This window comes from Neofelis nebulosa, chromosome 15, assembly GCF_028018385.1.
Source record: "Neofelis nebulosa isolate mNeoNeb1 chromosome 15, mNeoNeb1.pri, whole genome shotgun sequence".
Lineage (NCBI taxonomy): Eukaryota > Metazoa > Chordata > Mammalia > Carnivora > Felidae > Neofelis > Neofelis nebulosa.
The window spans coordinates 52,068,610-52,140,698 of NC_080796.1; positions in this window are offsets into that span (position 1 = coordinate 52,068,610).

A 72,089-nucleotide genomic window follows, 5' to 3' on the forward strand; every position below is an offset into this window, starting at 1 on the left:
ATAATCAAAATTTAAGAACCCCACTCTTCAATTAGCGCCTCCATTATTTCCAGTTTCCTTTTCTAATATCTTGATCTCAATAGTCCTTTGACTCTCCAAAAACCTAAAATCATTAACACTACTGAATTTACATTGTTTATCACTGGGTACTTCTTTAATACCATCAAACACAATCTGATATGCTGTGTTTTCACTTTCATTCAGTGCAAATAGTTATTCACTATTTGTTTTATTCTCTGATATATGTCCTTTTTTAGGATTGTGCCATTTAGTTTTACAACATTTGAAGGTTTTTCTATATATTTTTCTGCTATTGATTTCTACTTAAATTATGTTGTACTCAGAGCTCATATGTCACATGACCTAAATATTTTTATATTTAGTAAGAGTTGTTTTATACTTTAGAAAATAGTATATCTTGGTAAATGTTTTGGGTACATTTGAAAATGATGTGTATTCTACTCTTGTTTGTTGGAGGCAATGTTTTACAAATATAAATTAGATAAAGCTGTTTGGTAGTGGATTTTAGATTTTTTTATATCCTTGCTGATTTTATGCCTACTTATTCTATTAATTATTGAGAGAAGGGTATTGACATATCTGATTATAGCTATGAATTGTTTACAGTTGTCAATTTGTTTCTCCTTGAAGAACTTTTGCTTCATGGATTTTGAAACTCTGTTATTAGGTTCATGCATGTTCAGGATTGTTAAGTCTCTTGAAGAGCCAATCCATTTGTCATTATGAAATGATCTATTATTTATCGCTGGCAATATTCTTTGTTCTGAAATTGACTTTGACATTTTTTATATAAAGTCCAGCCTTCTTTGACCACTACTATCACAGTATATATTTTACCATAACTTAAATCTTAACCTATGGATATCTTTATATGTGAAATGTTTTTTTCAACAAGCAGCATATAGTTGGATATTGCTTTTTTATCCAATGTGACATTCTCTGCCTTTTAGTTGCTGGGTCTCAGTCATCATATTTTATATGATTATTAATATTATGCTTAATGTATCATCTTACTATTTTTCCCAACTGATCTTTGTTTCCATATTCCACTTTTTTACCTATTAGTATTATACTGACTACTAGCAGAGGCCATGTGTAGTTATCTAAAATATTCCCCAGTTCGGCTTTCTCCATATCCTCAAGGTAGGAAATATGCTGATTTCTGCCCTGTTTCATCCTTTCTGTCCTGCAGCCTGGAAATTCTCTCAAGATAATAAGCTGGGATAATTGTAGGGCTCACCTCATTTGTTTTCCATTTTTCAGATTGTTTCCCAATTTTATAATTTAACATAACCCTTACTTGTTCCTCTCCACCCTTTCAACCCATGTCCAGGCACTGTTTTATTTTTCCCCTCCCAAATTAGTTTTGGAAATACTATATATATATATAGTATTACATACTGCTCAGCTAAAATTAAAATAAGACAATGGGAGTGCCTGAGTGGTTCAGTTGTCTAAGCCTCCAAGTCTTGGTTTTGGCTCAGGTCATGATCTTAGGGTTTGTGAGTTTGAGACCCATATTGGGCTCTGTGCTGACAGCTGCTTGGGATCTTTCTCTCCCTCTCTCTCTGCCCCTCCCTGGCTCACTCTCTATGTCTCTCTCAAAATAAGTAAATAAACTTAAAACATTTTTAAAAATAAAATAAATGATTTAGTTTACTAATTTGTTTTCAAACACTCATTTGATCTCCATTCTACACTTCCAGCCTTTTACCCTAATATCAACAGGTGTCTGTAGCCTTACATCTGCCTTAGATCTGCTCAGTACTTTTAAGTTTGATTTTATTTTTGATAAGAATAAGCATATCTGTTGTCTAATGTTAAGATCCTGACTTTAGAATTTGAATACTGGCTTGAGACCTTGGGTAAGGCATTTAATCTTTCTACCCTCTCTTTCCTCCATAGTAAAACAGTGATCTAAATTACACCTACTTGAGGTTGTTGTGAAATTAGCTAAGTAAAAAACAACATGGAATATAGAAAAAATTAGTGTTACTCTTATTAAATAACTAAAAATTATTTTGATGATACTTAGAGAAAATGTATTCTTAATAATGGTTCAGATATGTTTATTTTATTAAACTGTATAAGAATAAACCACAGAACAAATTATCTATTCAGTCTAAAGTCCCATCTATCCTAGTGGTATCCAGAATTCATTTTTGAAAGAGCCATCCATAATAATTGCTCTGTATGAAGTAATGACCTTCATGACAGCCGACCTCAGTTCACTACCTCAAAAGAGAGTTTTTGGCCAATTTTCCTCAGTTCCAGTGACTGTAGGGAGATGATCACAGCAGGTTTGCAAATAAAAAACAAGATTTCTCTCTTCTTGGTCCATTACTTATAAAATTGAGATGTTAAAATGCTTTTGGAATCACTTGGACTAGCCCAAATGATGATGGCTTGAAGTTTTCTTGGAGTTTTTCATACATCATCTGCTCCAAAATGAAATAATGATTCCTAATGTAGTCCTCACTCAAGGCACAAACAAATATGTTACTAATGAGCATTTTCTTTAATGGAGTGGGTCTTATTATAGAGAAAAAAGAAAAAAAAAAGCTCATCATTCCTTGGCAAATCTACCTTAATACATGCTTTTGTGGATTCATAAGAATAATAATGATTTGTGCTCTGCAGAAACATATGCAATTAGATTTCTCAACACAAAGAGAACAAAACAACAAAAACTCAGCGTATCAGTGGATCTTCAACTGTGAATTGATAATCAACTGATGTGTATAATTACACAAATTTTTTAAATAAAAATAACGTGGAACACGACTTGAGGTTGATAGTGGTGACTAAAGTTTTATTTTTGCATTTTAGTGAAGATCAATTGGAAATCTTTGATTATCAAGTCAAAATAGTAAGCAATAAATATCATAAGGAGTTGAGAAATCTAAATCTGTTGCAAACACATTATCAACAATTTTTCTTCTGAGGGAAACTTTCAAAATGTACCTAAAACATGCAAAAAGACACAGAGGGAGAGGGAGAGAGGGATATGAAGTACGGATTCTATCTAATGTTTATGTTATGTGTGTGTGTGTGTGTAGATAGCTGATGAATAAATGATGATGAAGGAAGGAAGGAAGGAAAGAAGGAAGGAATCAAGGAAAGGAAGGAAGGCAGGGATGGAGGGAGGGAGGAAGGAAGGAAAACAGGTTGGTGTTTATGCAAGTATGTGTGTGTGTGTGTGTGTGTGTGTGTGCATTTTAAATTAATAGTTTCATATTTTCAACATTTTCCAAACAGAAGCAAAGTTAAAGGTATATTTAATGATTCCCTTCCTTCTTATTATTTGGCACTAATTAAGAAAGAATGATGGTTTCAGGTGTTCTAGTCATATTGGAGTAATTTTACGATTGAAAAAAGACGCTGAAAAAGAACAAACACAGGAAAGAATTCCATGTGGAATATGCATCTGCTTATTTGTCTTAAATCCTGGATTTTAAGGTATCTTAGAACGTGTTAAAATTTTAGAACTTATCAAAATGAAGATCATTTTGTAACAAGGAAAGGAAGGAAATCGTTTGTTTAAATAGGTCTTTAGTTATTAATTGTTGCTATTTTATCAGTGCTTTATATCAGAAAAGGATCACCTTTGACAAAAAAAATCCTTATATTTCAAGAGAAAGATTTAAATGGCATTTATATATCATATAATTTCAATCAGTTTTAAGAACTAGGGTTAACTATATTCGTGCCAGTTATGGCACGAATCAGTCTTAAATACCAATAACACACTATAACAGGTATGTGGGGCCAGTCCAGTGACCAGATTGTCCCCAGATTCATATTCCATCCCTTCAATGGAAGGCAAATTTTGGTGGCATGAACATTCATGATATATGAATTTTGTAAAATCTTATTGAATGAATAAAATTAATATCTCTAGGTCTCAGGATTTTACATTAGAATATAACATACCTGTCTTACTTTTGTACTGAAAATCAAATGAAAGCCAAATATCAAGAATGAAATATTCAAAATTCTCATTTTATCAGCCATATCTTGTTTCTCTTTTTGTCATGAAAACCTTATTCAACCCCAATCCAAGGAAATCTGCCTGACATGGGCAGCTGGAGACAGGGTCTCTTCATGGTATGGGAAATAACTGATGCTTGATATAACTATCTATTTTGAGTAAAATTAGGAAAAACAAAATTTGGCCTGTAAATTTTTTAATATGTAACCTGCTAATTCATCAATCCTGTTTTCATGGTCAAGATTCCATTTTTCAGGTTATCAGACTCAAGAGAGTAGGAGAGAGGGCTCTGTGTAGCTGGGCCCACCAGTAAGAATAAAACCATATTGACCAAGTATTACACAGAGTTAAATCTCTTAAATTTTAAGAGACTCTCTATTCTAGCATCTATAGAGCTTTGACTCTTTTGATAAACTACCACTAGATCCGAGAATACAGATATACTGTCTGGTGATCAGACTATACAGAGCAGGTGTTTGATGCCCGCCCTCCCTTCAAATAAGTTAGGAAATAAGATTTCAGTGTTTCAACTTTTGCCTCTAATAAAAGGGTTAATATTTTCATCCTTATATGTTGTTCTACCAAGATAACGTTTGATGTTTTTGGCATCTGAAAGTAAATATCTTAAGAGCATGGTATTTGCCATAGTATATCGAACATACGTTACTTCCAGCTTAAAAGTCCCGCATAAACCTATCTGTGGCTCCACTTGGGCGTTCAGCAAGATGTTCTACATCCCTTGTTTGCACAACAAGCGTCTATAAAAATAGCCTGCCAGGAACATGGACAAAATAGGTACATAGTACTTATGAGCATTCTACAGGCATCAGGCAAATGATTTAAATCTCTGTACTTAGCCTTTGTAACAACCTGCATGGAATGCTGGAGCCAAGATCTCATAACTACTGTTCCCAAATAAAAACAAGGCAAAACACTAAAAACTAAAAGTTTGGTTTTATTATAAATGTTTGTAAATTCATTTAGTAGGAAATCATGCTTTGAACTGCTACGTTAGTCTTCTTTTATCCAACCAAATGAAAATATCCACGTGCTCCCCTGCAGAAATATTAATAGGTTTGTTTATGAGGTGTAATATATCCTGAAGTCTATGTTTTGTATTACTTATCAAATTAAAAAAATACATTAAAATACACATTTGGTCCCTTGGCTAGGGGTCATGGAATTGGGAGAATATAACTGTATTGCTCCTATGTCATTATCATTACAGTACATTAGTGAGAGAGTATGATTATAGACCAACCTATTAGTGGCTTATTCTACCTAGAAGATGTTGTAGAAACAGTAATTAATTATCAGCAGCAGCAGCAGTAGCAACAGTAACAGAGGCAAATTCTCACTTTAATGGAAATAAATGAGTTGTCTCTTAATGAACCAGAGAGTAATTCACCTCTTCTTAATTGTATATTTATGACAATAAGTTTTTAAAGAAAACTAGTTATATGTTCCTCTTCTGCTTCATCTTCTTTTCTGCTGAATAGAAATAAATTTGCTCACACATGTTAAGGAGTCTGAGGCAGGACAGTAAAGTCTAGTAGGTATTCAAGTCAGTTTTAGTGGGCTTTTCCTGGAACACCTGGTTTACTTTCTCTAGCAGATACTCTAAATTATAGAACCAATCTTATTATTATTTTTTTTAATTAGAGAAACTTGGTATTGAAGATACCTAGAGTAAAATTTCTGTCCAAATATAGCATCTTTTGGAAGATTTTTGGGAATAAATTCCAATTGGTTTTCATTTTGTTTTCCCTAAAAATATTCCCCTTTTATTTTATTTATTATTTATTTTTTTAAAACATAATTTATTGTCAGGTTAGCTAACATACAGTGTATGCATGTGCTTTTGGCTTCGGGAGTAGATTCCCATGATTCATCGCTTACATACAGCACTCAGTGCTCATCCCAACAAGTGCCTTCTTCAGTGCCCATCACCCATTTTCCCCTCCTCTCGGCCCCCCCATCAACCCTCAGTTTGTTCTCTGTATTTAAGAGTCTCTTATGGTTTTCTGCCCTCTCAGTTTGAAACAATTTTTTCTCCTTCCCTTCCCCCATTGTCTTCTGTCAAGTTTCTCAAATTCCATATTTAAGTGAAAACATATGATATCTATCTTCTTACTGACTTGTTTCACTTAGCATAATACCCTCCAGATCTATCCATGTTGCTGCAAATGGCAAGATTTCATTCTTACTCATTGCCAAGTAGTATCCTATTGTATATGTAAACCACATCTTCTTTGTCCATTCATCAGGTGATGGAAATTTGGACTCTTTCCATAATTTGGCTATTGTTGATACCACTGCTATAAACATTGGGGTACATGTGCCCCTATGAATCAGCACTCCTATATCCACTGGATAAATTCCTAGTAGTGCTATTGTTGGGTCATAGGGTAATTCTATTTTTAATTTTTTGAGGAACCTCCACACTGTTTTCCAGAGCAACTTCACCAGTTTGCATTCCCACCAACAGTGCAAGAGGGTTCCTGTCTCTCCACATCCTTTGCAACATCTATTGTTTCCTGAGTTGTTAATTTTAGTCACTCTGACTGGTATGAGGTGGTATCTCAATATGGTTTTGATTTGTATTTCCCTGATGATGAGTGAGGTTGAGCATGTTTTCAGGTGTCTGTTGGCCATCTGTGTGTCTTCTTTCGAAAAGTGTCTATTCATGTCTTCTGCCCATTTCTTCACTGGATTATTTGTTTTTTGGGTGTTGAGTTTGGTATGTTCTTTATAGATTTTGGATACTAACCCTTTATCCGATATGTGATTTCAAAATATCACCTCCCAATCTGTTGGTTGCCTTTTCATTTTGTTGATTGCTTTCTTTGCTGTGCAGAAACTTTTTATCTTGATGAGGTCCAAATAGTTCATTTTTGCTTTTATTTCCCTTGCTATTGAGTAAGAAGTTGCTGTGGCTAAGGTCAAAGAGGTTGTTGCCTGTTTTCCCTTCTAGGGTTTTGATGGCTTCCCATCTGACATTTAAGTCTTTCATCCATTTTGAGTTTATTTTTGTGTATGTTGTAAGAAAGTTGTCCAGTTTCATTCTTCTGCATGTTGCTGTCTGGTTCTCCCCAGCACCGTTTGCTAAAGAGACTCTTTTTTTCCATCGGATATTCTTTCCTGCTTTGTCAAAGATTAGTTATCCATACATTTGTGGGTACAATTCTGGGTTCTCTATTCCATTGGTCTATATGCCTGTTTTTATGTGAATACCATACTGTTTTGATAATTACAGATTTGTAGTACAAGCGAAAGTGTTAGGCCTCCCACTTTGGTTTTCTTTTTCAACATTACTTTGGCTATTCAGGGTATTTTGTGGATCCATACAAATTTTAGGATTATGTGTTCCAGCTCTGAGAAGAATGCTGGTGCAATTTTGGTTGGAATTGCATAGAATGTGTAGATTGCTTTGGGGAGTATTGACATTTTAACAATATTTGTTCTTCCAATTCATGAGCATGGAGTGTTTTTCCATTTCTTTGTCTCTTCTTCAATTTCTTTCATAAGTTCTCTATAGTCTTCAACATACAGATATTTTACATCATTGTTTAGGTTTATTCCTAGGTATTTTATGATTCTCGTTGCAATTGTAAATGGGATTGATTTCTCTTTCTGTAGCTTCATTATTGGTGTTTAGAAATGCAATGATTTCTGGGGCGCCTGGGTGGCGCAGTCGGTTAAGCGTCCGACTTCAGCCAGGTCACGATCTCGCGGTCCGTGAGTTCGAGCCCCGCGTCAGGCTCTGGGCTGATGGCTCGGAGCCTGGAGCCTGTTTCTGATTCTGTGTCTCCCTCTCTCTCTGCCCCTCCCCCGTTCATGCTCTGTCTCTCTCTGTCCCAAAAATAAATAAAAAATGTTGAAAAAAAAAAAAAAGAAATGCAATGATTTCTGGACATTGATTTTGTATCCTGGGACTTTGCTGAGTTCGTGTATCAGTTCCAACAGCTTTTCAGTGGAGTGTTTTGGGTTTTCCATGTAGAGTATCATGTCCTCTGCGAAAAGCGAATGTTTGACTTCCTCTTTGCCAATTTAGATGCCTTTTATTTCATTTTGTTGTCTGATTGCTGAGGCTAGGACTTCCAACACTATGTTAAACAACAGTGATGAGAGTGGACATCACTGTCGTGTTCCTGATCTCAGGGGAAAACCCTCAGTTTTTCCCCATTGAGGATGAAGAAGGGCATTATATCATAATTAAGGGGGCTATTCATCAAGAAGAGCTAACAATTGTAAATGTTTCTGCCCCCAGCTTGAGAGCATCCAAATATATAAATCAATCAATCACAAACATGAGCAATCTTATTGATAATAATATGGTAATTTCAGGTGACTTTAATACTCCACTTACAACAATGGACAGATCTTCTAGGCAGAAAATCAATTAAAAAAGCAATGGCTTTGAATGATACACTGGACCAGATGGACTTGACAGATATAGAATTTTTCATCCAAAGGCAGCAGAATACACATTTTTCTTAAGTGCACATGGGGCATTCTCCAAAATATGTACATACTGGGTCACAAAATAGCCCTCAACAAATATAAAAGAATTGAGATCATACCATACATATTTTCAGGTCACGATGCTATGAAACTTGAAATCAACCACAAGAAAAAATTTGGAAAGCCTCTAAATGCATGGAGGTTAAAGAACATCCTACTGAAGAATGAATGGATTAACCAGGCATTTAAAGAAGATATTTAAAAATATAAATGGGAGCAAATGAAAATGAAAACATGACAGTCCAAACCCTTTGTCATATAGCAAAGGCAGTCCTAATAGGAAAATACATTACAGTTCAGGCCTATCTCAAGAAGCCAGAAAGATCTCAAATGCACAACTTAACCTCACACCTAAAGGAACTAGAAACAGCCAAGAAACCCCAAAGCCAGCCAAAGAAGAGAAATAATAAAGATTAGAGTGGAAATATACAATATAGAATCAAAAAAAAAGTAGAACAGATCAATGAATCTAAGAGTTGTTTTTTTAAAATAAACAAAATTGATAATCTCCTAGCCAGACTTCTCAAAAAGAAAAGAAAAGAGAACCCAAATAGATAAAATCATGAAAGAGGACAGATTACAACCAACACCACAGAAATCCAAACAATTATTAGAGAATACTATGAAAAAGTTATATGCCATCAAACTGGATAACCTGGAAGAAATGGACAAATTTCTAGACACCCACACACCGCCAAAACTCAAATGGGAAGAAATAGAAAATCTGAACAGACCCATAACCAGTGAAGAAATTGAAGCAGTTATCAACAAACTCCCAACAAATAAGAGTCCTGGGCCAGATGGCTTCCTAGGGGAATTCTACTAGACACTTAAAGCAGACTTAATACCTATTCTTCTCAAGCTCTTCCAAAAATTAGAAATGGAAGGAAAGCCTCCAGACTCATTCTATGATGCCAGCATTACCTTGATTCCCAAACCAGACAGAGACCCAACTAAAAAGAATTACTGGCCAATATCTCTGATGAACATGGATGCAACAATTCTCAACAAGATACTAGCAGACCAAATTCAACAGGAAACAAAAAGAATTATTCACCATGATCAAGTGGGATTCCTTCCTGGGCTGCAGGGCTGGTTCAATATTCACAAATCAATCAGTGTGATTCATCACGTTAATAGAAGAGAGGATAAGAACCACATGATCCTGTCAATAGATGCAGAAGAAGTGTTTGACAAAATACAGCATCCTTTCAGGGCACCTGGGTGGCTCAGTCCGTTGAGAGTCCGACTTTGGCTCAGGTCATGATCTCGTCTGTGAGTTCGAGCCCCACGTTGGGCTCTGTGGTGACAGCTCAGAGCCTGGAGCCTGCTTCTGATTCTGTGTCCCCCTCTCTCTCTGCCCCTCCCCTGCTCATGCTCTGTCTCTCTCTCTCTGTCAAAAATAAATAAACATTAAAGAAAATACAGCATCCTTTCTTAATAAAAACCCTCAATAAAGTCGAGATAGAAGGAATATACCTTAACATCATAATTTTCCCCTTTTAAATCATTTCCCAAAGTTTATGTGTTTTTGTCATGTTGAATAGTATGGGATTTTTCAAGCTATCTTAAAATTTTGGGGGGACAAAATAAGATGTGCTAAAAAGTAGTTCATATGTAATTTGTGTATGTTTTTCATTTAGTATCATAACAAAAATCTTGTGTGGTATTGAAAAGGTACATAAACATAGTCTTAGTTCAATGACTTTACAAGTTTACATTTCTCCATAATTCACTTTATCATTTACTATTTTAGTCCTTTGAGCTTATTTCCAATTCACTGTTATTAAAGATAATTATGTGATTAACACCATTGTGTGCAAAGTGTAGAATACGTTTTGTAGTACGTGTATTGATTTAGGAAAATAGAGTAGAGGATGTTGAAAGAGGGAAAGAAGGGAGTTTAATAAAAGGCAGTGTGTAAATTTTTCAAAATGATGTATGCTCAGAAGACATTAGACATTAGATTAAAATATATAAAATCTCTGGGGGCACATGCCTGTCTAGATATGGAGACAGATAAAGTAGGGAAAAAGGAGTGGTCCCAACATGCTCAGGCATGAAGCCTGACCAGCCAGAAACAAAATCATACTGTTTCTTTCACTGAGAGAAATGTTGAATTAAACCATGTTTGTAATTGTTTTTAATGACTTGTAAACATCTGACTTTAAACGTAGTTGTGTTAGACAAATTCAATCTATGTCTTCATACCTATGGTCACGAAATAAATCCATTCCAAAATTTTAGATCAGTCATTATTTTATATGCTAAAGTATTTATTTGATTTCTAAGAATTCCATAAATCATTAATGTTTGTAAAATATTTCAAATGCTGGAGAAGTATAAAATAATCAAGTAAATAAATCATACTACTATCTTTTAATACTACATTTCCCCGAGAAATTTATGTTCCTACTTAATGAAATAAGTTCCTATCTTCTTTCCTCCCTCTTAGACTTTAAATAATTCAATCTTCTGCTCCTACCCTGAGATTTGCCTCATAATTTGCTAAGAAAATTATACAAACAAGACTCCTAAAATGCTTCATATTTGCAATACCACATTACCTGCTCCTTTACTCATATTTCCTGCCTTCAATTCTCTTATAAGGAAAACTGTACTTCCTGCTCGCATGAAAGCCTTGTCCAAACCCTCAACTTTTTCTCTAATTCCCATATTCCCTAGGCTTCTTAAAGAATTAATTCCTGAAATAATCTTTACCCAGAATCTTAAATTTCTCCTACTGTACTAGATCATTTCTGTTAACATTAAAACAAGTCTAGGAGCACCTGGGTGGCTCAGTGGGTTAAGCATCCTACTATGGCTCAGGTCATGATCTCATGGTCCATGAGTTTGAGCCCGGCGACAGACTCTGGCCTGTCAGCACAGACCCTGCTTTGGATTCTGTGTCTCCCTCTCTCTCTACTCTTCCCCTGCTTGTGCTCTGTTTCTCCCTGTCACTCAAAAATAAATAAACATTTAAAAACAACAACAACAAAAGGAATATCTATTCTTAAATGAAAACAAACAAAAGTAGAAAAAAATATTTAATTCCGCATCTGTTCATATTTATCACCCCATTTTTCTTTCCCTTTCACAGTGAACATTTTAGAAATTATATTCTGTTATATTCTATATAAACGGACTCTAACTTTCTTACCTCCAGTTCTGTAGTCAGTTCCTATTGGACTTCTGCTCCTATGTTCCACTAGAACTGCTCTGGCTTAGCCAAAGCAGAGGTCACATGAAATGTTTCCTGATCTCAGTATTTAACATAGTTCCCTTCCTGATACACAAACTTCTCTTTGTCCCAAGGACAAAATACTTTTTTTTTTTTTAACATTTATTTATTTTTGAGAGATAGAGAGAGGCAGAGCATGAGCAGGGGAGGTGGAGAGAGAGACACACACAGAATCTGAAGCAGGCTCCAGGCTCTGAGCTGTTTGTTAGCACAGAGCCTGATGCCGGACTCGAACTCACGAACAAGACCATGACCTGAGCTGAAGTCAGATGCTCAACCGACTGAGCCACCCAGGAGCCCCAAAATACTTTTTTTAAATTTTCCATCAGGGTCACCCTATTGGCTCCTTCTTGTCTCCCTTACTTCTCATGTAGTAATTCACGGAGCTTAATTCTGCCCCCCACGACTTTGTTCTTAATATGTTATTGTTTGGTGATCTCCTCTAGCTCCATAAACATTAAATAGCATCCATGTGATAAAAACTCCTAAATTCATTTGTACAGGACACCCGGTATCCCAGGTTACAGGCACACGTATATGACATAGGTCTCTTAAATTTAATATGCCCTCTAGAAATATTATTATAAACTTAATAAGTCTTGGGGTGCCTGGGTGGCTCAGTCAGTTAAGCGTCTGACTTTGGATCAGGTCATGATCTCCTGGTTCGTGAGTTCAAGCTCCACATCAGGCTCTGTACTGACAGCTCAGGGCCTGGAACCTGCTTTTGACTCGGTGTCTCTCTGTCTCTCTACCCCCCCCCCCCCCCATCTCTCTCTCTCGCAAAAATAAATAAACATTAAAAAAATTTTTAAAAACGTCAAATTAAGGAGTCTTGTATTCTTCTTGTAACCTGTTTCCCATCAAGGTGTTCCTTCAATCAACTCCATTTTACTGAATGTTACTATCCTCTACTGTTACTAAATCCCCAAACCTCAGAAGCACCCTTAATTATTTTCATTTCCTTAACACCCACATCTATTACATTAGGAAGTCCTATCACTTTCTCTCCAAAATAAAACTGGATTTTGCCAAATTCTATCCATTTCCAGGGGCAGTATTCTAGTCCAAGTAATAATTGCCTCTACTTTCTTAGCTTGATTCCATGCTTTCCCATGTGTCCCTATGGCAGATTTTCCCTTTTAAATAGTCAATGTGATAATCCAAAATTATCCAAACTCAAATTAGATCATAAAATTTTCTTGCTTAAAAACCCTCATTGACTTCTCATTGCGCTTGAAAAATAGACACACTTTTACATAGTCATCAAGACACCACCTATATTTAGCCTCCTACTCAAATATATGCTTAGATTATTTTGTTCTCTTTCCCCAGATCTTAACACCTCTGTATTGCTGTTCTCATTTAGGACTCAACTCAAATTTCACCTGGGCATGGCCGGGACTGTCAGAGAAAGTTTTCGTAAAGCTAACGGTGAACAAGAAACAAAGTTGGATGTCCATAACTATGGCTGGGTATACACTTTTTTCTTGGTCTTCAGAGGAATTTTTGATTTGTTCTAAAACAACACTCAAAGACAGGAAAGTTCACAGGCATAAGCACTTCTGAGTTGGCAGAATTTTTCCTCACTTGGCTCCTGCAGCACTGAATTTCCAATCTGTCTCTGTTAGCCATGTACACCCATATCATCATTTTTCTTGCAGCCGAATTGATTTGCATACATTCTTAATACTTGAATATTAAATATAAGCAAAAGTAAACTCAACTGAATTAAAAATCATTGTTCCTTCTAACCCCTAAATCAGCATTAGTGTAAGAGACCTAGCCTACCCCACCCTATCTTACATGGAATAAGGTCTCTGAGACAGGAGGAAAGGGCCTAACCGTCCGAACGCCCCTGCTTAATTCTCTGCCCACCAATTTTCTCCATCTTTTACATCAGTGTCATTTTCTGGTGACACTTACCAGTATCTGAACATGGATTATGTATACACTTACTTACATATTTATCATCTCTCTCTCGTGCACACAAAAGTTAAGTTCTGTTAAAGCAGAGATTCCTATCTTATTCCTTTTATATTCCTAGTTTGATAGACTATAGTAACTCATAATAAGTAGATGTTCACTATGTTTTACTGAAGGAATAAATATAGCTAAATTCATAATACCTTCCAGAGGCTCTCACTTGTTATTCTTGGTTAACATATAAAAAAGATAAAGTATTTAATGCTGTATAATGTGATAATTACTTATGCATCTTCCTTCCATTTTCTCTAGCATGTTTACAATTTTATTCACCTGCATTCATTATACTGATTAATGTACTTGTAGTAAAATAGGTCTCTATGGATGAATAAATTTCATGCTGGTTATCATAATTGAGAACTATAATTGGATCATAAAAATTATCATTTATGTGGAGAGATATATTTGGACAACATACCCTTAAACCAAAGTAATAATAATAAGATCAGAGAAGTAAATAAATGAAATAAATGTGTCATTTGCATATAACATTTATTATTTGCATAGAACAATGCCTTGTCATTGGTGTAATTAAAAATAAAAAAAACATTTGATTATAACTCAGGAATTAGGCACATATCCAGATTTTAATCTATTAATCAATGAAAATGGGGAAACATTTTTAAAATATTTATTAGGGAACTTTAATCAAAGCCACAGACATTTTTATCTGTTTGTGGCAGTGCACAGAGAAAGAGAGTAACAGTATAAAACATGCTAATTAAACACCTTGGAGGTAAATATTATTTCACTTTTATATATTTTTTAATTGGAAGGCTAACTGATCTCAAGACAACACATCTGGTAAGTGACAGAGTCAGAATATGACCTCGGGCTCATCTTTTTTCTTTCCTGATGCTTCCCACACATGGCCTATGGCATTATAGTAAATGACCAGGGCATTTTCACCTACATTTCAACATTGCATCCAGAGTTATAAGACAAAAACTGCTTTGAGTTAGAATTTAACTAGAACTTATAAATATTTTACTAATGTTAAATCTGATCTCTCTTTTGAAATATGTCCTCTTTAAAAGAATGGCATTTAGAATTTATTTCAGATCTTTAGATGTTTTCTAAAATAGCTCGTGAAGACAGAGAATGCTGTATCAGCAGGCATGATAGCATAGAAAGTATTTTTAAAATTGTAAATAGATTTCTATTACATCCTGATCAGTTACTCACCAGTAGTTTTGGCATTCTAGTAACATACAGTTGTATAGGAATAATAACTTACCACTTAATGTGACATTCAATACCACATTCTGGAATCGATTAATGGTTACAGTCAGTCAGGTATTCACTGGGAATCATTTCTGTTATCTATCTGAGCTCTTCTGTATCCTTCCCAATATATACAATATGATTATATCGTATGAGATGCAGATAGGGCTAGCCACTTAGTGGTGTTTCACAAATTAAATGTTGTACACTTCCTCTTCACTCAAACTGATTGTAGAAATTCCTAATGAACTATTGGGCAAATGTAAACCTGTGGTAATTCTTATTTTTGCGGATACAAAACAATTTAAAAAGCTAGAAGAAAAGTAAGTTTTTTTCCCTTTTTTAAAAGATGTTTATTTTTTTAATGTTTATTTATTTTGAGGGAAAGAGAGAGGGAGTGCAAGTGGGAGAGGGGCAGAGAGAGAAAGGGGGAGAGAGAATCCCAAACAGGCTCCACACTGTTGCTGTCCCACTGTTGAACCACTAAATGCGAGATCATGACCTCAGCCCAAATCAAGATTTAGTAACTCAACTAGCTTAGCCACCCAGGTGTCCCAAGTTTTTTTTTTTTAAATTTGAACTTCATACAATTTTTGGAAGTATTATTTCTTAAAACTGTCTACTTAAGACTGCATTCATTCAAAAACGAATGTTTCATTGAAATTTAATGTACAGGAAAGAACAAGAATCATGAATGTACAGATAAATAAATATTTACCCAATAAACACAGCCATGTAGCCACCACCAGGTCAAGAAATAGAATCTTCCCAGAACCTCAGAGCCAGCTTTCAGGCCCTCTTCAAATCATGAGCTTCTCACTTATTCCCAAAAGTAAACATTGCTCTGAATTTTAACCCACTATACTGTCCCTGTTTTTGAAATTTACATAAATCAAATATTAAAATATGTATTCTTTTGTGCCTATTTTGCTCCAAACTATGTGTTTGAAACTTATCTTGTTCTTGTGCATAATTATAGTATTTTGTTTTATTCATTTATTTACACTAGTGTTGATAGATATTTGAGTTGTGTGCTACTTTGGGCTATTAAAAATAATGTTATATAATATTAAAAACAATATGAATATAATATACATTACATATAATACATGTAATCTGTTGCTCATATGTACATTTCTCTTTTGCATAAATCTATGAGTGGATTGCTGGATCATAGAAGATGTATATGTTTAAATTCATTAGATACTTTCATAGTTTTCTAAAGTGGTTGCATAAATTTACACCCTGACTAGCAACAGTAAGGTTCTGGTTCCACATTTCAGGAATATTTTGTAGTGTTCTTTTAAATTTAGTCTTCCTGGTGAATTTATGGTAGCATCTCACTAGGTGCTAATTTGCATTTCCCTAATGACTGACTAATAAAGTTCAGCATTTTCATATGTTTAGCGAGCATTTGGATACTTTGATTTAGAAATCTGTATTTGATTTTCATATTCATTCTGTTTTGTCAAGGCATCTGTCTTTTTCTTATTATTTTAAAGAAAGTAGTTCTTTCTATTGTCCAAATGAAAGTCTTTTCTCAGCTAAATTTGCTGCTAGTATCTTCTTCCATTTTATGGCTTGCATTTTCACTCTTTAACATTTTGCTTGATAAATACAATTCTTAATTTTAAAACCATAATCAATCAATAATTTAATAATTTTAGTAATCAAAATTAATTTATTGATAAGTTGATTGTATCCTTTTAAAGAAATCATTCCCTTCTCCAAGGTCATGAAAATATTACCTTACATTGTCTTATGGAAAATTTCTTATCAAACCTCTACAGCTTGATCTATATTCCTCTGGAAATGGCGTTTGTATATGGTGTGAGCTAGAGGTTATATGTGTACTTTTCCATATGTGTACCCAAAATGTTAACCTCAGTGTTAATCCAGAATTGCAAATTAAATAATTCTTTGCCTGATTAGTAACATAAAATGCACATAAAATGTGCATGCTGATCATGCACAAATTGGTGTAAACCATATTTCTTGGCTGGGCAATAAATTTATGCATTATTTGAATGAGAAATTTTACCGAAAGTTTTTAAAAATGCTCTGACCCTTTGACTCAATTTTATATTAAGAAAATACTTTAAAATTTTGTTCTTGTTACAACTTAAGAGTTTGATATGTAGCAGCTCTTTGTGGAGTGTGGAATTATAGATGATCATGAATTGCTGTATTTGCTGAACAGCCATACTTGCAAATATTTTTATTATGCGAATTAAATCTAAACTAGTAAAACAAAAATATGTTGAAACATCAAAGATTTAATTCAAGAATATTCTAAATCAGGACTGTCCTAGGAAATGACTCTTAGAAAAATGAAAAGTAATTACAGTTTACAATGTTTATTAAGACTAAAAAGGGATGATTAAGTATCATTCTTGTGACTGAAGGTTTTTTTTGAGCCCTATTTTGTTAGTTTACTATACTACTTTTATGTTCACTTTAGTGTTTATATGTATTTAGTGTACACAAAATATTTTGTTCTCATAGAATATGTTTCAACTATTTAATTTATAATATAGCTAAGTACTTCCCATGGGATTTCTTTTCATAAATCAAATTTGATTTTCAGATTTTGTTTTTATGTTTCCCACAAGTAAACTTTCTGTGTAACCCAAACCCAATTGTGAATAATGTCTGTTGAGTGCAGAGAAGAACAAACTATATATATTTATCTCGCTTTAGAGGAATTCTAATGGTTTATTTATTAATACATAGAAATAAAAACTTCAATAAAAATTTTGCTTACTGAAGAATTTCTCAGAGTATTTTCACTTTGACAAATATTTCTCTTTAGGTCATAGAAATATCTAATTGTGGGTACACATATGAAAAACATTGCACTTGACCAATGGTAGAAATTGGACACATTCTATTTTTGTTATGCTTTGTATTCAAAAGCTCTTGTTTAATATTCATAAATATTCACTGTAGGTGCTCTTGAAAATACTGATTTTGAATGCTTGCTACTCTGTTCCTGAATATCTAGAGTAAATTATATGGTGATTATCACCTATTGTCTTGAAACAGATTTAAGTGTGATTTAAATGAATTTTGGTTAAGTGTTATTAAAGATAAAAAATATATAAAAAGAAAATACTACATCTGAATGCCTTTTTAAATAAATGTTTTATTTTAGAATAGTGTTAGATTTACATACAAATTGTGAAGATTTCAGAAAGTTCCCATATAGTCCACACCCAGTTTCCCCATTGATATCCTACATTAGTATGGTACATTCATCACATTTAATGAGCCAATATTGATACAGTATTATTATTAAAGTCTGCACTTATTTCAGATTTCCTTAGTTTTTATCTAGTGTCACTTTTCTGTTCCAGGATCCCATCTAGGTACAACAGTGTATTTAATAGTCTTTTATTCTTAGGCTTCTCTTATCTGTGACAGTCCTCAGACTTCTCTTGTTTTTTTGAGATCTCGACAGTTTGAAGAGCACATCAAGCATTTTGCAGGATGTTTTCAATTAGAAATTGTTGTTTTTATCATGACTAGATGGGGGTTGCATATCTTGTTCTAAATCATGAGTTCAGAGCAAATCCACCAGTGCCATTTCCCACCTGTGCCTGACTGGGGAAATAGCGTGATGGATAGAGTGCTGCAAGGGCAGCTCAGCTTCAGGGTGCGTTAGCCTCTCTCTTGGGTTGTAAAACCTTGGATTGTGAGTAACTTGTTCTGTGAGTGTTCTGTAAGAGGAGCGAACATTTCTAGTAAATTTTAACTTGACAAACGAGTGATGTCTTGCAATACTAGTAGTATGGTGAATGATCGTCGTACTACACGATCACAACTGAGCCAGTGGTTCTTCTCTCTCTCTCTTTCTCTCTCTCTCTCTCTCTCTCTCTCTCTCTCTCTCACACACACACACACACACACACACTGCGGGATTGTGGGTGGTTGTCTCCCATGCTTGGATGCTTGGTCTCAGGCCATGATATTTGGCAGGTATCAGTGATTTTTCAGAACGTTGGAAGGTGCTCACAACTGGCACTGGTTTACTTTTTGTCACTTTAGGGCACCTGTGGACAGTCCTTTGCTTTTTCATACAAGAGTAAGCTTAGGAATGCCTTGCTTCTTTCTAGGTCAAGCTGCCTACAGATATAGATCCTTTCCCCTGGTGCCTTATTTCCAGTGTACATTAAATGTAGTATATGAGAAGACTTTATTAATACTGTACTGTAGTCAATATCCAACAGTGATAATGAAAGTCGTCCTACACAATAACCCTCCTCTCTCTTGTCTCCCTCACACCAATCACAAAGGTTTTCAAAAGTAAGTGCAGGTTAATTTGTTTATTTTTCTTTATATTTTGTATTTTCTTTATTATTTTGTATTATATTATAGTATTGTAATCATTTTATATGAATATTTTTGGGTTGTAGAATGAATCATCTGAGTTTCCATTTTTTCTTATGGGGAAATTCACTTTGACAAACAAATGCTTTGGATGACAAACGTGTTTCCAAAACAAATTGTGCTCACAAACCAAGGTTTTATTATCTTTGGGTCAAGCTAAGAACTTCCACGTGAAGGTTATTGAAAGGAAAAACAATGTCAATGTTGGAAGAAGTTTTACACATTAGCTGAGGTACATTGTTTAAAAGACATTAACGTTTCAGGGCTTTAAAGGAGACTAAAACACTAGGTCCCCGACTGATATTTCAAGATATGCCAAAACGCAAATATTGCAGAGTATGTTCTGCAGACTGTACGTAATATACCTGTGTAAGCAAAGGGTATATAGTATAGTGAAAGAAAGTGAGTGCAAATGTAAGCAGTACAAGGGACATTCTGTACTGTGACCTCCTCAGTGTTCTTTTTTGTGCCAGTCTCTGGCTTGAACTTTTGATATTTGTGCAAGGGATCTTGGCTTTGGGGGGATCTCCCTGGAAAAAACTTTCAGTAGCCCTTTCAATGATCAAGCCAAGCATTTCAAACTGTTAGCAAACCATTAGTAAAAAAACCAAAAACCAAAAAACAAAAAAGCCCTGGTGGTAACTATTGTATATTACACACCTAAAGCAGCACATACATTCCACTGCCCTTATTTTGTCCAAGACTTAAAAACCAGACATTCTGATGTCTCCAGAGACAAAGAGCATTTCCATTCCAACTGCAAATCAATTGTGTCTCCAAATATCAAATTACAATATTGCTGAACTGTTTTTCACAATTTAAATGCGCATTAATATTTATAAAAGGGACAGTTCATGTCAAATAGGCAGGTAGTGAAATTCCTCAGTACTTCACACAATTTGGAAAGCCCAGGAGTAAAAGTTCTTGAAAAAAGAACAGTGTTCCTTTGGGGCGCCTGGGCGCCTCAGTCAGTTGAGCGTCAGAATTCAGCTCAGGTCAGGATCTCATGGTTTGTGGGTTCAAGTCCTGCGTCAGGCTCTAAGCTGTCAGTTCAGAGCCTGCTTTGCATCTTCTGTACCCCTTTATTTCTGCCCCTCTTTGGCCCATGCTCTGTCTCTCAAGAATAAATAAACATTAAAGGAGAGAGAGAGAGAGAGAGAGCAAGAGAGAGAACAATATTCCTTTTACACAATGGCATGTGAGTTTAGAGTTACTCTCCTTGACCTCTTCCACTTTGCTCAATGCATGTTCCTCCACCAGAATCAATAACCTTCTTGTTAGCTGTCCTATATGTTCCATTCTCTTATTTACAAAATATAGGCTAGGATTCCCCGGCAGAAAAACTTACTATAGTTACATTGGAACTTTTAGACCATTCTTACAATATTTTATTTTAGATCTGCTTAAAGATAGAATGGGTTTCAAGAGAAAGGTAATATGAAAAGTTGCCTAGAAAGCGTCAACCAACACAGGAGAAAATGTCGCCTGAAAATAATATTTTAAATATTAGAAATATTTTGGAACCATATATTTTATAATATATTCATGAGCATGTCCTTTCTTGTATTCCACTCCTGCTGACTTGTTGATTAAGCTTACTGTTCATAAACCAGTTGAATGAAAATGAAGAGTGAAGCTGGTTATCTCTCTCTCTCTCTGCTGCTAGAACTAACAGAATGGTATTTCTCTATGCTTTGTATTTGATGTTGGGTAATTTTGAAAAATTATTAAAGTTTTATGTGTGTTTGGATACATGAGTGTACACGTGTGTGTATATTGATAAATATATGAATATATATATCTCTTCATTATGAGCTTAAGACTTTCAAAAGACCCAGAGAGCTACCCAAGAATACTCATGAAAAATTACTTTGTTCTATATTTTTATTAAAATTGATATAAATAATATATTACTTTCACAACATACATATATATAAAATATATTTATGTTCTGTATCACAAATTATAATTGCTATCTTTTCAAAAGAACATTGCATACCTAAAAAAATACAGATACTATTTTGAAAAAACTAACTCTATCAATAAATACTCGTAGCTAAGCCAGCACATGCTGGAAATAGAGTCTCTATAAACATCTCAGGGCAGAAACCAATGGCAGCTATTATACAGAAATTTTTACTTAGGGTATAGGAGTCGAAATATACTTTCCAGTAAAAAAATAAGTACTGTATGCTTTAGTTTTACATAATAACATTCACTGATATATCAGCAATAATTTCAGAAGAGTTAACAATAACATGCTCACAAAACATGGCCATAAAATATATTAACACAGTCATAAACATGCAAGGAGAAAAATTGTGAAAAAGTGGATAATCTCTACAAAATGCCAATGGAAAATATAGCCTAAGAAATATATTTCTTTAATAAAGCCCTTAGGTCCAAATCCTATTTTGTACTACTTCCATGAAGCCTTTAAATTTTTTTTATTTTACTTTTTTATTATGCTCATAACATCTAAATTTTTATGATATTGCATAGCATGCTATATCTGAGCAATGATTTGCCAGACATCATAGCTCTTTTCTGTAATGACCTAGTTCCCACACTAATGGTGTTCTCTTTTCCTTTGAGTTCCTGTAACTTACTCAAGAGCAATTCATACTGAGAAAAGATGAATGAAATATGAAGGAAATAACAGGTGAAACATGGGAATTGAAAATGATCTTTGTTATGCCTTATCTATGCAAGTGTTCAGTCTGAATTAAGGTAGTGTGCTTGATGTTATACTAAGGCTTTCACTGAAATACACCTGAACAGAATAAATCTCCTATGAAGAACCTTGCAGGAGTTCAAAAACCAAAAATCCCTTGGATTGGGTGTTATGAAAGAGTAATGTCATGGTAATTTTCAGAATTAGATGCATTCAGATTAGCCTTGATTAGGACTTTAAAGTTAAAAACTCTTAGATAAAATAACTCAAATACCAACTGAATTACCATATAGCAGGTTAAAAATTGCTACCAGATAATGTCCAGATATTTTTAGATGGTGTCAGAGCCATGACCTTGCAAAACATAAATGTGCATATTGCAGAAAATCCCTAGTTTATTCTTAATCTCCTGAGATGAACAAGTTTCTAATAGAACCAATGTATACAATGTAATAAGTAAATGATAGTTGCAATGAGTTTGGAAATTTTTTTATTTATTGTTTCCCAATTTTAATTAGAACTGTACGGTTTTTGAATTCCTAATTATAAAACAAAACTAAATGTGATTTGACTTTCAGTTGTAAGCCTTTTGAGGCCCTTTAAATCATCTTTATCTAAGAAAAGAAAGTCCTGAGCAACAGTAATATAAAACAAGCCCTCAATGTTATCAGTGGTGCAAGAGTCACTGAGTTAATCAAAAGCAATTAGCTTTCCTCTCAGAAGTGTGGTGTTAAGATACACTTAAATTGAAGCATTATGTTCTGGTAATATGAAACTCTTTAGTCTCATTTAGTAATGATTTTCCTTGCATTTAAATCATGGTAACACTGTTTATACTGACCTTATCAGGCATAAAATGAGATGATCTCCTTGAGGTAATAAAGGGTCTGGTTTGGCTAAACTCTCATACTACCATTGTTTCTCCTTTGTGCTCACACTCTGGTCTTGTTCTACAAAGGGCTTTTTACCTGTATGATCATAACATGTAATGGTTTTGGTTGAGATGGCCCTCTATTTTAAGTGACCCATGAGCTTACAGATTAGGAACTTGATTTTAAATACAACTATGTCTGTTGATGACTTCTGATGGGGTCATTGGACTGACAGATTAAGGGAAGTTAAAAGTAGGGCTGGTATTTTAATTTTAGCAGGACTTTTGACCACAGTTTCCTACTAATTAAAATGGTGAACTGTGGATTAGATAATACTTTGAAAAACTTTTGGTTAGATAATACTTTGAAAACTTTACATATATATATATATATATATATATATATATATATATACATATATATACACATATATATGTATATATATATATATGTAAAGAATGCTCATTAAAGAATAAATATCATTGTATTGGTTAAGCTTTTTTTATTGTTGTTGTTGCCAACCGCAGGGACCGAATTCAGCTAACTGAAGGATACTTTGTATCCAATGTGGACATCAGTGGCTAGGAAGCAATGGATAAACTCTCTAGCTCCATCTCTGATCATACATCATTAACAATTATTGAAAAGAAATTACAATGAAATAAGCTTCTCTCAGCATAAGAGAATTTCCAAAGAAATCAAATTACAATAGTTTAGTAGGAGTGAGATAAAATCGTATGCCCCATGCCATGTATGAAGAGTTGGATAGAAGTTCATTGTCAGAGATGCAGCTAAATCAACTTTATTTACTTTATACTGGTTGGGTTTTCTCCATTGCTCAATGGTATATTTTAGATATTCAATTAAAAATTCCAGATATTAGAGCGCCCGAGTGGCTCAGTCGGTTAAGCCTCTGACTCTTGATTTTGGCTCAGGTCATGATCTCACGGTGGTGGGATCAAGTCCCATATTAGGCTCTGTGCTGACAGTGAGGAGCCTGCTTGGGATAATCTCTCTCCCTCTCTCTGCCCCTCCCCTGCTTATGTTCTCTCTCTCCCTCTAAAAATAAACTATATAAACGTTAAAAATAATCTACAGATATTAATAAAATTGCTCTCATTGTATTTCAGTGACCCCAAATAATAAAGATGGCAAATACTTCTCTCTCTCTCTCCCTATATATATACATATATATATATATTTACATATTATTTATGTAATATAATACATATTATATATGTATATTTACATATTTACATATCATACATACATACATGTAATACATACATGTAATATAATACATATTATATATGTATATTTATGTATATAAATATATGTCATCATTTAAAAAAACCTAAGTGATAGTAATTATGATGATCTTTATTTTACAGATAGGTAAATGGAAGCTCATGGAATATGAGTAAACTGACCAAGGTCACACCACTAATGAGAGGAAGAATCAAGATTCTGTTATAATTAGGCTGGCTCCACATTCCATTTCCTTTACCATTATGTTATACTGCCTCTCAGAATAAATTAAGAACTGATACTGCTTCTTAAGAAATAATTAGAATTTGGAGTGAAAAGCAAAATAAATATATTGTATAAATCTGATATTTCATATCAAAATGTTAATATTTCCTGTAAAAAAAAAGAGTAGTTGTTAGGAAGACAAAATTATAACCACTGCAAATCACTGTAATCTACAGATATGTACATGGCGATCTAGGTGAGCAAATCTGACTAAAGACGACTAAGGCTGTTACTGTTTAAGGGGTGTATTCAGGACACACAAAGCAGAATTTGAAAAGAAATGCAGTTATAGGTCCAATTTAAAGTACAATGTACAAAGTACAGCGAATGATTTACAATTATTCTAGATGAAACACTATTCTATTTTATTTTATTTTTTTACATTTATTTATTTTTGAGAAACAGAGTAAGACAAAGTGTGAACAGGGGAGGGGCAGAGAGAGAAGGAGACACAGAATCTGAAGCAGGCTCCAGGCGCTGAGCAAGTGGTCAGCACAGAGCCTCATGCGGGGCTTGAAGCCACGAACTGTGAGATCATGACCTGAGCCAAAGTCGGGCACTCAACCGACTGAGTTACCCAGGCGCCCCCACACTATTTTATTTTATACTGAGCAGTCGCATGAACTCATATGGGAAAGATTTGGAGGACATTACGTTTTACCGGGTGCACAGGGATAAGATGGAAGCAAAATCTGGAATCGGCAGAGCAATTCGGTTGAGGTCACAGTAGTAGATTGTGACAAGCTAGCATCTAGTCTTAAACTAGCTGAAGTCATGAGTCATAAACAGCCTGGACAGTGCAATTCTCAGCACTAGGTTAGGGATATATAGGATAAAATGTCAGATAGGACTTGATAAGCAATGTTCCAGAATGTCTAAAGACTGCAGCAGACTCTTTCCATATAATCCAGTTTTCAAGCTAATCGTGTGCCAGCTTTGCTGAAGGTAATGAAATGTCCTTGTCCATATAGAGTCTTAATCACCTGGGCTTAAAGGTAGAGCACAGTGTCTGGAAAAATGCTTGGTATATAATAACAAGTTAAGACTAAATGACAAAGCAAGTACTTCCAAGAGGCTCTGCTGAGTTGGTCTTTAGCAATCCTGTTCTATTAAAAAAATAATCACACCATAATATAAAGATGTAAACTATACAGTCCAATTCTTGGTAGTATATCAGTTTGTCAGTCACTCAACTGTATTTTACATATACTTTAAATCAAGCCCTGGAGACATAATAGTGACCAAGAAAGACAGACCCCAACATTCACAAGATTATCCATCAGTGGGTTGGTGTGAGAACAATATTATTGCTGACTTATGGTGGTTAATGTCATAGTAACTAAAGACTGGCTCAACATTGTAAGATTTTATATGAGGAAATCCATCAGCAAATGTATGTATGTATGTATGTATGTTATAGGTATGTATGTAAGCTACATATTATATAAACAAGTAATTGCAGATTTCTGGTTAAACATGGTGAATTGACTACATGTGTGTATCTCCATACTTTCCTGAATTCTCAGAAAAATGAGAGTAAAGATATGAAAATTTAATCTTAAGGAGGCAAAGGAATGGAGAGGAGGCAACAGAGGAAGAGAAATACCAAAAAAAAAATTGGCAAGATGAACAGTTATTATAACAGTGAAAGCTAAAACATAAGTCCTTGAATGGGTAAATCAACAAAAAGCAAGTTAATTCATATTGTAGAAAACTGGAAAGCTCAGGAATACCAAAAGTTAGGAGTGAGACTGAGAACTTGCTGAAACACGTTTGCTTAAAGACATTTAGATTCAGGGGAGCCTGGGTGGCTCAGTTGGTTAAGCATCCAACTTCTGCTCAGGTCAAGATTGCACAGTTTATGTTTTCGAGTCCCACGTGGGGCTCTGCGCTGACAGCTCGAAGGAGCCTGTTTGGGATTCTGTCTCTCCCTCTCTCTCTCTCTCTCTGCCTTTTCCTTATGTGTGTGTGCTCTCTCTCAAAAATAAATAAATAAACATTTAAAAAAAATCATTTAGATTCAGTTAGACCCTGCACTTTCAACACCCTGCTCCCCACCCCCCCTGCCCCCCCCCCCCCCCCCCCCCAGAATGTGCCACTCATCTCAGTAGGGAGACAGAAGAAAACTCCTGGGCAAAAATTGACAAAGGCACTCACTCCAGAATGTTGAACATACCTGAGAACAGGATTTAGGTGTTCTACTGAACAGGGAAGTGTTACAGCCTCTGTCCTCTGCACCAATTGCAGGACTGTGAAAGCTAGGCTTCTCTGCCTTGTATACTACAATCTTTTGATGCCCACATAGGTGAGTGAGGCAGCATTTAGAACAGGTGTTAACACTACAGGTTTGACCCTTGCTGGATCACTTTATCCTCAAGGCCCACAATCTGTATTTCCTATCCAAAAATACAGAGTATCTAACCATCTTTTCACTGATCTAAAATTTCTAATGAGAGCCAGAAATCACCATGTTTTTTAAGCAAAATCTTAACATGAAAGAGAGTACTAAACTAAAGGGAAAGAACAGCAATTTAGAGGAAACAAATAAGGAAAGGAACAGGAGAATCACTAATGAACTAAAATTAGTATCTTTCAGAGACAAGAGAAAACATTACCTCCATAAATAGGGACATGATGTTACAAAAGGAAACAATCCAAGAATATGAGATTTCAGAAGTTTTTCAGAGTGAAAAAGCTGGTCACAAACTAGTGATTAGAAATCAGAATGACATTGGACTTCTCAGCAGCTACATTAGATTACAGAAGACAAAGAGAACTAACTTTACAATCTGGAAGAAAAAAAAAACCTTGACAATTTTGAATTATATACTCAGTCTCTCAATGTGGATGTAGAATACAGACATTACTCTTAAGTTGCCAATACTCTTAAATTTTATCCGTCATTTCATTTTTATTATTTTGTTTAAGTTTACTTATTTTTTAGAGATAGAGAGTACAAGCAGGGGAAGGGCAGAGAGAAAGAGAGAGAGGGAGACACAGAATCCAAAGCAGACTCCAGGCTCTGAGCTGTCAGGGCAGAGCCCAATGTGGGGCTCTAACTCACAAAGCATGAGATTATAACCTGAGGCTGAAGTTGACCACTTAACCGACTGAACCACTCAGATTCCCGTTCTCCATCATTTTCTTTTCTTTTCTTTTCTTTTCTTTTCTTTTCTTTTCTTTTCTTTTCTTTTCTTTTCTTTTCTTTTCTTTTCCTTTTCTTCTTTCTTTCTTTCTTTCTTTCTTTCTTTCTTTCTTTCTTTCTTTCTTTCTTTCTTTCTTTCTTTCTTTCTTTCAGGTTTATTCATTTCTGAGAGAGACAGAGCATGAGCAGGGGAGGGACAGAGAGAGGAGGAGGCACAGAATCTGGAGTAGGCTCCAGGCTCTGAGCTGTCAGCAAAGAGCCCGTCACAGGGATGGAACCCACAAACCCCAAAATCATGACTTGAGCCAAAGTCGGCCACTTAACTGACTGAGCCACCCAGGCGCCCCACTTCCCCATCCTTTTTAAGAAGCTTCTCTACAGTGAGATCTAAGGAAGAGAGTAAATCAAGAGCTGTTCAACCCAGGAGCTGGAGGAATGTCTAGGATGACGACAGAGCAGAAAGTACAAAAAGCAGAAGTCCTGGGGCATGGGTCTCTATAAGCCATATCTTCAAAATAAAAATGTACAAATGAAAGACTGATAGATTACCTGAAGTATGTGTTAACATTGAGGGAGGTTCTATATAATTTTTGGCTTGAGAAGAAATCATAATGGATATATTAACAAATATTCAAATATAAATAAGCAATTAATTCTGGGTAACAAATAATAACACAATAATACAATGTTAGTGTGGAATTTATTTCTGGCATTGTAATATAAATAGTGACAAACTTGTGATGTAATAACTACAGGAAGAAAAGAAAGAAAGAAAATGCTTTTGTGAACAGGTATGATTGTGTGTGAGAGTGCGTTCTGTCTATATTGTAAATCTCCTTGGTGAAGAGAATACTGTAAGAATGTTTAAATTTAATCTTCCATAGAGGAAAGGCAATAGTGCCTCAAATTGAAAAATCAAGACAGAGCAGAATATGAGTAATATTGAATATTTATAGGTAGGTAAAAGGTGGCTAAAATAATTAAGGTGATTGCTTCTGGGAGTGTTGTTTGGATATGGGATGGAGTTTTCATTATAAATTTGGCAATACTATATTCTTTTAAAAATCATGTGGGGGTGACTGGGTGGCTCAACCGGTTGAGCATCCGACTTTGGCTCAGGTTGTATCTCACGGTTTGTGAGTTCTAGCCCCACATCAGACTCTGTGCTGATAGCTCAGAGCCTGGAGCCTACTTCTAATTCTGTGTCTCCCTCTCTCCCTGCTCCTCCCCTGTCTCTCTCTCAAAAAATAGATAAAGATTAAAAAAATTTTAAAAAATCATGAGAATATGTTATTTTGATAAAAGCAATTTTTAAAAATAGCATAAAATACGTTGAAATTTGTTGAAAGAAAAAACACTGAGTCAAGTGATCACCCAATGCTTATTAAGACTCTATATGACACAGATTCATTTTCACAAATGTGATCATACATCAGAAAGTTAAACAGCTACTGGCTCCTTCAGGGAAGAATTAAGGGTAAGAAGTAGGATTTTGGCATAAATATTATTTTCTCTAGGAAAACTCTCCTGAACCCATAAATGTTGGTTCAGTGGTTGTCATATATGCTCTCATAACATACTTCCCATTCCCGTCATAGTCCATACACAGACTAGTATGACTAGTCTGTTGTCTGCCTGCCACCAGACTGAATCTCAGCAAGGGTAGGAACTGTGTCATGTTAGTCCTGATATCCCCACCACTTGAGAAGCAGCTGTTAGAGCACTGGCCCTCTATATATTTGTTGAATTAATGTTGAATGAATAAGATGTCCCTCTTTAATAGAAATGTTTTGTCTGGTTGAAGAGATCGAAACTATAAATTCAGTCATTAGATCTGTTGCCCCAAATGGCACCACTTAAGGATTCAAGTCAGTAAACCAAGACTTGATAACTAACCTAACTGCAGTCATCGTCTCAGAAATGTAGCCTTTAACCAGTCAACAGGGGAATTTCCTGGTCAGCATTAGGGAATTTACTGATGGACCCCTTCTGTTCCCCCTGGGAGGGCAAACTTGCCTAAACCTTATAACCTGCTTATAACTTTCTTTTTTCTTCTCCCTCTCTAACTTTAGAAACTTTCCTTCTCTGTAGCCCTTGGGATCCTCTATAGCCTGATGGGATGCTTCCCAATTTATGAATTGATTAATAGAGCCAATGAGATCTTAAAATTTACTATATTCAATTTTTGTAATGGAACAGGTTTTGGAGTCATTGACTTTTGCTCATTTTTTAGTCTTCTGGATTGGAAGCTACTTTATAATCTAAAATTATTTTGAAAGGTATTCTCATCACTGTCTCATGGCACATTTTAGGCACATTTACAAATCGGTGGCCATTTTTGAATTTGCATCATAGTCCTAATTTCATTAATTTTTATTAGGAAGCATGGACTCAAGAACAAAATGTAATAATATTGGTTTAAAAAGGGCAAAAAAACCATTCATTACTCTTTGATTAAATTTCTAATCAGTATTCATTTCCAGTTTCTTCCAAGTTACACTAGAACATAGCAAATAAAAAACAAATCACTAAGCCTGGCAATATTTAAAGTATGAATGTCACTTTCCAAATTCATTATTTTCTTTTCCTCAAGGCAACAGACAGCTTAGCTTTCATGGCAAGAAAAATAGTTCCTCTGTGGTCATTTCTATGCATTAAAAGATTTTAAATTTTCTAAGACATTATTCCAGCTTGATCTAACAAATGCTGATGGCAAAGACAGACTATTTACAGTATACTTTTTCTCCAACTGGATGGCTTTTACTATATTATTCTAATACCTGTCAGTACATCTGATAATAGGAGAGTCTTTCTGCCTTTAAATGTTGTTTATTTCACTAATGTAATATATGACATGGACCTTCGTTTTTGAAAACTGCATCAATATCTTCCCTTGAAGGAAGGTGAACAGAAAAGAAAGAAGCAATGTTTATTCCCTTCCATTGCCTGAGATCCCTGTTAGAATCATACTGCTAGGTGCATCCCATAAATGAATCCAAAGACAGTTTAATGTTGCAATTTTCTGCAATACTATTAAATATGATAGTGTCCTATTCGCTTAATCTAATAAAACTGATCTCTAACATTATATTTTTAATTTAAAGGAGTATGTCACATTTTATGACTAGAATAGAAAAAGAAGCATTTATCTGAATCCTTTATACTTATTTAACTGAATATGAATAGACAAATCCTCAAATTGCTAGTGATTTTTCCCTAGCAATTTTTTTTTAAGTTGATTTGTTTGAAAGAGAGAGAGAGAGAGTGTGCCTGAGTGGGGGAAGAGCAGGGAGAGAGAGAATCCCAAGCAGGCTCCTCACTGTCAGAGAGGAGCCCTACCTGGGACTCTAACTCACGAATCATGAGATCATGACCTGAGCTGGAATCAAGAGTCAGACGCGGGGCGCCGGGGTGGCGCAGTCAGTTAGGCGTCCGACTTCAGCCAGGTCACGATCTCGCGGTCCGTGAGTTCGAGCCCCGCGTCAGGCTCTGGGCTGATGGCTCGGAGCCTGGAGCCTGTTTCCGATTCTGTGTCTCCCTCTCTCTCTGCCCCTCCCCCGTTCATGCTCTGTCTCTCTCTGTCCCAAAAATAAATAAAAAAAACGTTGAAAAAAAAAATTAAAAAAAAAAAAAAAAAGAGTCAGACGCTTCACTGACTGAGCCACCCAGGACCCCCAATCTAGCATTTTGAATACAGACATTTTTTTAAAGTTTTTAAAGTTTTATTATTCAGTTTTAATTCTGTAATGTTTACCTCAAACTTCTTATACAATTTTCTGGGTTATAAATATATAATTGTTCTCCCTAGTTTTGGACTTCAAAGAATAGTTGAAATATTTCCACAGAGTTGCGACAAGACTAATAAAATAGGTCTGACTTCCAACAAATGAATCTTCTAGCATTTAAATATGTAACGTCTCTCAGGGATGCCTGGGTGGCTCAGTTGGTTAAGTATCTGACTTCAGCTCAGATCTTGATCTCAAGGTTTGTGAGTTAGAGCTTCACATCAGGTTGTCTGCTGTTAGCACAGGGCTGGCTTAGGATCCTGTCTCTCTCTCTCTGCCCTACTCACTCTCTCTCTCTTTCTCAAAAATTACAATTGGACATTAAAAAAATAAATAAGTATGTAACATCTCTCAACTTTAAACAGATTCACTCAAACAATTCTCACAATTAGTGTATGCCATAGATGTATTTTATTATTTTCCCCATTTTGCTGAATTTTTTAAAGGTTCAGGAATTTCTCCAAGGCCTTGCAGCTAAGTATGAAGTTAAGATTCTAGTCGAATAAGTTTAACTCTAGCATGCAGGTACTTAACCTTTATGCTATTTGGTGTAAAATGTTACATCTGTATAATGTTCATCTGTAAAGTGTATAGTAATTATTTCTTATGAGCTTTAGAATGTCTTTGCTTCCAAAAAAGTACAAAAGAAAGTGGGCTGGTAAAATTTTATCTCTTTTTAATTTAGTGACTAATGTATTCCCCACACATGTATATTCAGATTATCTGGAAGATTAGGTTACTATTAGGGAACACTTCTAACCCAGTGCCTGTGCTCAAGTTGGCATTTGATTTACAATGGAATAATTACGTGATCCTGCAAAACTACTTCAGTGTTGGGCTAATTTTAGCAATGTTCTTCCAAGGAGCACATGCTGACCCCTGAGGACATCTAGATACATTCCAGGGAATCACCAACCCCTGTGAAAAATCTAGCTGCAAGTGAATAAAACAACAGCCCCAAACTAAGTTCTTTATTTTGCTTTGAGACATTTCCAATCTGATTGAGAAGACAAGACATGCATTCATTAATCTAAGAGACAACCTAAGTTGTAACCTAACTAAAGTGGAAACTCTTTGGTGAGTTACAAATAAAAACTAGACCTGGTGGAGTGGTCACACAAAGGAAACGTTATTTGCAGCAAATCAGGAGATCACCGGGAATGACTTCCAAAGCCTTGACTCCCAGAGCAAGGGTGTGGTCCTTTTATTTAGGGTTAGGATGATATTCTGAAAGGGGACCTTTGTCCTTGCTTGTAAAAGTGGCAAGAGATGGCACAGGTGTGCTTAGAACTTATACTGGCATCCTCTATTAATATGTCAATGATGCTTGTGCTCCTCTCAGGGTGGAGACTTTAACATTATAATGAAGCAGAGGTCACTGTACTTCCAGAGGAAGGGCTCTGCGCTGCTCCCAGAGCCAATATAAATCAAATGGGGTCTTGGGCTCCTCATCTCGGTGAGGAATGAAAGCCTTTGCTTACTTTGGAAACAGCACAAGGACTTTCTACCACTGATTTATTGTCTCTGATGCATTGGGGTACAGACTGTTACTTTTTGCATTACCTTTGTTCCCCTAAAATCCTTAACTACTGAGGTTTTTGCATTTCTTTGCAATTCTGACACTTCCTTCCAAGTAAAGGAAGTGTACTTGGTCTAGTAGGGCAGAGATCATGAAAATAGCTAGGGGCCTAAAATAACTTCTCTTGAGTCAGGAAAGCTATTTATCTCATGTTTTTTTCTGGGGACCCCTAACTCTTCCTGCTTACAAATCAAGACACACTGGAGTCATAAAAATTGAGAGAAGGAAAAAGATATTTCTGAGTTGAATAGTGTTTAGTAATATACATGATGCCATACATATATTTACATATGAAGGCACTGACAAAAAATAATTGTTGGATGACATTGTGAATGCACTAAATGCCCTTGAATTGTAGATTTTAAAGTGGTTAATTTTATGTATGTCAATTTTATCTCAATAAATATTTAAGTTCCATATATTATTTATTACATGTTGAATGAATAGAAAGTCAGTCATTTTAAGATAGGTCTTAGGATATAGAAAAATTATTTCCATTGAATTCAACTACAATACAACATATGTTCAACATAATAAAAAATGTTAATGCATTAAGAATAAAAAATAAAAATCACTCATTCTCATGACTGATGAAGAATTAATTTAGCAATTGAGAGTATTTCCTCTAAACTTTCTTTTCTATGCACTGAAAATTTTTACATGGTTAGAAATATGTTGTTTATGGGTTTCTGACTTAATTTATTCCTTTAGTATTACATCCCTGTCAGTTTCCCAAGCCCATACTACTATATTATAATAATAATGTTTTTAATGTTTATTTTTGGGAGAGAGAGAGGGAGAGGGGGAGGGGCAGAGAGAGGGGGACAGAGAATCTGAAGCTGGTTCTGCGCTGACAGAAGAGAGCTCTATGCCGGGCCCTAAGTCACAAGCCATGAGATCCTGACCTGAGCCAAAGTCTGACCCTCAGGCACCCCAATATATTATAATTATTTTAATCGTGTTTATATTTATTTAGCCTCAAACCTATAGACTACAAAAGTTTATTATGCTAACATCATAGTTTGAATAAGATTCTTGAAAATATTAAACTTCTTATATACCTTTAATTACTTTTAACTTTTTTCCAGAAGGAAAATTATCAACTTAAAGAATATGACTTTTTCTGGATACAACTAAGGTTTTTGAGAACTAATTTGTACTTCCATGAGCAGTGTTTTTTTTCCCCTCTCAACAAAGCTAACAAAATGTGAATATTATCAGATTTTAAATTGTTAATTTGATTCTCATGGATTTTGTTTTTATTTTTATCTACTTATTTTTAAATAAAATTTACATTTTTAATGAATGTGGGCTTTTGTTTCCATTCTAATTTTTTGTTTCTATTCTTTGCCACTTTTCTTATTTGGTTTATGATATTTTTAACGACCTATAAGTACGTTTCAATTAAGGGTGGTAATTTTATAATTTCTTTATTTTCATCTATACCTGGATAAAATAATGTGCATGCGAGTTATTCTATTCCATTAAATACCTTCCTAGGCTTTTTAAACTTTCAATATCACACACATTTTCTATTTTTTCTATATTGGTTCTCTTCTTCCATATATGCGTGTATGTATTGTCTTTCTCAACTTTACCTTATTGTCTCAAGATGGAGCCTCTGGTATCCTTATCTTTTGAAACTTCTCTTTTGTTTGCTGTAATTTTATCCCATGATTGTACTTAATGCACACTTATTGTTGAAACAACAAATAATGGTTACGTGTTTCTATTCCTAACTTTTAATATTACTGGTAAGGATTTCATACGTGTGTGTGTGTGTGTGTGTGTGTGTGTGTGTGTGTGTGTTGTGTTGTGTAAGAATAAATGGAATTCTATGTGTTTTAAACATATAGATGCTTTGTCCAAAAGGTGGAGAATATGTTAATATAAAATACAAATTATTGCCTTTCTAAACAATTGATTTCTATTGAGTCAATAGGATTTTGTTTTATGTCTCATAAAAAAGATACGTTGTTTTCCTTTATAAGAAGAATGACCATTTAGGCTATCATCAAAACTGGGACACTTTTAAAAGCAGAAGGAGGCACTGTTAATACTTTCACTTGAAAACAATAAACTGAGACTGTCCCAGGAAAACTAGATGACAAGACATGACTTCACTGCCATATTCTGACACTTAATGTCTGCCATGGTGCTATTTTTCTCAACCTTGTGGAGAGTTAACCAATAGTGGTTAATTAGACAATTTGCAATCTCTGTAGCCATATATGATCAAAGCCAGTACCTCAGTGACAAGTTGCTCAATACAGCAATCTAGACTGTTATTTTTTATGGACAAATACATTAAATGTACAAATGCATAAGTGGATGTTATACAGACGGAAAGTTAAATAAATAACAATATTTTAAGAATCATGTATTTAAACACCATTTACCTAATATACTCAGGGTCATCTGTAAATCAGCAAGCCAGATTTATTATCCTATTTTTCATACATGGAAGTCATTTGCAAGACAAACAGAACTAATCACATTTAAAAGGTATTCAGAGTTTGTATCAAAAAATTAGATTGTAGGGGCGCCTGGGTGGTGCAGTCGGTTAAGCGTCCGACTTCAGCCAGGTCACGATCTCGCGGTCCATGAGTTCGAGCCCCGCGTCAGGCTCTGGGCTGATGGCTCGGAGCCTGGAGCCTGTTTCCGATTCTGTGTCTCCCTCTCTCTCTGCCCCTCCCCCATTCATGCTCTGTCTCTCTCTGTCCCAAAAATAAATAAAAAAACGTTGAAAAAAAATTAGATTGTAAACTAAACATTAAAAACTGATTTTACAAATAAAAGTCTAAATGAAAAAAAATTAGCTACCATCTCAGTAAGATGGGCTGATGCAAGCTTAGTCTCAAAAAAGTGAGTATCTATTTCAACATTGTTATCAAGTTCTTTGTTATTGTTAATCTGTTTACCTAACCTGTGGGAGCAGGCATTTATAATTTAACCAAAGTCAGTTTTTTTTCAGCATATTTATATAAAGCTAATCTTTTCAACCGGTTCAACTGCACTTTGGAAACACAAAAATATAAAATATTTGTTAAATAATAATTTAACATCATTAAAATCTAGGAGATTGGCTGGGTAGTTTCAAATGCTGAATCATTTGAGGTGAATTGATTTTCCAACAGAGACAATGATTTCTTAGATATACAACATTCAGAGATATAAGACAGATATTTTGAAATATTGAGTTTCAAACTAGGAACTTTTAATGCTTTCCCTGAAATATAATTTAATGTGAAATAAAAGTTTTAAAATGAAAATGAAAAATCTTAAAAATCATTAAGAGTTATATTTTTCCCCATTCCCTCTGTTCTCAAAAAGACACTCCAATTATTTTTAGCTCTGTGATTGATGAAAAAAACACTGGAAAAGTAAGGTGAAAACTTTATATATTCTTCAAAGAGAGTCATTATTCAACCATGAGGAATATTAAATCTTGATAAAGAGATCAATTACAAATAGCTCTGTATGTTCACTCAAATTTGTATGTTCCCAGTAATGAGCTGCATATCACCATTAGAAAGGTTGGATATAAATCACTGAGATTTGCTACAGTGAAATCTGAGGAAAAGATTATTATTATTATTATTTGCCTTAGGTGTGCAATATAATGATTTCGATTTGTTTCAAGATACATAGAGAACATAAATCATAAGTTTATAGGAAGTTACTTTTTTGCTCATTTTTATTTGTACTTTTAAACTTTGAGGCTTTTCTAGAAGAAGCAGACAACACAGTCCAATACAAATGGTATTCTTTTCTCTGACCAATGAATCTTAATGTCTATAAAAGTTTATTTTCATTAGAATGAAAACACCAACCCTCCTCAAAGCAGTAATCTAATATTTTTATCTAATTGTCCCATTTCATTCAATTATATGAGGAAAAAATACTGTGTGCTTAAAAATATATTCATGCTGACAACACTTCTGAAGTTGAATTTTTCCCACCGAAATAACTGAGTTGCCTCCCAGGGACTTTCAATAATCTATATATAGATAATGCCTTGCAGAAATCTTCTGAAGGCACATGCTTTGGGCTCATACAGTAATGTCAAATTTCGAGAACATCATGATTGGAGCCTTAGAGAAAACTGTTTCCCTTCAAAAATTCAGCAACCTAGCTTTTCATTTTTCTTTTACTTTGTTTTTGTTTTTGACTTCAAAGCAAAATTTAATATCTTTTTATAAGAACGTTAGAATATTTTTCAGAAGTGACAGGATTGTATGCTACAATAGCTTGGCATGAGAAAGTAACTTAGAAAATAGGAGTGTGATTTTTTTTTTTCCAATTACATAAATTGGGGAATCGATGTGGCAGGGTAGTGAGTAGATATCTGTATAGATTGTTTATAATACTATCAGTTAGATGTACTATGTAAAGTCAAGCACTGCCCTGTTTAAATACATTTATAATGTGGTTACACATTTATTTTTAATCCTACTGGATTTGGATTTAACCACTGCATAAATATTGGACAATGTGAGCCATCGTTTATTCAGGTTGTTTATTAGAAAAGAAAATGATTTGAAGAAAGGGGAAGGGATGAAAATCGTACATGTTCTAACAATGATCCACAAAGCTTCTTTAATCTTCTTAAATATTTAAAGTAGTCCATTGTAAGAATCTGTACTGATGATTTTTCTTAGATATATATGCTTAAATCTTATAAATCAAGATATATTACTTATGCTGATACATAAAATCCATCCCGCTTTCAAATTAGTGTATAATAATGAATCAAAGTATGCTTCTTATAGAACAGTGGTCTCCTTAGTGATTCTTTATACAGATTTTTTTTTTTAAATTTTTTTTTTCAACGTTTTTTATTTATTTTTGGGACAGAGAGAGACAGAGCATGAACGGGGGAGGGGCAGAGAGAGAGGGAGACACAGAATCGGAAACAGGCTCCAGGCTCCGAGCCATCAGCCCAGAGCCTGACGCGGGGCTCGAACTCACGGACCGCGAGATCGTGACCTGGCTGAAGTCGGACGCTCAACCGACTGCGCCACCCAGGCGCCCCCTTTATACAGATTTTTGATATGACCTGTTTATTTTCTTAAATGAGGAAAAGAGAAGCAAAGCCAATAATTGATTCTCACCCATTACAAATTCATTTTTAGAAAGCACCATGATTCTCAATTTTTTTGTTTTCCATTTGCGAATTATTGAAAGTAATAACAAAAGTTTTCTGTATACATGTTTACTATCTGGTACATTTACTACTAAATGTATACATGTATACATTTGGGGGGGAAGGCTCACTGAATTACTCTATGTATGTATGCAACGTCAATGTTAATTCTGTTTCCCAAGAAAAGTCCCTAAACAATATCTGTTTTTCAACCTTTGTGAAACTAATTTGGTCTCACCTAGAGAACTTATATTTCTTGTTCTCCTTTAGTCCAGCTATCTAGGTACCAAGCATTTTTCACCTCCCCGGAACTTGGAAGTCATTCCCAAATTCATAGCAGACCTATGATTTCACATTTATTTTCTTTCTAATTTGTTAAGGACTATTTTTAGTAGGTTCTTAAAAATATTCATTGGATGAAGTTTTGAATATTGAGTAACTTAAGAACTCTTTATGAGACATATATTTACTTATACCAACATTTTAAGATTTATACAGAGTGAAATTTATACAAAATGATAGAAATGAATTAGATGACTTAAAGTGACTTACATTAATGAAATTCTAGAAAACGTTAAATATAATTCGATCTTCATTTCTGGGCTCACCCTATTAATGAATATGGGAACAAGGACAGAAGTAAAGCTATCATTTGGAGAAGCTATGACTTACAATGTAAAGGCTTATTTAATATATTTTGCAAACATTTATAGACTTCTCTTGGTTTGAAATAATTTCTCTTATTCCTTTTGTTAGAATGCTAATTTTTATTTCTACTTCTTACACATTTTATTAGTTGGGGTCAAAAATATGTATGGGGAAAATTGGCTTATTTAATTAATGGATGATTCATTTGACTAATTCTCATTTTGCTACTGCCAATCTCATTTCAGAGATAACATTACTTTTCTCATCATTTACTCCTGACTGGTTTCTATTATGTATAACAATCTCTCCCCTAACATTATCAATCTTTATTCTGCTCTATAGTGACATAATTTGAAAATTAACTATGATGCCTAAAATTATGTCAGAAAAAGATGAAAATATCATATATAGGGAAAATATTAAAAAAATATTTTAAAAATCCAATATACCAAGAAACTGTATGTGTATCTAAAGTGATATGTATAGTCAAGGTTATCCCTTAATTAAACTGAAGTATGACATTTATTCTTGGTGCTTTTCTTTATTTTCTGTACTTTCTTCTACACTGTATTACAAAAGATTTTACTTTCTCAGTTATGAGGCCGTTCCTCTTTTTTCTCTTCCTCCCTCCTTTTCTGCCTCCTTTCCTTTCTTCTCTCTTTTTTTCTTTTTCTCTAGGGTTATATCTTTTCTTATAGCCCATCAGGCTCTAGAAAACTTTTGAGGTAACTAATGATACGATCACATGACTAAAACCCCTCTTTTTTGAAAACTACATTATATAAAAATTTATGATGGATACAAATTTATTTGGAGGATTAAGTATGAGAGCAGACTTATGTAAAACTAAAGGAATTTTTTTTTATGCTCACCCAATATAACAACAAAATCACATACTAAATAGGGGGATAATTAATTAGTAGTGTTTTATGGCTCATTAAATTAGAATTGTTGGAAGTATACTGTTAGCTTTATTTATCATAGTCACATTTGACCAGTTTTTAGAAACTTTATTTCATACAGCTTTAATGTGATCAACTAAACTACTTTTGTTTGCTTTTCTAGAGGTTTGGTGTTTTTTTTTTTTAACATTTTCAATGTTAGATTTTTTATTTTAACTTTTACTTCATAATCATTCAGAATGGTTCAGAATGGCTAGCAAACAATAGGATCTTGATCAAAAATCTTCTCATATAAGATTCCCACATCTTCTGTGGGAAGTTATACGTAGGCAAATCCATGTATATCACAATTTTTCCTAAGGGAAATTTGTGATTGAGGAAGGATTCTTCTGTTACACAGCTTCTCAGTGCTGTAAACTGAAGTGTTCTTAGTATATTCCCTTTAAGCAACACAACATGCTCAGAATCTTTCTCACAGATTTCTTTACAGATTTATGACTTAACTTGATAAACTAATCCCATGTGAATTCCATCTCCATTACATAACACTCAGCCATAGGCCATCGTTTTTTCTTAGCACCCAGGATGAAACTTACATAGTTTTCAGGTTTGATTAGCAGAAGAAATTCTCTGATAGACATATTTGGGCAAAATAATTTGAGTGTGATCTTTGTTGACTTTAAAATCACATTACCAAATTGTATTCTTTATTTTTTCATTAGGGCCGTCTATCCACTATTGTTCCCAAAGATACAATGATACCACTGACTTCAAACTGAAAGTGATTGATCTCAGCCTGATAATGTCCTAACTTAATTTCAATTTTCATAAAAGGCCTAAATATTGTTTAAATAAGTAAAACTTATCTCCTAAATAGCATTGTGAAAATTAATGTTTTTTAAAAAAGGGTAATTTAAATTCCATTAGAAGGATATCATTCATTCAGAAAGCATTTATTCCCTATCAGGTGAATTGCCACTTCTGCCTCTTTAGACAGCAACTAATTTCTTATAGATTTCAATTTATTATAGTTTTTATGTGCCTGAGATATGGAAATTAAAATAATCAGGATGAAAACATTCTGTCCTCTCTAGGTAAAAAAAAAAACAAAACAAAAAACAACAACAACAAACAAAAAAAACACATCCAAATATAAATTACGTATATATCCTTTTTTTAAAAAGTTTATTTATTTATTTTGAGAGAGAGAGAGTGATAGAGAGAGAATCTGAATTGCAGTGTAGAGCTTGATGCAGGGCTCAATCCCGCCAACCGTGAGATCATGACCTGAACCGAAATCAAGGGTCAGACGCTTAAGTGACTGAGTCACCCAGGTGCCTCTAAATTAGATATACATCCTATATAAAGCATGTTTATATGAAAAAAATCATATGCCAGCAACAGGTATGTGACTAAATATTTTATTGCTAGTTCCAATATGTCCTATATAAACCTTACATAGACTCTCAAACACACATACACACACACAAGAAAGAAATTTGTTCTACATGGGCCAATCTAGATTTAAATTGTAGTTGAATCTTACAATATAAGGGCAGTAGAATTTTGGATTGGCAGAAACATTTAACTATGTATTGTACTAATCCTTACTGATGAAATCCATTTGTATGCAGCCCTAAAGAACACTGAATGCAAATCTCATATTTAATCCTCTAAAAGAGCTCAAGGGTAATTGTACTGAAAAGAATACTTACTCTGAAGTATGACTCATTACTTGATTTTATTTTCTTCATTGTCTTGGGTACAAATTATATGTTAATTTCATATTCTTTCTCTTGTCATATATTTCACATGCTTTCTTTGCAGATGATGCTTTAAGAAAATTGAGCTTTAAAGTACTTGGATATGATTTGTATTTAAAAATATGACTGATATTAAAGCTGTGCCTCTTAAAGCCAAATTGTCATGTGCAAAATGATCTTTTAAAACATGAAATTGTCTTTGTGCCTTATGTGTATACCTAGATTTCTAATTGTGAACATAATTTTTCAGTTGTATATTATTTTTTGAGCATAACTGTAGTAGAATATCATAATTAGTTTTTCTATTTCTTAGAGTCACTTGAGGATTTTTTCAGAATTCTGAAATATTGGAAATGCAATTTGTCTACCAAATGACTTACTAAGAATATAGTATTATTTTATATCTTTCCCAAACATGAAATTCCATAGCAGTTAGGGCTACTTGACTTGGTGTATCAGCAAAGGTGATCTTGCAAAGAGTAGCACATGGTTACGAGTCATATGTCATATATCTGTGTGTTTGTCAAGTGGTTTCAAAGCATCTTAACAAAAGAAGCATCTATTCAAAAATAAAGCAGTGGTTCAGTTTTATTCATTATTTCCCCTACCTACAGAGTAGAGATCCATTTTATTATCTAGTATTCGAATAACAACCATTTAGCTGCTGATACTGAAATATGGGGACTACATAGTTCATGCTTGAGATAACATCTTGGTTCAATGGGAGCAACAGTGAGTCCAAGGGGGAAATGGTGGGCTGGATGAACTTGTAAGCCACTCTGTTTGGGTAACTGAGAAGAAAGCCTATCAACAAATGCTGGTCACCTTTTATTACATGTTTTCAAGTTGTGCATTCCTAGAATTTTCTAGTCCTGGAAATAAAGACAATATAATAGTTTCATTTCTTAACCCTTGTTTTGCCCACTTTTTCTCAAAATATGGTCCACAGATAATATTTATCAGAGTCACCTGGAATTTTTTGTCCATAATGGTGTTTCCTGGAGCTTCACTGTACTGAATTATAGTACTCCAAATGTACTGAATTAGTAACTCTGAAGAAAGGAGCCAGGACTCTGAATTTTGAATTAACACCTCTGGTGATACCTATGCATAATGAAATTTTCAAACAACTGCTCCAATATATCAGTCCAGACACCTCCTGACTATCAAAATATACAGACTAATTTTAGACCTAGTGTGTAGGGATGAATTCCAAGAATTCCATGACTAATATCCATTTTTCTTTATCATTAGGAAAAGTCTTTTGACAATCTTTGACCCAGGTCGGAAAATTCTACACTATTCCTATGACCAGGTCTACATCTTATATTTAAATTCTGTCAGGAGGTCCTTGATTTACCCCTCAATTACCAAGTCCCTGGCTTATTCTTTTTATTCCTTTTGGGGAGCAGTGACAATCCTTAATCTTATGAATGCAGATCAATATGATTGATTTTTTTTTCTACCTAAAGCCTTATTATAGCATTTTTTATTAGCTGACTCTGAACGCTTATATATTTAATATTTCAAGAGTATTCATTATTGTATTTCCCATGTCTGATAGGATGCATAGTTGTAAATCCTTACTGAATCTCCATTTTATTGACCACATATTGCATGGTGGACAACCTATTAACACTTACTCCTTTACTCTGGGGATATTGTACTCCACATTTCTAACTGGTCTTTTACTGACTGCAGCTCTCTCCGTGGACATATTGTACCCTATAGGATGCAGGTTTTCTTTAATATTCAACCCTTCTCCCCTATTCCAATCATACAAATCCTCTAGCACACAAAGACACTACTTGCAGCCAAAAGAGACCTACCCAGACATACACCATTATCTTGTAGGTTGGGTGATCATTTAACACTTCTATTTGATGTATTGCTTCCATGTATTAATACACACCTACTGTATAAGTTTGTGTTCTCATCAGCTCCTTCCTGGATTAGGGCAATATCTGCTTCTTGTGTGCACCCTGTCTCCACAGTGGCTTCTCTAGCTTACCTACCTTTGCATAGGTTGATTGTTATCCTGGAATGATCCCTTTTAACAGAACACTCATCCTTATGGGCTAGTACTTTTAAAAAGAAAGGAAGTTGAAAAAAAAAGAAAAACTTGAGAAATAGAATTAACTATGACTATAAAAAAGAGTTGAGACAAAACCAGTGTGCCAACATACTTTTCTTAATCGGAATTTTATTCTGATGTTAGTTATTTATGTACCTTTGTCCTATGAAACTCTGAGCAACTGAGGACAAGGATTGTTTCTTACCTGCTTTTACATTTGCAAGTCCTCACTCAATGACTAAATCCTGAATGAATGCATTTTAGCATATAATATTTAGTAAAACCATTATTATTTATTAGTTTATAAGAACAAATAAATAAAATCAATCAGATTTATTACCACTTTCTCTGCATCATTAATTTTCTTTCATCCCCAAATCCAACACTGTATCAATGATCTGTACTTGTGCTTTGCAAAATGAATATTCTGTTTAACCATACTTGGTTCAGATAGACATTCCCCCCATGATCATGGCATCTTGCCATTTTTCTAATCTTCACTGTTACATGATTATTTGGATATCACACTATTGTAGACTCTCCAAGTACTTTTTTTCTGGTTGGTTACTTCAATTTTTTAGATTTAGTTGTAACTAAAGACTTCTCATATTTTAAGTCTTATTTTTAAATACCAGTGTTCTCTGACTTCTTATAGAACCTGGGGTTCTATAATCCATAACTTTTTCTGAAAGAATCTTCTCTAACCATTAAATTCTAAATATGTAAATTAAAACACACCTTGTTGAATTAGAGTAAGGTGATACATTTATCACTTCTTCCTAAAATAATATTCAAAACCTGTTAACATGATGTTAATTTCCAACGTGAATAATTACATCATCCTTTAAAAAAAAAAAGCCAAGCACGAATTCCGTTTAATTGGAACTGTTTATTATTGAAATGAGTTTCCAGAGAACAAAAGGGGAAAAAATAAGTCACAGATAAGTAAACCAAAGCAGTTTATTAAATCTAAAAGTTAGTTTTCAACAACCTTGGAAAGTACGATCAAGGAAGTATGGATATTACCTAAAAGGGTATTGAAAGTTGCATGTATGTGTCTGTCCTCAGTATTCATGTGACTAGGACCTAATGTCAGTGGACCTTTTGTTTCTCTGGCATGTTCCCTGTGGCGCTCATGTACCACTTGACAGTCACTGAGGTTCTGCGTCTTCAGCATCCTGTGTTGATTCCAGTTCTCCTGAGGCTCATTTGTGCTACCACCACCCTGCTTCATTTTTGAGCACCATCCTTCACGTGGCCCTTCCTGAACTTCTTTTGCAGAATACAGCTTTAGAATTTCATAACATAGTGCAAATCATATTCTAATTATCAAAAGTGATTCACTCTTTCAGTATTTCAGCCCCTTTCCATAAAGAAATGGGGAATTCCTCTTGATTTCTCTTGTTAATAGACCAGGAAAGATTTTAACTAAGTGGTCTGCTAATGAAATTTGCCTCTCTACATGTTATCCAGTTTGTCTGGAAAATGCTAATAATTTTTCCTTTATATCCATTCTATATGAGTTTCTGACTAGTTAGGGAAATGGTTGGCAAGTTTGGCATAGTCTTTAAGATCTGACCTTGTTGTAGAAACCAGTCCCTGGCATTTTTGGCTTTGCCCAGGGGACAGTGTTTTGTGGAGAGTCATTGAGAACTTGTGTAAATATAAAGCTCTCAGCCTGCCTGATAATCAGGATATAGCAATAGCATATCTATAAGTTATTGCCCATTTTGTGGCCTTATTAATGAAGTCTGAGCCTTTAGGGGGCACAGAACAGATACTTAAAAATAAAGGAAGACTTGACAACGTGTCACCTTGAACTAAAAGTTGAACTTTGCTTTGGTATGATTTAGGATATCAGCATCTCTCACTTTTTGCAGTAGACTTTTAAATGTTTTTCTTCATTTGAGAAAAGATTACTGAATGCCAATTATATGCTAGATATTGTTCTATGCATTGGGAATACATTAGTGAACAAAAGAGATAAAATCATTTACTCATGAAGCTTACATAACTAGAGGGAGTAGAACGATGATATAAAATAAACATAACAATTAAGTAAATTATACAACATTTTAGAGATCGAAATGAGATTAAAATAATAAAAGAGAACAGGGTACAATTCCTCCATTATGCTGGCTGGGAAAGAAGGCTGCAATGTTGAATAGAGTAGTTGGAATAGACCCTGAGAGAAGGTAAAATTGATCTAAGACTTGAAGAGGGAAAGAGTTTATACTTATGATGTCTGAGAAAAAAACAGTCCAATCAAAGGAAACAGCCGGTGAACAGGCCTGAAATACTGTATATTAAGGGATCCAGTATGGCTGGAGCACAGTAAGCAGGGAGGAGAGCAGTATGATTTGGGGAAAAAAGAGATAATTAGAGACATTTTTGCAGAAGTTTACCACGGTGCTAATGATAACCAAAGGTGTTTAAATGATATCCATTATTAGAAAGAAACCCCTGGATGTTAGAGAGTATACCAGTTTTCTATGATGGTTGCAACAAATTACTACAGAATCAGTGGCTTTAAACAACAGATATTTATTTTTTCAGTGTTCTGTTGGCCACAGTCTGAAATCAGTGTCGTGGGGCCTAAATCAAGGTGTCATCCTCTTTCCGTTTCTGTAGCTGCTGCCACTCCTTGGTTTGTGGCCACATCATTCCAGTCTTCAGAGCCAGCCTCTGTCAAATTCCCTTATCTGTCTTCACATACATGGCTTCTCCTTTGTGTATGTCAGTCCTTCCCTCTTGTAAGGACTCTTATGATGGCCTTCAGAGCCTACCTCTTGTAAGGCCTACTTATGATGGCCTTCAGATAATCCAGAACAATCTTCCCATCTCAAACTCGTTAATTTAATCACATGTGGGAGATCTTTTTTCCACCTAAGATAACATTTACAAGTTCCATAGATTAGGGGTTATTCTTTTTAGTGGCCATTATTTGGCCTACTGTAAGGAGTTATGGAATCAAGCTATGCCTGCAATATTAAAAAGAAGAAAATTACCCTAAATTTCACATATAAGTGTATTGAGACTGCTTTGTCGTAACTAACCTGAAATCCTACTTGCCTTAAGGTAAATATTATCAGCCTTAGAACCTCTAGTAATTTTATGTTTGATCACATGGCATTGCTGCCTAATAAAGGGGATTAAACAACATTTAGCAGAAGACAAGCTTTGCTTTATAGAATCCCAAATTACCATTACTTCTAACCAGTTTGTTAGTGGTTCCTCCCCTGCTCATCCAAAAAAAAAAAAAAAAAAAATGCATGTGAAGTATAAGTTTATATTGGGAACACTTTTCAATAGATACAGTGAGGGAATTATGTATTTAACCTTTCTTGTTCTTGTAAACTCCTACAATTTAATCTTCCTTATCCAAGCATATGCATTGAAGAATTTAAGATTTTGCTAATTTTGTAGGCCTTGGGGGGTTTAAAAGGCTTACATCCTATGGCTTAGACCATATATACTACATATCCCTCCTCATGGACCCTACATCTGGAAGCATATGCTGTGATTTCATTTATTTTTAAGCAGAAATTATTCTAACTCAAATAAATACAGCATTATACAGATGAATGTGTTATGCAAACCATCCTGCTTTGAAGTACTTCTGAAATGAATGAACAAAGGAACAAACTTAGAAGGTACTGCTGATTCTATTTTTATATTGGACTTTCACAAGATTCCTCTCTTCTCAAGAAAGCCTAGCAATGTTCCAAGAAAAGCTTGATTATTCATGGAGACAGTCCAGAATTTAGAGCTACTACCAGAAGAAATTAGTGTTTTCTACTTTGGTAGGAACTTCAGTCTTCTGTCTTGACGTGGTACCTCCATGGCACCTATGCCCATATACAGGATATATAAGGTGTAGGCTATTGTGTTCACCAAGCCCCACCTGGAACCCTGAGGCCATCAATGACTTTGAAAGGTGTCTCCTGGAGATTAAGCTCTCTGGCCCCATGTCTGGCTCTGGAGCCATTAGTTCTCTATACTTTGCAAGCATGCACTCTGAGCACAGGCCTGTCCTTTCTGCTCGGCTTTCCAGAAACTTCACAGTGTAGCTAGTGGGCCACAGGAAGAAATTTTTCTCTGAACTTTAAAATTTTAAGTGTAATATGTCATACTATTTAAATGTAGTATGTCGTATTATTCAATAACTGTGTTATTTTGATTGTAAAACTCTTGAAATGTTACTTCCTTCTGTAAGACTATATCTAAATTAAAAGGTGGTGGGAGCTAACTCTGATCCTCCTTACTATACTTATTATGAAATATGTTTCATTTTCTCCTTTATTAGTAAGTTACATCAATGCTTGCCTTTCTTTAATCATTTCAGCAGGTTTTTTAGGGGTAATGGGGGTTTAATTCTACATTTCTGCAATCTTGACAATTCTTACTGAGTTGTGTGTGTGTGACAAGAATATAGATATATTTCTTTTACATCATGCAGTTTCTAGCACAAAGGGACACTTAAAAAAATTGCTTCCTGATAACAGTGATTTTGCAAAGAAGCAGCCATTTGATTGAAGTACATGTAAATTCCACTTCAGTTATCAGAACTAGAGATTTAAATGTAATCATTTTAAATGAATACAAATTCTTGGAAAATTCAAAATAGCAAATGAATGACTAGTACTATCACATTGGAAAATTATGTGGTATAAAATTGATGTTTATGGCAGCTTTCAGAATATAATTGCAAAGTCAGTAGATGGCACTATTTGTTTTATTAATAACCACTGACCACTCCCTTTACTTTCATAAAAGGTATCAATGATAGTTTAGGTTTAACTATTTTAACAGAATTCCAAAGTTGTTTTTATCTATCTTACCAAATGAATCATTTTGATTACCTATTATGATGGCTTTTTTTTTTTTTTGCTTTAATTGTAGCATAGAACAGTTTTGAATAAGGGTGTGAACATTTTTCCCCCAGTGCTACCACTTTTAACCTGAAATGAATTTTCAATCAGACAGAAACCAAGAAAAGGTTATTACAAACATATTTCTTTTATTAAAGAAACATATTTCTTCTATAAAAAAATATTTTATTTTTTTTGCTATCTATAAGAGATGGTAAACTGAGAATCTGAGATAGATTATCTAACATGTTCTGATTTGACAGAATTCATTTCAACCTCAGAATCTGGACATTCACACAAAATCTGTATTGATTAAACAACAAAACAAAATACAACCCAAAATTTGGGCAAGTGCAATGATGGTGCACTTCATAAAAGACAACTCTGTAGAGGAATCAGAACAAATTGCTTTTATAAAGAGTAGAAGAGTGTGAGAAACCAGAGGACCCATCACATAATAAGCAAAATGCTGTTATTTTATATGAATGTAACAGTAACTGATGTAAATCTAACATATGATGGTTAATTTTATGTGTCAACTTGGTGAGGCTTTGGTCCTAGTTGTTTGGTCAAAAACTCGTCTAAATGCTGCTGTAAACATATTTTGTAGATGGGGTTAACATTTATAATCCGTTGACTTTAAGAAAATTCCCATCAGTAATAAGGACGGGCCTTATCCAACCACCTGAAGGCATTTAGAGCCAAAACTGAGGTTTCCCAGAGAAAAAGGAATTCTGACTTAAAACTGTAACATAGAAATGCTGCCTGAGTTCCCAGCTACCACACTCCCATATAGATTTCATACTTGCCTGTCCCCACAGCTGTGTGAACAATTCCTTAAAATCAATCTCTCTATGTCTTTCTTTAATTATCTATTTTTATTGTTTCTGTTTCTCTGAAGAACCCTGATGGATACATAACATAAACAGAAATTTGTGTTAATTCAATTATAAAACTGAAGAAGACATTGTATCTACGAAATGAGAGCTGGTAATAGTAATGGGAAAAACTACCTGCTGGCCAAAAAAACAAAAAACAAAAAACAAAAAAAACCCAAAAAAACAAATTGCTAAATTTGAAACAATAACAAAGGAAGAAAGCCACTCAATTATTAATAACACAAAAAGTCAAATCAGGGGGAAGAACAGGCATTAAAGTTTTCCTTAAAACTCATTAGAAATGGAAATGGAGGTTATAAAATTATTAAAAAAGGTGAGACACAGAGAGATCTAGGAGTTCCAGTGTGTGAGTGATAAGATTGTCAAAATGAAACAACTCATTGACTATCAAGAAAAAATTATGTTAGTGAAACCAGATCAAAAGATGGCCTAGAGTCAATGAGGAACAGAACATTATTTACCTGCAGTGGAACCAACAGCAAACAATCTCAGACCTCTCAACAATACTGAGTGCCCAAGGATAAGAAGAAAAACTGCAGAATATTAATGTGTAAAAGATAGTGGGGCCAAGAATTCTATAACCGAACAAAGTATCATTCATGTTCAAGAGCAAAGTAAAGATAGTCTCACCTATGCAAGGCACAGAAGAAGACCCTCAATTGATTCTTTTGTCACACCTGTTCTTTTGGGTATCCTTGCACTCTTGCTTGGTTTCTCCAAATGAACCAGTGTTTCTCATCTGTTTCTTGAATTTGTGCTTATTGCTTCCTCTGTCTGGAACACTCTTCTTTCTTCCTCCACTTTGTATAGCCTTGCTATTTTCAGATCCCACGTTCAAAAAGAAAAAAAAAAAAGAGTTTTGATTCCTGTTCACAGAAGCCTACTTCCTCTGAGCCTCTAAAACCAAATGAGCTATTCCTCTTCTGTGCTCCTCTCTATTTTTTCCCTTTTCATTTTTTTTTACTGAGGTATAATTTGTATACAGTAAAATGGGCCCATTTGTGTAAGTTTTGAGAAATCGATATATTCAAGTGAATGTCATAACTATCAAAATACAGAACATTTCCATCACATCCCAAAATTTCCTTATGCCTGTACTCAGGTAATCCCTCACCCTCATTTCAGGCAATCACTGGTTTACTTTCCTTCACACAGATTAGCTTTATCTTTTCTAGACTTTCATGTAAATGGAAACACACAGCATGTATTCTTTTGTATCTGGCTTTTTTTGGCTCAGCTATGTTGTTTTATCAGTGGTACATTTCTTTTATTGCTGAGTAGTATTCCACTGAATGAATGTACCACGATATGTTTACACATTTACAAATGTTTATCCATTTACAAATCCATTTTGTTTGTCACGAATAAAGATCAGAAACATTTGTGTTTGTGTAGTCTTTTTTATGGACATGTACTCTCATTTCTTGTGAGTAGATAGTTAGGAGTGGAACTGTTGGTCTTATGGTTAAGTGTAGTTTTTCTTCTCTTTACTTACAGCTACCCTATGCCATTCTGTTTTAGATGTGTCTTGTAAATACTGTTGAGCAATATGGTTTTTAAAATATCAAATCTGAGGGGCGCCTAGGTGGCTCAGTCAGTCAAGTGGCCAACTCTTCGGTTTTAGCTCAGGTCATAATCTCACAGTTTGTGAGTTCGAGCCCTGCCTCAGACTCTGCTGGCAGTGCAGAGCCTGCTTGGGATTCTCTCTCTCTCTCTCTCTCTCTCTCTCTCTCTCTCTCTCTCTCTCTCTCATTCTCTCTCTGCCCCTCCCCAACTCACACTGTCTCTGCCTCTCTCAAAATAAATAAATAAACTTAAAAAATCTTTTAAAATATCACATCTGAGCACTTGTCATTTAACAAGAGAATTTAACTTAGTCATAGTCATTGAGACTGCTGTGTTTAAGTTTATTCCTACCATCTTATGTTCCTGTTTACCATCATTTTCTCTTCCCTCCCCCTTTCTGCATTTCTTTTCCTTTAAATTGTTTTTAAATTTACATATAGTGAAATATACAGATCTCCAAGGTCTCTGGTAGCGCAGTTTAATATGTTTTGACAAACTCTGCTTTAAAAAAAAATTAAATTTCTCTTTTCCACTTCTCCCTGTTGGTTAAGGAGACATACATCCTATATTAGTAAGGATTAGGTTTGACTGAACAATGAAAGCAAAATCCATGTAGACTTTTCCAACGTGGTGGCAAATGTGGTTACTCAATTTTAAAGCTCATTTTACCTTAGTTCTCTCACAGGAGAATACATCAACTTCCCAGTAAAATCTCTGGTTAAGACTAATTGTCTTGACTTCCAACCACCCAGGTGAAAACTAACGACCATGGCAAAGGGAATAAGAATGTCCTGATTGGTCCAGCCAGGAGCATGTGTCCATCCATATTATGGATTGGGGAGGAGTGAGCGATAATCCAGTCCGATGACACTTATTTTCCCTAGAAGGAATTCTGTTACTAGAAAAAGAAAGGCATCGTTTTCAAACCTTCTATCCATTAATATATGAATATTCTTAGATAAACAATGATATGCTTTTGTGGTTTAAAACAGACTTCGTACTATACCTGTTTTTACAACTTTTCTTTCTCCTGGCAATATCTCCTAGAGTTATTCTCATGGAAATAATCTGGCTGTATCTCATTCTTTTTAACTGCTTATGACATGCCACAGACATAGTTCAAACCTTTTTGATGAATATATAGGTTGTTTTGATTTTTTTTTTTTTTTTTGTATCACAAATAGCAGCACAATGAACACTCTTCCATATGCTTCCTTGGGTATAGGTGTGACTGCTTCTTTACACATTTCCATCACACTCTTCATGCTGAAGTATTTTAAAGTAAGTTACCTTAGGATGACTATACATAACCAAGAAATAGAAATGAGTTCACAGAACATCTGTCATTTTTATTTTAATGAATCTTGCCAAACTGTGGTCTAAAATAGTTCTATCTATTTGTACTCCTGTGAGTATCACATGGATACCTATTTCCCCAAATCCTTGCCACTTCTTGTTATATATACTGGATAATCTTGTGCTCAGTCATTTGTCTTAATTTGGGTGGGCACTTTGCACAGAAATCCATAATTGTAGTATTTTCAAATTTACAAATCTTTTATGTTTTTGCATTCTGCTTCTTTTTTAAGGAAGCTTTCTCTATCTAAAAGTCATAAATAGTTGTTCTATATTTTTTCCAAATACATTTGTATTTTTTTAAAAAGTTTAAGTTATTGATCCATTTGAAATATATTCTCATGAATGGTGAAAATTATGAATCTAAATATTTTTTAGATAAATAGCCAGCTTGTCATTATAATAGTATAGTAATCACCAATATTTACTGAACACCACTTGTGCTGTTCGCTTTTCAATTTAAACCCATCTTATTGGCCTTGTTTTTGCCCAATTCATATAGATATTAATTGGCAGATTCAGAATTCTATCCCTCATAGAATTACTATATACTATTTGACTTTCTCATCCAATTTCCTCTTCCCACATATTTAAAGCACTATCTTTGTAATTTATCAATTCACCATAAATACATAGATTTGTTTATAGAATTTCTATTCTCTTTCAGCAATCTATTTGTCTACTCTCCTACGTGTTTAAAAATTCTAATCTGATCATGTTATACACTCTGCTTACAATTTTAACAACTCCCTATGGGTCTCAAGATCAAGTAAATATCCTTTGCCATCCCTCCCTCCTCCTGCCTCTGGAATCTAAGATATGGGTATAGACTGCTTTTCTGTCTTCTAGTCATAAAAACCTGGTGGCTATCTGAACAGAACAAGCACATTTATTCAATGAAACACTCATGTCTCCATGCCTTTGTTCAGGCAGCTTCTTATCCTTCATCTTTTATGCCTCATTTACTGTCCAAGCACCTATTAATTTTTAAACATTAATTCAAACATCGTTACCTCTAGCCTTTCTTCACTCTACATCCCAATCAAGTAGAAATATACCATTCTTTCCTCCTATGTATCCTCCACCTTCTCCTGAGTACTGTATTTATTCATTTACATACTTCTCTTCCCAACATAATGAGTGTCTTGAAGACAGGACTATATCTTACTGAGTACATAATAAGGACTGGATAAATATTGTTGAGTAGGTTAATATAAAACAAAGATCATCAAATTCTGTGAGCAATCATCAGAGCATCTGATTTGTAAAATGACACAGCAAATTTTCAAATGAAGCAAAATATCCTTTCAAACAGCATCAAGAAGTGAGTGAACTTAACCATACTCAATTAGCTCATGACAAAGCGAATGGGTGACTGGAATGATAATTCACACTGCAGCTTGTTTAATGAACTAGTAAAAAGAAAGTCAGTCAAAGGAACCAGACAACTTTATCTTGGAAGAATTGGAACCAAGGGGCTCTATTATCATCTGGCATTCACTTGATGCTGTTCCTATGTTTAGAAATGTACATGAAGGGACTCCAGAGATATTCCAGATTCTTCACTTAAGGTCCTGGTCCTGAAGTGACAATGTGACCCTTGTTCTGAGTCACCCTCTGTGTCAAGCATTCAACCTCATTGGTTCCTTTGTCCATGCATGATAATGATTTAGACCTTGGATCCATGGCAGCCCATAAAGGCATTGATATTTCTTCCCTCTTCTCCTCAAGATCAGGCATTGTACAATCATATAAATGATGTAAGTATACAAGTCATAAGAGTACAAGTGATATGCTTAGCATATAGACAATCCATTATTGACTGCGCTAGTCCTGTTTGGCTTTGATGGAACAGTTGTAAAAGTTGATGTGAACTAGGACTAATATGATGTGAACTAATATTGGAAGAAAAAGCAGGAAGATTGTTGGGGGACTTTACTTTCACAGGGATCTTTATATCTCCCCATTTTAGGTTTTATTCTTAAGTATTTGCCTCATGGTCGTATACTTTCTTGGTACCTTTTTTTCCCACCTGTTTATGCCACACTCCTGTGTTTCTTCCAGACCTATAACATTTAAAATTATCCTACATTTTAGCAGTTAGCATGTTACATAGTAATTGACTTTTTTCCCTATTTCTTCAAGCCAGGGTAACCTTCTATTGTTGTATGCCTGGAAACTAGTGAAATAACTGTCACTCAACAGGTGTCTATCTGAATTAATTTACCTTATGAAAAACTGAATGTATGGAAGGTGATATAATCTTACTGGTTAATATTAGAATACAAAGAAAACCTTCACAAATGCAGATGCAATGTTACTAAAAACTTGGTAAGAAGAAGAGAATATAGGTATAGGCAAATTGACATTAATATTATTAATAGGTTCATATCTATTTTTGTAGGGGTCAGAGTAAGAGACTGGATGTGAAGGTCTAGATGTGTTGTGTACACACTTAAGGCTGAACGCAGCCACCTTTGTGTTTTGTTCCAACATCTATAGTTTTCTATAAAGATTTTAAAAATCTATGTAGTCTCAGTTAGCCTCCTAGAAGAGTCCAGATCTTGTTACCATTACATGGTTTGTGATTCACCTATTCACTTCTGGAAGCCAAGGACAAGGTTGGACACAAGCAGTTGTCACGTATAGTGTATGACTTTGTTGTCTTTCCGATCACTCAACTATAGAAGCCTCAAAAGGAAACAAACAAACAAACAAACAAAAAACTAAATTGGTCAAGTATAGAGAAAAAAGGGCCATGTTTTTTTCTTTGTAAAAGGTTAAAAGCTAGATCCTAAAACCCTCTCTCTAGAGCTAAGAGCAAAGACAACATAGCATACTTTAAGAAGAGTAATTACAACAATTCGATAACTTTGGTCTTCCCATGTACTAGGTATGAGGAACTGTTTGATTTGTAATCACAGTAAGTCTATAAGTACTGATAATATTCTCAGTTAACACATGAGAAAACACAGTCATCAAGTGAGTTAAACTCAGAGCATGTGACCATCACAAGTGGGGGCTAATGCTCATATTCAGGCACTTTCACCCCAAGACCACAAGATCAATAACCATGCATTATTGCTTTCCAAAAGTAAAAGTATATCATGGAAAATCCATGATAACAAATAGAGAAGTGTACAGAATTACATTATTAATTCATGTGATGAATTACCAAAATTCATGATTTTTAGAATATGTCTAGACTATAGAAATAGAACTTAAATATAAAATCTAGAATAGAATTGTCTAATTGTCTTTAAAAAGGTAGAAAAACAGTATGACAAGACTAGAAGATAAAATAAAAAGGCTGTTTTATATTTTAAAACTCTCTAAGCAGTTATAGTTTTAATAGAAGTTTCTTCAAAATATTCAGGGTTTTAACATTCAAGGTACAATTAATTTACTTGTTGTTGAAATTCTATCAGAGCAAATAAGACAAGTGAGAACTTCTAACTGAATTTCATAAAGTCAGCAAATGTGGCAATGATAGAGCATTAAAAAAAACAACAACAACATTTCCCATGGGAGAGAAGTGGAAGAGGCTTTAAGAAATATTTTTTAAAAAAGTAAAAATGTAATCTAGTTTGCTATCTCTCCTTTACTTCTTAAACACTTACCTTTTGCTCCTTGTACCTCGTTCCAACACTACTCCCCACTTAATTGGAGGGTTTCAATATCTGTGCTAAATTGTCTGTTGGGGTATAAGACAGCCCCCTTCTATCCTTTTATCACAAGGACTAAAAAGCCTGCTAACTGCATATCTGCCACTGACATGTAAGGTTGGAAAGGGAAAAGAACCAGGAGCCAGTATGATTCCATTGGCAACAATGACTAGATTCCTGGCCTTTCAAAAATGGTAGACATAAACTTTTGCTTTTAGGACTGGATTATCTGCTTCAGGGCTGCAGCCACTGAGGTTTTTGGTGAAAATTTCCTGTGATTCTAGCACTTCTGGGCTTCTGAAATGGTCAAGCTCTTCCAACAGTTTTGTATGCTCCTAATTCTGTTTTAAATCAGTTCTAGCCTAAAATATCTAGAGTGATTATTTTTTTTATTGTTGTTGCTATACTCATGACTGTTATCTGCCCATGAAGTGGTCTTTGCTAAAAGATTTTAAAATATATTTTGAGAAGGTATATTATCTATTAATATTTGAAGGTAATAATGATCTCATCATTAGTCAGGAGTAAATATTGATAATCCATGACATGTTATATAAAAATAGCTCATTCAATTATTGGCTATATTTACCTGGAATAAAGTGTCAATTAAAGGCAAGGATTTTGAAGATAAATGTAATATTATTGGGGAAAAGACTACAAGAACTTGTGCATTGGCTGAAATTTCTCATTATACAAGAGAACTTACAGGAAATAAATAACATTCCTGGATCGTACCCTGTATAATAAACTGTTAAGTGTAAGTAAAGAGTGTTTCTGGATTTTGTGATCCTTTCTAGCAAATTATCAGACTGGAGGAAGGCATCATGGGAATCTCAACTTATAGACAGTCAAAAATACAGGAGGTTCAAGAGTACTGAATGGTGTCTGAAGTGGGAGACAGTCTTTGGAGACTGAGACTTTTACCCGTAGGGTCTGCACTAACTCTGGGTAGTTAATGCCAGAATTAAATGGAATTTGTTGGACACCCAGTTGGTGTCTGGACAACTGGAGAATTGGTTGATGTGAGCAAAACAAAAAAGGCAACGACACAACCATTTGCTGTAAGAATTGTTGTGAGCAAAAACAGACTGAATTATATCTTATAAGATGTGTTCTATTCTCTGACCTGACTCTTAGAGGATGTTGCTTCTCCCATAGCTATGGACCTAGATAGAATAGCAGTAGCTCCCTCACAATTACACTAATATGTCACAAAATTTTGTGTTCCAATTTTGCAGTTTTGCTTTCTACTAGTTTATCATCCTTGAGTGACAAGGGAAAGATAATTCCCTTTGGGGACATAATGGTTCCATTTGAGGGCAAGTTAAGCTTTTGTATGGATGTTTTATGCTTCTCATTCCTCTGAACAAATAGACCAAAAAGAAGATTAGGTTACTGAACAGGCTGAGATGACTATTCAGATAGTCCCTTATACCATATGGGTATACAGGGTTTTCAACCAAGAGTATTACTTCATAGCAAGTGTTCATTATTAATCACAGTCTATAGCAACCCAACACATCCAGGAATGTGTCAGAAGTTTCATGAACGTGTGGTATGATTTAAAAACATAATGAACTGTGGTGTCCATGGCAAAATAACGATTGAATGAATGGTGGAAGTTATCAAATTCAACAGTAGTCTAGTGGCCAGTTGCAGAAACAAATACTGTAGTAGTTATGTATGTTTACCTGTGTTATTTCATTTGTAAATAACAAACTGACTTGTACACAATTGACTATTTTCCTCTTCTCCTACTATAACTGTTTCCTATCAAAGATGTTGCTTGTGAACAATCATACAATTAACTCTTAAATTATACAATATTAAAAAATTGTGCCTAAAGAATGTCATAACTCAGGTGGATATAATTACAAATGGAAGTGCTTTTCTTCCTTTTGTTCTATGTGAAGGGATTTGTTGTAACAAACATAGTTGTATCACACTATGTGGAAGTGTGATGCTGTAGTTTGGATTTAGTTTAGTATCATAGAGTGTAGTATTCTGGATATTTATTAGGAAAGATTTTTTGGATCAACATCTATGGAAGAGAAAGGGAAGAAACAAGATGGGTCAGAGGGAAAAGTTGAGCTGCAATGGTCAGAGGTCAGCTCCCAATGGGAATTCTGGATCTGAATGACCTATCAGGATCAATACAGGTTGGCTCACGATTGCCTGGACTTTCTATCTCTGTGACAAATCCCTGGGTGTGCACCATCCCTGGATGGACAAGATATTGAGTGAGGCAACTCTCTGCCACAGAGGCAATCCCTTGAAGGCCTTGCAACACTCCCAGCATCCAGGGCAACAAAGTTTGACTTTGAGGTGAAGGAGATCTGAGTAACATATCTCCACTCCACGTGCACCACGTAGGCTGTTGCTGGTGTGGTTGTTTAAATTTAAATATGGGTTCAAGGGTATGATGTAAACATTGCCAAAGGGGTAAACTGTACCTATTTTTCTATCGGCGACTTAGCACCGTTTATTCCTCATGCTTTCTTATCTGTTGCTGGATCTGGAAGCTTAAGAACTACATTCTGCCAAGTTGGGAAAATTGTGTGAGAATTTGAATGTGGAAGAGAAGCAGAAGCAATCATAGCTTCTATGTCTGCAGCAGACAGATGGGTGGATTTTGTAGGATGTAAGGTTTTGCCAGTGGCTCCCAGCTATTTTCCTAAAAAATACCCACTTTTGTACAGCAGATGACTGAGAATATTGGTGAGAATTGCCTGTGATTCCTGACTTTTTTTGATTTCTTGATGCTTCCTTCCCCAATCCATCCCATAATGCTGCAAGTTCCTATTTCTCTGTATCTTCAAGTTTGCTTCAACTAGACCAGGTTTGCTTCCACCTGAGTGACTCATGTTTTGTCATCAACTGCAAACTTTCCACAGTATTAATATAAAGCAGCTCATTTTCTGACAACAAATTCCTCAATTTCCAGCTGTGTTCTTCTAGTTACGGTGCAGTGACTCCAACTAATCATTGAAGTAAACAGAATCTACAATCTCTGGTTTTACCACAACTCACTTACATCCTTACATTTTACTTAATTAGTTAAGAACACAGTCCATTGTTAGAAGCCTTCACTTGCTTTTGCCTTCAGCTCTCTTACTCCTCTCTTACTTAAAAATCCCAAACCTGATTGAATCTACTTCTTCTGGAGGAAATCCACATTAAATCAGATCAAATCCATGACCGATAGCCTCAAATATATTCTTACCATTACTGGTAAATCCTACTGCATTTCCCAATTTACTCTCTCAATCTTCTGTGCTATTATTTTATAATTTCTGTTCTTCCTTAGAATCTGACATCGTTTCTCATCTGTCCTCATTCTTCACAGAAAATGTAGGCAGTTTAAAGAGAATTTTTCCACCTGCTTCCAACATCCCCCAGACACTGTGACCTGGGCCCCTAAATACTTCCTATCCTCTGGTTACTATGGATGAACTGTTTATATTTTGATCAAAGGCAGGACATTTCAGTTGTGCTCCAGATTCCATCTCTCCCACTAGCTCATGACCATTGCTTCATAAAATTCACTGTCTCTGTTCTGTGTCATTGTTTTTCTCTTTATGAGAATGATACTCACAAGGATCATGCACAACAGCATGACAAATGGCTTTAATTTTTCCCATCATAAAAACACTAATACTCTTTACCTCTCTACAGTCTTCCTGGTCCCACTCCATTGTTCTGCTTCTATTGACAAAAACCCTCTTGTGTCTAATTCCTTTCCTCCTTTCAGCGAGGGAAGGGGAGGGATGGTTGGGAGTTGAATGAGAGAGAAAGAGGTGGGGGTGAGAGAGAGAGAGAGAGAGAGAGAGAGAGAGAGAGAGAGAGAGAGAAAGAGAATGGTCACAAACAACTTCCGAAATGTTGTTAAATCCAATGATCGTTTCTCAGTCCTATTTATATTTGTCTTATCTGCTACAATTGCAACAATCAATTTATCCCTGTTCAGTGAAACACTGTCTATACTTGCCTTCTAGGAAACACTCTTCTCCCTACAGGAGCCTTTTTTTTTTTTTTTTAAATAAAGGCAGACTGCCACATGTAGCACCTCATTTGATTGTCTCCGGAGTCTTAGAAACTTGACTATCCTAACTTTTCCTACAAATGGACCTTCAGAGCTTGTTTGGACTTTCGAGCAGGGCAACACAGCTTCTTGTGTATCTTTGATCAAACCACAGTCCTCCTCTTCCACTGAGTGTGCAACTTTGGGAGAGAAGCATGTGGAGTGGTGAGGGAGGAAGGGGACACCCGCCTAGCAAACAGATCAGCCAAATCAAACCTGGCAATCCATTAGGTGACAGATGTCACAGCCAGATCGGCCTTACATGCTATGAGATTCTTTAAACATTCATAACTCCTGTATACCTACACTGTTACTGTGATGATGTCTTCGGATTTGAACACTGTCTATATGGAAATGACTCTCACATTTAAATCTCCTGCTCAGACCTCTTCCTTGAGCTGTGTCTAGCTGACCACAATGCATCTCCATTTGGATGAGAAGCTTCTCAAACTTATTTGTCCACAACTGAACTGATCCCCACCTATGACAAACTTGCTTTTTCACCCTCCTTTCTTCCATTAGAGTAACTGTCAACTGTATCCTATCTAGTTGCTCATGCCAAAAACTTAGTTTTCTTTGACTTCCTCTTTTTTTTTCTTTCTTTCATGCAGCACCAAGTACAATCTCTTGGCAAATTCTGTCAGTTTTATTTACAGAATGTATTTCTATCCTAACACTTCTCAACATCTCTACCTCCACCATCTCTGCCAAGACTTCGTCTCTTACTTGGATTATTGCAATGGCTTTGCCTTTGCTTCCCTTTCATCTCTTTCCAGCAATCTTTTAAAAATATAATGCAAATAAGGCCCTTGTTTAATCAAATTCCTATCAATGATTTTGAATCTATACAGCTTGTTCTTTATTTTAAATTTTTTTTAATGTTTATTTATTTTTTAAGAGAGAGAGAGACAGAATGCAAGCAGGGGAGGTGCAGAAAGAGAAGGAGGCACAGAATCAGAAGCAGGCTCCAGGCTCTGAGCGGTCAGCACAGAGCCTGGTACAGGGCTAAACTCACAGAGGACGTGATCATGACCTGAGCTGAAGTCAGATGCTTAATCGACTGCACCACCCAGGTGCCCCCGAATCTATACAGCTTCTTAATGGGCTGTACTTGATAATCTCCCCCCCCCCACCCCATTTTAATTACTTCTTTTGACTTCATCTTTCACTCCCCTATTCTAACTCAGGGGCCTCTTTACTGTTCTCAGAATGAACCAGTACACATTGTTTCCTTTTGTGCTTTCTCTGCTTGAGAGACATCTTTCCCAGTTCTTGTATGGCTCATTCTATCACCTCTACATGCAAATATTTCCTTCTCAGTCATATTCTCTCTGTACATTCCATTTAAAACAAGGAAGCACATGCCACTTATGGTAATTTCCATTTCTTTCCGCTCTTTTCTTCTTCGGCACAGCATTTAGTACCAGATGATCAACTATCATTTGACTTACTTATTGGTAGTATCACTCCCCTAGAATATAAGCAACATGAGGGCAGGGATTTTCATCTTTTTCCCCCACTGTTATATTCTTATCACACATATATTATTGCCTTTAACCATAATGAGTTCACAACAAATATTTACTAAATGAATGACTTTGTAAAATAAATATATCAAAGGATAAAACTACTAGATTATATTAATTTATTACCAAAAAACTCATTTGATGGCATTCAAAGTATATTTTAATTTTGAAAAATAATCCCAAGCAAACTGAATAATAATAATCAATTCTAAGATACTGATAATACCTACCTCAAACTGATATGAATGTAAAAAAGAAATAGACAATGTAAGTCAGTAGTTTATCACTTCTACTAACTTTGCTCCAAAAAATCCTCCCAATTCAAAAGGAGAAAAATTAACTGAACTAAATACAAATAATGAAATAACAAAATAATCCCTGAATAATAAAGGAATAATCCTATTAACTTTGTAACAATTTACCTAGAAAAAGTGAGACTAGGAACCAAATTATTAATAAATAACACCCAAACAAAATATACAAATAGAATTTAAATCCAGGCATTTTTATTCTAAAGCCCAAACTTGTATTCACTACACAATATTCTCTTGCCCTTAGAACTTTTGAAAGGAACCTTAATACCCGGTGATAAGACCTCATTAAATGAGGTATTTAACTGTATTTATAAATAATATGATAAAAATAATCCTTTTAAAGAATAGGATATATAAGAAAATAAAAAGTGAAAATAGATTAGAAAAACATAGTGTCAGTATGACCAAATTTGTTATCAAATAGTTGTTTAAGACTCGAAGAAAGTATATGAGATATTAATAGCACTGTCCTCTGGTTGGTGAAGTTACTGTTAATTTTCGTATTTAATTTTTAAAATTAGGGGGCGCCTGGGTGGCGCAGTCGGTTAAGCGTCCGACTTCAGCCAGGTCACGATCTCGCGGTCCGTGAGTTTGAGCCCCGCGTCAGGCTCTGGGCTGATGGCTCGGAGCCTGGAGCCTGTTTCCGATTCTGTGTCTCCCTCTCTCTGCACCTCCCCTGTTCATGCTCTGTCTCTCTCTGTCCCAAAAATAAATAAAAAACGTTGAAAAAAAAATTTAAAAAAAAAATAAAATAAAATTAGGATTTTAAAATTTTCTAATATGAATAGTCATTATTTTTAACTTCAGAAATGTAAATAGTACATTGTATTAGCCAAAATTTAAAGTTACTTTCTAAGCTCCCAGAAAACTTAGAGAAAAATCAGTTCCCAGATAATTCAGTAATCTGTTCATCTCTCTGTAGATAGTTTTGTTTCTGTGTGGCAATAAATATAAAATTTTACAATATGCATTCAGATGTAAGTTGCTTTAGATTCTGTTAAGTGTGGTTAGGGGAAGATAAAATATAGACCATACTAATAGATATAACACTCTTGCTAGCCCTGCAATCATATCAACAGATTCATGTACCACCAATTGTGTGTTAAGCACATAAAAATTGTCGGCTCTGTGTCTTATCTATTGAAAGGGCTATTGCTAACCATACCACATATTTCCTGGACATCTTTCTTATCATCTAGATAGTGTGTACACAGAGAATGCAAACTAATTTTAATGTGCACTGAAGCAAAATATTACCCAGGAAGGTGAAGCTACTAAAATATATAGCATATAAATTGTTTGCAGGCATTCATGACTTTATGATTATCAGGCATTCTAGATGTTCCACGCTACTGCACCTTCCCATTAGTATAGATAACTGAGAGATGAGCATTATGTTGGTACAAAATAAAGAAGAACTGACTTTTACTTCCATCTCATCGAAGCAATAGTTATGCTTACTTCAAGGTATTCAGAAGGAAGAAAGTCCACTTTTTTTTTAACGGATTCTACCACACACCTAGTGTATTTGACCATGACTATGCCTAAAATTGCATAAGTGCTCCCAAAGCACCCAGGAATTTCCCTATAATTTTTTTAAATATATATTTTCTCCCATGAGATTATAGGTTTATCTGCTTTGTATCTGAGGTCTCTGAGAAAATGCCACAGTGTTTGGCACAAAGAGTGCACAATAAATACATGTTGAAATATACCTCTCCACACTCATGTGCACACATGCACACACACTCTCCAAGGTCATCATGTGTTTTACAGAATTATTCAAGAAGTTTATGTGCTTTTATTTTTTGAAACAAAAAAAAAATGAACCACTTGTTTTTCTCTTTCTTTCTTTCTTTCTTTCCTTCTTTCTTCCTTTCATTCTTTATTGTTTTTTTTTTTTTTCCTCAGAGGGAGAGAGAATCCCAAGTGGGGCCCAACAAGGGGCTTGATCCCATGACCTTTGGATCATGATTTGAGCCAAAATCAAAGTTGGATGCTCAACCGATTGAGTCACCAGGTGCCACATTGAGCTACTTCTTTAGATATTTTAAATGTTTATTTATCTTTGAGAGAGAGAGAGACAGAGTGGGCACAGGGGGAGAGGCAGAGAGAGAGGGAAACACAGAACTCAAAGCAGGCTCCAGACTCTTGAGCTGTCAGCACAGTGGGGTTTAAACTCACAAACCTGAGATCATGACCTGAGTCAACGTGGGTGGCTTAACCAACTGAGCCACCCAAGTACCCCTTCTTTAGTTTTTTTTAAATTAATTAATTTATTTTGAGAGAGAGAGGGAGCATGAGTAGGGGAGGGGCAGAGACAGAAGGAGAGAGAGAATCCCAGTCAGGCTTTGCACTGTCAGTGAGGAGTCTGACGTGGGGCTTGAACTCACCAACTCACGTGAGACTATGACCTGAGCCGAAATCAAGGGTCAGTCGACTAAGGGACTGAGCCACCCAGACATCCTTAAACTACTTCTTAAAAATTGCTATCCTTGCTAAAATGTAGAACATAATAAAATGGTTTATATTAGTATCATTTTTCTCTGAGGAGAGAATATTTTCCTTACCTCTTTAAAAACAATAATGTGGGATTCATGGAATGATTTTGTAATGCAAATAATCTGTATCTTAAACCAACCACTGATACCCTCAATAGCATTTCTAAAATAGAGCTAAATATCTTTTCCTTCAAAAGTAGTTTATGAATTAATATGTTTAATTTGCTTAGCACTGAGTCCTGTATACAACCTTCCTTGGATTAAAGTAATTTTAAACCCTGACCTGGGGACCATTGGATCAGGCAAAATGAAAACAATATTTGAGGTGGGAAGGATGTACACAGCAGTTGTAATGTGCATTCTTCCAAACCCTAACTTCCACTTTCCAATTTTAGAAGTTTACTAGCCAGTTTTCTGCCTTAGTTACTCTTGTATTCGGTTATAGTGTACTTGTTTAGCCTTAAAACCTTTTAACACTTACTTTGAGTAACAATTTTCTTGCTTGCCTACTTCAATTTGAAATGAGACCATTGCTCTGAGGGTGATAAGGATTATGGCATCAGTAGGTAGTGCTTTTTTTCCTCACCAATTTCTGTGCATTGTGGCAGTGAAATGCATATTTTGAGGTAGGCCTAAGGCTAGAGAATGCCAAAACTTTAAGTATAGATTATTTCTGTTACTGAGTAAGTGACCCTATAGTAGGATAAGACTCAAATCATGTTTATGGTCCCAAGACTATAGGAGGTCAAATTAATTCACCTACCAGGTCGATGCCAGCATTTGTCCCTAGAGAATTTTCCCCCACCACCACTTTCATAGCATTTATTTCTTGCTGTCACTGGGTGCAGTTCCTTGTCACATTTGTCATTTCATCAGTGCAAGAGGAATATGCTCCTTCATAGCTCTTTGATGCATGACCTGAACACTTATATGCCTGCTTATTTTTATGAACTCAGGAAACTGATTACAGACAGAAATGTCTACCATAAGATGTCAGTCCCTATCTAAGCTGACACCTGGAGGCCTGACTTCTCTCCTTCTTTCCTTCTCCTTCCTTCTCTTTCTCCTACCTGTTTTTCCCTTTTCATGGGCATCTACATAATAAACATTAATTATTTCTCTAAATTCCCCCCAATATTTCCATAACTGAATGTTCCATACTGTGTTGGGTTTGTTTTTGGTTCTTGCTTTTTCACCATAACTGGGTGTTTTTACCATAACAGAATGATCGATTCAAGGGCATTTTTGTTTTTAATGTCCAAGCCTATAGAATCAATTTATTTGACTACATAACAAAGCTATGGGCTACAGATCAAGAATGTGAGTATTCAAATATCTCACAGAGGGTGAGAGCTCCAATCCCACTGTTATATATACAGCTTTCATCTCCTGCCTTGCCTATTTCCATCAAGAATTAACTATATTAAGAGCATATTCTTGCTGGTTACCAAATAACAATGCAACCTTCAATACAGGAAATCCCATCAATAGACCAGATTGCCTGCTTTAGTGTGGCTGGGAGAGATCAGTGATTTAGGCCACACGGCTATCAGTGCAGCGAGATCTTGTAAGACCTCTCTATTCTTGACACTATGGACAAATAATACAAATGCTTTGTGAACCTCTCTAAATAGTGTTCCTGAATATATGACTTCCATTTCATGATTCAACCTTTTGATCCATTGTTATGAGGCCCTCTTCCTATTTGAAATTCTCTCTGATACCACTTAAGGCAGGATTAGAATTCTTAGCCTAAAAATCATCTGATGTCCATCAGGGATGGTTTGGATCAAAGTACAGTAGTAATAAGCAAGAAATTGTCTTTTAAGTAGACTATAATAAACATCCAGATTTCCAGTTCAAAACACAGAAACATTTTCACCTAGAAGACCTACTGATTTCTACCAAAGATCACAGTTTGTATAAGTTCTGATATTTCTAATATCAACAAGAATTTAGATAATAAGGACCTCATATAATAGACTTTTCCACTGTCCTCTCTATAAATGTTAATCAAATCTATAAAGCTATTCCAGGGCACTTTGGCTTGTGGCCCATCCTGTAAGTCTTTAGCATATAGGTGCAACTGAAACAATTGGAGAAACCAACTTATTTAGTCCTGGGTAGTCAATGTTAAGTTCCAGGAATGATCGCCTTACACACTGGCTGGTCTCAACCATTTCTTTAATCAGAGCAAGGATCTCTTGTTTCTTGTTGCCCTCCTGGAATTCTGAATTGCTTTAATATTTACTAACAAAGAGAGATTAAGCAGTTTTAACTTTCACATTTAGCATGGTAAATTGAAAGTGAGTGAAAAGAGTTTTGGTTAACATGCTTAATAAAAAGAGTAAAGGAAACATACTCCATTCATACATAATATCTGTATTATTTACTTAGTTAAAGGCAGTGGCATCATTGGAAATATTCCAATTCCTAGCTTAATTCCCACCTTGGTTTCTTCCATCCCTGCATCTCCACACTGACCTGGTTTCATATTAAGACCTTTTAAGTTACCCCTCCTATCTCACATAGGAGCTGAGCTCCCAGTTTTAAAAATCCTAAGAAATTTTTCCTTGTAGGTTCAGGCCAATCTATCCTTGTACATAGCCTGAAAACTCCCTTCCCCCATGGGTGTTGAGCAATCTCATGTCAACCTCAAACTTGTTTTGTTGTTGCTTGCTTCTTTATTCAGTTTTCTTAAAAATGTGGTTTCTCTAGATCAGGATCCTTGTCATTGGATTTGAATTCCTCCAGACTAAAGTAAATAGAACAAATTTACCATGGCACTTTAAGAGCTAAGAGTGGGGCTCAGAAACTATGTACTTCATAGTGAAAATCCCATCATTTCCATTTTTGTCCCTGTTATTCAGAAACCAACTAAATAATCATCTAAGCCAACTTCACCAGATGGGCTGGTTATAATTTTGTTCTCTGTCATTTTATTGCTCCCTTTCCTGACTTCTTTCTTTTGTATGGCATCAATCTTTCTTTCCATCATGCAGCCCTATGCACATAAATAAAGGAGCAGTAAAGTCACTTCCTCTTGCATATTTTCTTGGCTTCATAAGCACAGTCTTTCCATAAGGCATACACATTTAATGAGGCCCCAGTCTGCCACCTCACTGCCCTGTTATCGTTTTTGACAATGGTATTGAAGTGGGTGGGTACTTTTGCTTCTCATGAAAGCCATCAAGGGTCTGTAGCACATGTAACAACTTTGCACTTTGTAAGAGAGTGTTATGTGTATGGTGTAGGGATGGGGATGAAACAATTACCCCTTCAGAGATGGTTTTCAAACCCCACTTAATTCATTGCAGTTGAGCCACTGTCATACTATCTCAATGAGTCTGCTCACAAAAGGTTGTTGCCACATCTTGATTGGTAATCTACCCAAATAGTCTCTTTCATTTAGTAGTATCCGGAATTAGTAATGTGCCATCTTGATTGCCAATTCTAAACATCCGCACTAATAATGACTCACTAGGCTACTGTGGGTCTTTCTTTCTTATGTCCCAACTCTATAACAAAATACCATTATGATTCAGTAGTTCTTCTTTGTCTCTAACTACCTGTATAGCTTTTATTATAACCAGTGGCTTTAATAGGGTTATTTTGAAAGTGAACACAATATTTTTCCAGGTACAACAGAAGCACATAAAGCTCTTCCAGTGACAAGAAAAACCAGTGTTATGGTCACCATCTCCTCTTTAGTTAATGTGATGGTTTTCATCAGGACTGCTAGCACAGTAGAGAACAGAATTGTTCACTGTCTTCCCTTTTGCTTGCACTGCCTGGTCTAAGCAGTTTCTCCAGGTCAGTCTAAAAATAATTCTTCCATATTCTATTGATTAAATTTATGCCCGTAATCTACCTCAACATTTTTTATTTTCATATCAAGGATGATTGGCAATCATACTGGCTGGCATCTTGGCATCATGCTTTTATATTTTATTCTTTTTCTTGAGAGAAAGGACAAAATTTTTATGATTTGTGGGTTGAAAGCCAATCTAGGTCACAAAATTAATAAAGAACTAAATTATCAAATCAGACTTACATGAATTAGATGCTCCTTAGTATCAGGTTTTATTTATAATATCAAAGATATAACCAATCAAGAAACACAGACAAAGCTGTGATTTCCTTTTAGTAGACTTGAACAACATAGTTAACACATGTAAGTAACTGACATATGCAATCCTTTCCTGACATCTAAGAGAACTCATTATTTTTGAATACACACAGAACTTTTACAAGACTTGACTGCATACTGGACCAAGAATCCAGTTTTGCCAGATTGTAAAGAATCTGTATCATGCACACTTCAATCTTTGACTACAGTACAGTTAGTTTTTAAAAAAGCAATAGAAGGGAAAATATAAGTCCAATATTTAGAAAATTTAAAACATAATTCTAAATAACTCATAACTAAACAAATAAAATTTTTTAAAAATTAAAACAGTAATTAACATAGAGAAAAATGTAGTTTAAATGTTTGTGCAAAAGGAAGGAGTTAATGATATAGATGAGAACTACGCAAGAAAGAGTATCAACAAAAGTGAGAGTGGCTTTTTGAAAATAGGTAAACCTGTGGTGTAATTGACTAAGAAAAATTAAGATACCAATGAATAATTAAAAGGATTAAAAAAGGGATATAGCTAAATCAATGCTAGAGATTAAAACAATAAAAATTCACACTAATAATTTTATTGTTGATAAATTTCAACCTCTGTGTTTCCCTGAAGATGGCAAAGGAAAAAGAAAGACTCTTAAATATATATTACTAACACAATTAAGTATGTGTATTGAAAAATTAAACTAAATTCCTCCATCAGATCACACACAAATACTGAGTTCCCATTGATTAAAATCTTAATTGTAGGAAGCAAATTAATAAATCATTTAGAATAAAATCTAGAAAATACAGTTAAGGCATATATTGGCATATAAAAATGATTCATCCCAAAACTTCTAGCTTAGAATTATAAGACATTAAACATGCAGAGAACCAAGCCTTTGTGCAGTTGAATATCCACTCTGGGACTTCTCACTGCCCTTCATTTTTTGAATGTTTCAGCTTCTATCTTGATGTCAACTTTCATGTTTAATGGGTTATTTTAGTTAATTTAGTTTAGTTTGAAGTTTTTATTTATTTATTTTGAGTGGGGGGAGGACAAGAGAGGGGAAGAGAGAAATATCAAGCAGACTCCATGCCACCAGCACAGAGCCCAATTTGGGGCTCGAACTTATGATCCATGAGTTCATGACCTAAGCGAAACCAGGAATTGGATGCTTAACCGACTGAGCCACCCAGGTGTTCTTAATGGATGATTTTTAATAACCATTCAAATTATGTGTTTTTATTACCTAAGTCTTATTTTCTCATTTCCCTAACTTTTCTCCATCAACAATCTTGACCTGAATGCTCCTTAGCCTGTCACTTCCATCGTCATATCCTGGACTATTATTTTATGACTAGTAGCTACAATTTCAGACACACCACTCTGGCCTCTAACTCTGTATCCAGCAATTAACTCCACTTGGCAGGAACCTAAAATCCATTCATCCCCTCTACCTTTCCACATCCTTTTGTACCATCACGATTTCACTCCCCTTTTGAAACCAAGTTTTATAGACAATAATGATTGCCTTTCACATGCTTATATTTTCATCCATGGACACTCTCTCACTCTCTTACTCTTTAGCAATGATACTTCCCTAATTAAATTCAAAAGTAGCTTCCTTTACTCTGGCAATTGTGCAGCAAGTGTAACTCAAAAAAAAAAAATAAGTCATCTGAAATTCATGATTATCCTCAAGTGGGTCCTTTATTTTATTCATCCAACATGGCACATGACTCCAGTACATCATTCTTCTCTTCTAGATGACTTTCAATCCTTCTCTCCCTTCAAACATCCAATACCTCGGGGTGCCCGGGTGGCTCAGTCAGTTGAGCATCTGACTTCGGCTCAGGTCATGATCTCACAGCTTGTGAGTTTGAGCCCCGCATCAGGCTCTGTGCTAACAGCACAGAGCACAGAGCCTGGAGCCTGCTTCAGATTGTGTCTCCCTCTCTCTCTGCCCCATCCCTACTCATGCTGTGTCCCTCTCTGTCTTAAAAATAAAATTAAAACATTAAAAATTAAAAAAAAAACATCTAATACCTCTTCCACATTTTCAGTTGGTTTAGAACATTGGTTCCTATCCACTGAAGAAAACCCCCTGTAAAAAATGATAGTCTACAAGTTACCACCTGCATCCATAGCCTTATAACCTGCCTTCTGTCTTTTTAATATTAATCAGATAACAAAGCTCATGGCAAAAGCCCAATCTTCCACATTTTGATCAGGTCATATAATTTTAACCTATTCAAATATTTTGCTCTACAATTTTCCCTTCTCTTCTTTGGGACATCATTTTCCCCTTTCTGGACTTTTCGTATCAGCTGTTTATCTTCTTAAATGAAAAGAATCTTTTCTTGAGCACACATTTTCTTCCATTTGCCACTTAATTTTCTATTCCTCTTTTTTAAATATTTGTTTATTTCTGAGAGAGAGAGAGAGAGAGAGAGAGAGAGAGAGAGAGAGAGAGAGAGAAAGACACAGAATCTGAAGCAAACTCCAGCCTCTGCACAGAGTCAGCACAGAGTCAGATGAGGGTCTCGAACTCATGGATCATGAGATCATGACCTGAGCCTAACTGGGACCCTTAACTGACTGAGCCACCCAGACACCTCTTTCCACTCCTCTTTATAGCAAAACTGCCTGATAGAGTTTTCCCTAATTTCTATCATCAAATTCTGTTTCTCCTCATTTCTCAAAACCCACCATAACCAGGGCTTAGTCATCACCGATATATCACTGGCCTAACCTGCAAGTAATATCTCCAAACTAGCCACTTCTCATCTGCCATATAATGATGAGTCTGGATTGTCTCTGGAGTGTTGCAACATTTTTCTAACTGGTCATTTACCTCTGCACTCCTTCCATGCATCCTCCAAATGACAACCAGAGTTAAAATGTAAGTCTGCTAAAAACCCATCAACGGCTTCCATGTCTCTTGGAGAAGAGTTAACATGCTTATAAAGATCTATGAAACCCAGTATGCCTCATACACAGATATATAGGAATCATACACAAGAATGTTCTAAATCAGTACTATCTGTAATCTTAGATACTGGGAAAATGGGATGGTCTTTAGAAATCTACATTATTACTCCCTGTTGCTTCAGAAAAAGAAATCATTGTGTTTAGTAAATCAGAAAGGTATTTGTCATATTTAATCCAACCCAATATTGGAGGTGAAATAATAAGAGAGTAGAATCTCTAAGCTGTTGCATCCAGTGTTAATAATTCAAGAAGAAACGTGGTGGAATGAAGGTCAAACCTCTTTTTATCTCTGGTTGAGTCTGGCTTACTATTCCTATAGTAACAAAAAATGTATTATATAATCATGTTCACCATAATTAGAGTAGACATGACACTGGAGGAGAACAAATTATACTAAAAGAAACAGAATCAAGAGTATCCAGTTTTGTGTACTGTCATATTAAATTTGTATCTTCTTCCCTTCCTTTCAGTCTATCCCAATATGATATTTTAAATACAGTAAGTATTCAAGGCATTTTTAAAAGAAAATAAATTCTCTGGGTCTCCTCATACATCAGTTGCCAGCATTGAATATTTCTAAGCTCTACATGATGCAGCTTACTTTGTTAGAACTAGAAGTATAATGTTTAGAGTCAATAGACATAGACCTGAATCTTTGTTCTGAAATGTGCTAGTCATGTTATCTGCTTTCTTTGGACCTTTATGACTTC